This window comes from Hypanus sabinus, unplaced genomic scaffold (genome assembly GCF_030144855.1).
Source record: "Hypanus sabinus isolate sHypSab1 unplaced genomic scaffold, sHypSab1.hap1 scaffold_921, whole genome shotgun sequence".
In the NCBI taxonomy this organism is placed as follows: Eukaryota; Metazoa; Chordata; class Chondrichthyes; order Myliobatiformes; family Dasyatidae; genus Hypanus; species Hypanus sabinus.
Window position 1 is genome coordinate 95,308 of NW_026781774.1, and position 72,089 is coordinate 167,396.

The following is a 72,089-nucleotide window of genomic DNA, read 5'->3' on the forward strand; positions in this document are numbered from 1 at the left end:
CTGTCTCCCACGAACTCTGGGATCCTCCTCTCTCCCACGAACTCTGGGATCCTCCTGTCTCCCACGAACTCTGGGATCCTCCTGGCTCCAACGAACTCTGGGATCCTCCTGTCTCCCACGAACTCTGCGATCCTCCTGTCTCCCACGAACTCTGGGATCCTCCTGTCTCCCACGAACTCTGGGCTCCTCATGTCTGCCTCGTCTGAACACAGGGATCCTTCTGTCTGCCTCGTCTGAACACTGGGATCCTCCTCTCTGCCACGTCTGAACACTGGAATCCTCCTGTCTCCCACGTCTGAACACTGGGATCCTCCTGTCTGCCTCGTCTGAACACTGGGATACTCCTGCCTGCCTCGTCTGTACTCTGGGTTCCTCCTGTCTCCCACGTCTGAACACTGGGATCCTCCTGTCTGCCTCGTCTGAACACTGGGATCCTCCTGTCTCCCACGTCGGAACACTGGGATCCTCCTGTCTGCCTCGTCTGAACACTGGGGTCCTCCGGTCTGCCTCGTCTGAACACTGGGATCCTCCTGCCTGCCTCGTCTGAACACTGGGATCCTCCTGTCTGCCTCGTCTGAACACTGGGATCCTCCTGTCTCCCACGTCTGAACACTGGGATTCTCCTGTCTGCCTCGTCTGAACACTGGGATCCTCCTGTCTGCCTAGTCTGAACACTGGGATCCTCCTGTCTGCCTCGTCTGAACACTGGGATCCTCCTGTCTGCCTAGTCTGAACACTGGGATCCTCCTGTCTGCCTCGTCTGAACACTGGGATCCTCCTGTCTGCCTCGTCTGAACACTGGGATCCTCCTGTCTCCCACGTCTGAACACTGGGATCCTCCTGTCTGCCTCGTCTGAACACTGGGATCCTCCTGTCTGCCTCGTCTGAACACTGGGATCCTCCTGTCTGCCTCGTCTGATCACTGGGATCCTCCGGTCTGCCTCGTCTGAACACTGGGATCCTACTGCCTACCACGTCTGAACACTGGGATCCTCCTGTCTGCCTCGTCTGAACACTGGGATCCTCCGGTCTGCCTCGTCTGAACAATGGAATCCTCCTGTCTCCCACGTCTGAACACTGGGATCCTCCTGTCTGCCTCGTCTGAACACTGGGATACTCCTGCCTCCCACGACTGAACACTGGGATCCCCCTGTCTGCCTCGTCTGAACACAGGGATCCTCCGGTCTGCCTCGTCTGAACACTGGGATCCTCCTGCCTGCCTCGTCTGAACTCTGGGATCCTCCTGCCTCCCTCGTCTGAACACTGGGATCCTCCTGTCTCCCACGTCTGAACACTGGGATCCTCCTGTCTGCCTCGTCTGAACACTGGGATCCTCCTGTCTGCCTCGTCTGATCACTGGGATCCTCCGGTCTCCCACTTCTGAACACTGGGATCCTCCTGTCTGCCTCGTCTGATCACTGGGATCCTCCGGTCTGCCTCGTCTGAACACTGGTATCCTACTGCCTGCCTCGTCTGAACACTGGGATCCTCCTGTCTGCCTCGTCTGAACACTGGGATCCTCTGGTCTGCCTCGTCTGAACACTGGGATCCTCCTGTCTGCCTCGTCTGATCACTGGGATCCTCCGGTCTGCCTCGTCTGAACACTGGGATCCTCCTGTCTGCCTCGTCTGAACACTGGGATACTCCTGCCTCCTACGTCTGAACACTGGGATCCTCCTGCCTCCCACGTCTGAACACTGGGATCCTCCTGTCTGCCTCGTCTGAACACTGGGATCCTCCGGACTGCCTCGTCTGAACAATGGAATCCTCCTGTCTCCCACGTTTGAACACTGGGATCCTCCTGACTGCCTCGTCTGAACACTGGGATCCTCCTGTCTGCCTCGTCTGAACACTGGGATCCTCCGGTCTGCCTCGTCTGAACAATGGAATCCTCCTGTCTCCCACGTCTGAACACTGGGATCCTCCTGTCTCCCACGTCTGAACACTGGGATCCTCCTGTCTCCCACGTCTGAACACTGGGATCCTCCTGTCTGCCTCGTCTGAACTCTGGGATCCTCCTGTCTGGCCTGAACTCTGGGATCCTCCTGTCTGGCCTGATCTCTGGGATCCTCCTGTCTGGCCAGCACTCTGGGATCCTCCTGTCCGGCCTGAACTCTGAATTCCTCCTGTCTGGCCTGAACTCTGGGATCCTCCTGTCTGGCCTGAACTCTGGGATCCTCCTGTCTCCCAAGAACTCTGGGATCCTCCTGTCTCCCACGAACTCTGGGACCTTCCTGACTCCCACGAACTCGGGGATCCTCCTGTCTCCCACGAAATCTGGGATCCTCCTGTCTCCCACGAACTCTGGGATCCTCCTCTCTCCCACGAACTCTGGGATCCTCCTGTCTCCCACGAACTCTGGGATCCTCCTGGCTCCAACGAACTCTGGGATCCTCCTGTCTCCCACGAACTCTGCGATCCTCCTGTCTCCCACGAACTCTGGGATCCTCCTGTCTCCCACGAACTCTGGGCTCCTCATGTCTGCCTCGTCTGAACACAGGGATCCTCCTGTCTGCCTCGTCTGAACACTGGGATCCTCCTCTCTGCCACGTCTGAACACTGGAATCCTCCTGTCTCCCACGTCTGAACACTGGGATCCTCCTGTCTGCCTCGTCTGAACACTGGGATACTCCTGCCTGCCTCGTCTGTACTCTGGGTTCCTCCTGTCTCCCACGTCTGAACACTGGGATCCTCCTGTCTGCCTCGTCTGAACACTGGGATCCTCCTGTCTCCCACGTCGGAACACTGGGATCCTCCTGTCTGCCTCGTCTGAACACTGGGGTCCTCCGGTCTGCCTCGTCTGAACACTGGGATCCTCCTGCCTGCCTCGTCTGAACTCTGGGATCCTCCTGTCTCCCACGTCGGAACACTGGGATCCTCCTGCCTCCCACGACTGAACACTGGGATCCTCCTGTCTGTCTCGTCTGAACACTGGGATCCTCCGGTCTGCCTCGTCTGAACACTGGGATCCTCCTCTCTGCCACGTCTGAACACTGGGATCCTGCTGCCTGCCTCGTCTCAACACTGGGATCCTCCGGTCTGCCTAGTCTGAACATTGGGATCCTCCTGTCTGCCTCGTCTGAACACTGGGATCCTCCTGTCTGCCTCGTCTGAACACTGGGATCCTCCTGTCTGCCTCGTCTGAACACTGGGATCCTCCTGTCTGCCTCGTCTGAACACTGGGATCCTCCTGTCTGCCTCGTCTGATCACTGGGATCCTCCGGTCTGCCTCGTCTGAACACTGGGACCCTCCTGCCTACCTCGTCTGAACACTGGGATCCTCCGTTCTGCCTCGTCTGAACACTGGGTCCTCCTGCCTCCCTCGTCTGAACACTGGGATCCTCCTGTCTGCCTCGTCTGAACACTGGGATCCTCCTGCCTCCCTCGTCTGAACACTGGGATCCTCCTGTCTGCCTCGTCTGAACACTGGGATCCTCCTGTCTGCCTCGTCTGAACACTGGGATCCTCCTGCCTCCCTCGTCTGAACACTGGGATCCTCCTGCCTCCCACGTCTGAACACTGGGATCCTCCGGCCTCCCACGTCTGAACACTGGGATCCTCCTGCCTCCCTCGTCTGAACACTGGGATCCTCCTGTCTGCCTCGTCTGAACACTGGGATCCTCCTGCCTCCCACGTCTGAACACTGGGATCCTCCTGTCTCCCTCGGCTGAACACTGGGATCCTTCGGTCTGCCTCGTCTGAACACTGGGATCCTCTGGTCTGCCTCGTCTGAACACTGGGATCCTCCTGACTGCCTCGTCTGATCACTGGGATCCTCCGGTCTGTCTCGTCTGAACACTGGGATCCTACTGCCTGCCTCGTCTGAACACTGGGATCCTCCTGCCTCCCACGTCTGAACACTGGGATCCTCCTGCCTCCCACGTCTGAACACTGGGATCCTCCTGTCTGCCTCGTCTGAACACTGGGATCCTCCTGTCTGCCTCGTCTGAACATGGGATCCTCCTGTATCCCACGTCTGAACACTGGGATCCTCCTGTCTGCCTCGTCTGAACACTGGGATCCTCCTGTCTGCCTCGTCTGAACACTGGGTTCCTCCTGTCTCCCATGTCTGAACACTGGGATCCTCCTGTCTCCCACGTCTGAACACTGGGATCCTCCTGTCTGCCTCGTCTGATCACTGGGATCCTCCGGTCTGCCTCGTCTGAACACTGGGATCCTCCTGTCTGCCTCGTCTGAACACTGGGATACTCCTGCCTCCTACGTCTGAACACTGGGATCCTCCTGCCTCCCACGTCTGAACACTGGGATCCTCCTGTCTGCCTCGTCTGAACACTGGGATCCTCCGGACTGCCTCGTCTGAACAATGGAATCCTCCTGTCTCCCACGTTTGAACACTGGGATCCTCCTGTCTGCCTCGTCTGAACACTGGGATCCTCCTGTCTGCCTCGTCTGAACACTGGGATCCTCCGGTCTGCCTCGTCTGAACAATGGAATCCTCCTGCCTCCCACGTCTGAACACTGGGATCCTCCTGTCTCCCACGTCTGAACACTGGGATCCTCCTGTCTCCCACGTCTGAACACTGGGATCCTCCTGTCTGCCTCGTCTGAACTCTGGGATCCTCCTGTCTGGCCTGAACTCTGGGATCCTCCTGTCTGGCCTGATCTCTGGGATCCTCCTGTCTGGCCTGCACTCTGGGATCCTCCTGTCCGGCCTGAACTCTGAATTACTCCTGTCTGGCCTGAACTCTGGGATCCTCCTGTCTGGCCTGAACTCTGGGATCCTCCTGTCTCCCAAGAACTCTGGGATCCTCCTGTCTCCCACGAACTCTGGGACCTTCCTGACTCCCACGAACTCGGGGATCCTCCTGTCTCCCACGAAATCTGGGATCCTCCTGTCTCCCACGAACTCTGGGATCCTCCTCTCTCCCACGAACTCTGGGATCCTCCTGTCTCCCACGAACTCTGGGATCCTCCTGGCTCCAACGAACTCTGGGATCCTCCTGTCTCCCACGAACTCTGCGATCCTCCTGTCTCCCACGAACTCTGGGATCCTCCTGTCTCCCACGAACTCTGGGCTCCTCATGTCTGCCTCGTCTGAACACAGGGATCCTCCTGTCTTCCTCGTCTGAACACTGGGATCCTCCTCTCTGCCACGTCTGAACACTGGGATCCTCCTGTCTCCCACGTCTGAACACTGGGATCCTCCTGTCTGCCTCGTCTGAACACTGGGATACTCCTGCCTGCCTCGTCTGTACTCTGGGTTCCTCCTGTCTCCCACGTCTGAACACTGGGATCCTCCTGTCTGCCTCGTCTGAACACTGGGATCCTCCTGTCTCCCACGTCGGAACACTGGGATCCTCCTGTCTGCCTCGTCTGAACACTGGGGTCCTCCGGTCTGCCTCGTCTGAACACTGGGATCCTCCTGCCTGCCTCGTCTGAACTCTGGGATACTCCTGTCTCCCACGTCGGAACACTGGGATCCTCCTGCCTCCCACGACTGAACACTGGGATCCTCCTGTCTGTCTCGTCTGAACACTGGGATCCTCCGGTCTGCCTCGTCTGAACACTGGGATCCTCCTCTCTGCCACGTCTGAACACTGGGATCCTCCTGCCTGCCTCGTCTCAACACTGGGATCCTCCGGTCTGCCTAGTCTGAACATTGGGATCCTCCTGTCTGCCTCGTCTGAACACTGGGATCCTCCTGTCTGCCTCGTCTGAACACTGGGATCCTCCTGTCTGCCTCGTCTGAACACTGGGATCCTCCTGTCTGCCTCGTCTGAACGCTGGGATCCTCCTGTCTGCCTCGTCTGATCACTGGGATCCTCCGGTCTGCCTCGTCTGAACACTGGGACCCTCCTGCCTACCTCGTCTGAACACTGGGATCCTCCGTTCTGCCTCGTCTGAACACTGGGTCCTCCTGCCTCCCACGTCTGAACACTGGGATCCTCCGGCCTCCCACGTCTGAACACTGGGATCCTCCTGCCTCCCTCGTCTGAACACTGGGATCCTCCTGTCTGCCTCGTTTGAACACTGGGATCCTCCTGCCTCCCACGTCTGAACACTGGGATCCTCCTGTCTCCCTCGGCTGAACACTGGGATCCTTCGGTCTGCCTCGTCTGAACACTGGGATCCTCTGGTCTGCCTCGTCTGAACACTGGGATCCTCCTGTCTGCCTCGTCTGATCACTGGGATCCTCCGGTCTGTCTCGTCTGAACACTGGGATCCTACTGCCTGCCTCGTCTGAACACTGGGATCCTCCTGCCTCCCACGTCTGAACACTGGGATCCTCCTGCCTCCCACGTCTGAACACTGGGATCCTCCTGTCTGACTCGTCTGAACACTGGGATCCTCCTGTCTGCCTCGTCTGAACACTGGGATCCTCCTGTATCCCACGTCTGAACACTGGGATCCTCCTGTCTGCCTCGTCTGAACACTGGGATCCTCCTGTCTGCCTCGTCTGAACACTGGGTTCCTCCTGTCTCCCATGTCTGAACACTGGGATCCTCCTGTCTCCCACGTCTGAACACTGGGATCCTCCTGTCTGCCTCGTCTGAACTCTGGGATCCTCCTGTCTGGCCTGAACTCTGGGATCCTCCTGTCTGGCCTGAACTCTGGGATCCTCCTGTCTGGCCTAAACTCTGGGATCCTCCTGTCTGTCCTGAACTCTGGGATCCTCCTGTCTGGCCTGCACTCTGGGATCCTCCTGTCCGGCCTGAACTCTGAATTCCTCCTGTCTGGCCTGAACTCTGGGATCCTCCTGTCTGGCCTGAACTCTGGGATCCTCCTGTCTCCCAAGAACTCTGGGATCCTCCTGTCTCCCACGAACTCTGGGATCTTCCTGACTCCCACGAACTCGGGGATCCTCCTGTCTCACACGAACTCTGGGATCCTCCTGTCTCCCACGAACTCTGGGATCCTCCTGTCTCCCACGAACTCTGGGATCCTCCTGTCTCCCACGAACTCTGGGATCCTTCTGTCTCCCACGAACTCTGCGATCCTCCTGTCTCCCACGAACTCTGGGATCCTCCTGTCTCCCACGAACTCTGGGATCCTCATGTCTGCCTCGTCTGAACACAGGGATCCTCCTGTCTGCCTCGTCTGAACACTGGGATCCTCCTCTCTGCCACGTCTGAACACTGGGATCCTCCTGTCTCCCACGTCTGAACACTGGGATCCTCCTGTCTGCCTCGTCTGAACACTGGGATACTCCTGCCTGCCTCGTCTGAACTCTGGGTTCCTCCTGTCTCCCACGTCTGAACACTGGGATCCTCCTGTCTGCCTCGTCTGAACACTGGGATCCTCCGGTCTGCCTCGTCTGAACACTGGGATCCTCCTGCCTGCCTCGTCTGAACACTGGGATCCTCCTGTCTGTCTCGTCTGAACACTGGGATCCTCCGGTCTGCATAGTCTGAACACTGGGATCCTCCTGCCTCCCACGACTGAACACTGGGATCCTCCGGTCTGCCTCGTCTGAACAATGGAATCCTCCTGTCTCCCACGTCTGAACACTGGGATCCTCCTGTCTGCCTCGTCTGAACACTGGGATCCTCCTGCCTCCCACGACTGAACACTGGGATCCTCCTGCCTGCCTCGTCTGAACACTGGGATCCTCCGGTCTGCCTCGTCTGAACACTGGGATCCTCCTGCCTGCCTCGTCTGAACTCTGGGATCCTCCTGCCTCCCTCGTCTGAACACTGGGATCCTCCTGTCTCCCACGTCTGAACACTGGGATCCTCCTGTCTGCCTCGTCTGAACACTGGGATCCTCCTGTCTGCCTCGTCTGAACACTGGGATTCTCCTGTCTGCCTCGTCTGATCACTGGGATCCTCCGGTCTCCCACGTCTGAACACTGGGATCCTCCTGTCTGCCTCGTCTGATCACTGGGATCCTCCGGTCTGCCTCGTCTGAACACTGGGATCCTACTGCCTGCCTCGTCTGAACACTGGGATCCTCCTTTCTGTCTCGTCTGAACACTGGGATCCTCCGGTCTGCCTCGTCTGAACACTGGGATCCTCCTGCCTGCCTCGTCTCAACACTGGGATCCTCCGGTCTGCCTAGTCTGAACACTGGGATCCTCCTGTCTGCCTCGTCTGAACACTGGGATCCTCCTGTCTGCCTCGTCTGAACACTGGGATCCTCCTGTCTCCCACGTCTGAACACTGGGATCCTCCTGTCTGCCTCGTCTGAACACTGGGATCCTCCTGTCTGCCTCGTCTGAACACTGGGATCCTCCTGTCTGCCTCGTCTGATCACTGGGATCCTCCGGTCTGCCTCGTCTGAACACTGGGATCCTACTGCCTACCAGGTCTGAACACTGGGATCCTCCTGTCTGCCTCGTCTGAACACTGGGATCCTCCGGTCTGCCTCGTCTGAACAATGGAATCCTCCTGTCTCCCACGTCTGAACACTGGGATCCTCCTGTCTGCCTCGTCTGAACACTGGGATCCTCCTGCCTCCCACGACTGAACACTGGGATCCTCCTGTCTGCCTCGTCTGAACACTGGGATCCTCCGGTCTGCCTCGTCTGAACACTGGGATCCTCCTGCCTGCCTCGTCTGAACTCTGGGATCCTCCTGCCTCCCTCGTCTGAACACTGGGATCCTCCTGTCTCCCACGTCTGAACACTGGGATCCTCCTGTCTGCCTCGTCTGAACACTGGGATCCTCCTGTCTGCCTCGTCTGAACACTGGGATCCTCCTGTCTGCCTCGTCTGATCACTGGGATCCTCCTGTCTCCCACGTCTGAACACTGGGATCCTCCGGTCTGCCTCGTCTGATCACTGGGATCCTCCGGTCTGCCTCGTCTGAACACTGGGATCCTACTGCCTGCCTCGTCTGAACACTGGGATCCTCCTGTCTGCCTCGTCTGAACACTGGGATCCTCTGGTCTGCATCGTCTGAACACTGGGATCCTCCGGTCTGCCTCGTCTGATCACTGGGATCCTCCGGTCTGCCTCGTCTGAACACTGGGATCCTCCTGTCTGCCTCGTCTGAACACTGGGATACTCCTGCCTCCCACGTCTGAACACTGGGATCCTCCTGCCTCCCACGTCTGAACACTGGGATCCTCCTATCTGCCTCGTCTGAATACTGGGATCCTCCGGACTGCCTCGTCTGAACAATGGAATCCACCTGTCTCCCACGTTTGAACACTGGGATCCTCCTGTCTGCCTCGTCTGAACACTGGGATCCTCCTGTCTACCTCGTCTGAACACTGGGATCCTCCGGTCTGCCTCGTCTGAACAATGGAATCCTCCTGTCTCCCACGTCTGAACACTGGGATCCTCCTGTCTCCCACGTCTGAACACTGGGATCCTCCTGTCTCCCACGTCTGAACACTGGGATCCTCCTGTCTGCCTCGTCTGAACTCTGGGATCCACCTGTCTGGCCTGAACTCTGGGATCCTCCTGTCTGGCCTGAACTCTGGGATCCTCCTGTCTGGCCTGACCTCTGGGATCCTCCTGTCTGGCCTGCACTCTGGGATTCTCCTGTCCGGCCTGAACTCTGAATTCCTCCTGTCTGGCCTGAACTCTGGGATCCTCCTGTCTGGCCTGAACTCTAGGATACTCCTGTCTCCCAAGAACTCTGGGATCCTCCTGTCTCCCACGAACTCTGGGATCTTCCTGACTCCCACGAACTCGGGGATTCTCCTGTCTCCCACGAAATCGGGGATTCTCCTGTCTCCCACGAAATCTGGGATCCTCCTGTCTCCCACGATCTCTGGGATCCTCCTGTCTCCCACGAACTCTGGGATCCTCCTGGCTCCAACGAACTCTGGGATCCTCCTGTCTCCCACGAACTCTGCGATCCTCCTGTCTCCCACGAACTCTGGGATCCTCCTGTCTCCCACGAACTCTGGGATCCTCATGTCTGCCTCGTCTGAACACAGGGATCCTCCTGTCTGCCTCGTCTGAACACTGGGATCCTCCTCTCTGCCACGTCTGAACACTGGGATCCTCCTGTCTCCCACGTCTGAACACTGGGATCCTCCTGTCTGCCTCGTCTGAACACTGGGATACTCCTGCCTGCCTCGTCTGTACTCTGGGTTCCTCCTGTCTCCGACGTCTGAACACTGGGATCCTCCTGTCTGCCTCGTCTGAACACTGGGATCCTCCTGTCTCCCACGTCGGAACACTGGGATCCTCCTGTCTGCCTCGTCTGAACACTGGGGTCCTCCGGTCTGCCTCGTCTGAACACTGGGATCCTCCTGCCTGCCTCGTCTGAACTCTGGGATCCTCCTGTCTCCCACGTCGGAACACTGGGATCCTCCTGCCTCCCACGACTGAACACTGGGATCCTCCTGTCTGTCTCGTCTGAACACTGGGATCCTCCTGTCTGCCTCGTCTGATCACTGGGATCCTCCGATCTCCCACGTCTGAACACTGGGATCCTCCTGTCTGCCTCGTCTGATCACTTTGATCCTCCTGTCTCCCACGTCTGAACACTGGGATCCTCCGGTCTGCCACGTCTGATCACTGGGATCCTCCGGTCTGCCTCGTCTGAACACTGGGATCCTACTGCCTGCCTCGTCTGAACACTGGGATCCTCCTGTCTGCCTCGTCTGAACACTGGGATCCTCTGGTCTGCATCGTCTGAACACTGGGATCCTCCGGTCTGCCTCGTCTGATCACTGGGATCCTCCGGTCTGCCTCGTCTGAACACTGGGATCCTCCTGTCTACCTCGTCTGAACACTGGGATACTCCTGCCTCCCACGTCTGAACACTGGGATCCTCCTGCCTCCCACGTCTGAACACTGGGATCCTCCTGTCTGCCTCGTCTGAACACTGGGATCCTCCGGACTGCCTCGTCTGAACAATGGAATCCACCTGTCTCCCACGTTTGAACACTGGGATACTCCTGCCTCCCACGTCTGAACACTGGGATCCTCCTGCCTCCCACGTCTGAACACTGGGATCCTCCTGTCTGCCTCGTCTGAACACTGGGATCCTCCGGACTGCCTCGTCTGAACAATGGAATTCACCTGTCTCCCACGTTTGAACACTGGGATCCTCCTGTCTCCCACGTCTGAACACTGGGATCCTCCTGTCTCCCACGTCTGAACACTGGGATCCTCCTGTCTGCCTCGTCTGAACTCTGGGATCCTCCTGTCTGGCCAGAACTCTGGGATCCTCCTGTCTGGCCTGAACTCTGGGATCCTCCTGTCTGGCCTGAACTCTGGGATCCTCCTGTCTGGCCTGCAGTCTGGGATCCTCCTGTCCGGCCTGAACTCTGAATTCCTCCTGTCTGGCCTGAACTCTGGGATCCTCCTGTCTGGCCTGAACTCTAGGATACTCCTGTCTCCCAAGAACTCTGGGATCCTCCTGTCTCCCACGAACTCTGGGATCTTCCTGACTCCCACGAACTCGGGGATCCTCCTGTCTCCCACGAAATCTGGGATCCTCCTGTCTCCCACGATCTCTGGGATCCTCCTGTCTCCCACGAACTCTGGGATCCTCCTGGCTCCAACGAACTCTGGGATCCTCCTGTCTCCCACGAACTCTGCGATCCTCCTGTCTCCCACGAACTCTGGGATCCTCCTGTCTCCCACGAACTCTGGGATCCTCATGTCTGCCTCGTCTGAACACAGGGATCCTCCTGTCTGCCTCGTCTGAACACTGGGATCCTCCTCTCTGCCACGTCTGAACACTGGGATCCTCCTGTCTCCCACGTCTGAACACTGGGATCCTCCTGTCTGCCTCGTCTGAACACTGGGATACTCCTGCCTGCCTCGTCTGTACTCTGGGTTCCTCCTGTCTCCGACGTCTGAACACTGGGATCCTCCTGTCTGCCTCGTCTGAATACTGGGATCCTCCTGTCTCCCACGTCGGAACACTGGGATCCTCCTGTCTGCCTCGTCTGAACACTGGGGTCCTCCGGTCTGCCTCGTCTGAACACTGGGATCCTCCTGCCTGCCTCGTCTGAACTCTGGGATCCTCCTGTCTCCCACGTCGGAACACTGGGATCCTCCTGCCTCCCACGACTGAACACTGGGATCCTCCTGTCTGTCTCGTCTGAACACTGGGATCCTCCGGTCTGCCTCGTCCGAAAACTGGGATCCTCCTGCCTGCCTCGTCTCAACACTGGGATCCTCCGGTCTGCCTAGTCTGAACACTGGGATCCTCCTGTCTGCCTCGTCTGAACACTGGGATCCTCCTGTCTGCCTCGTCTGAACACTGGGATCCTCCTGTCTCCAACGTCTGAACAGTGGGATCCTCCTGTCTGCCTCGTCTGAACACTGGGATCCTCCTGTCTGCCTCGTCTGAACACTGGGATCCTCCTGTCTGCCTCGTCTGATCACTGGGATCCTCCTGTCTGCCTCGTCTGAACACTGGGACCCTCCTGCCTCCCTCGTCTGAACACTGGGATCCTCCGTTCTGCCTCGTCTGAACACTGGGTCCTCCTGTCTCCCAGGAACTCTGGGATCCTCCTGTCTCCCACGTCTGAAAACTGGGATCCTCCGGTCTGCCTCGTCTGAACACTGGGATCCTCCTGCCTCCCTCGTCTGAACACTGGGATCCTCCTGTCTGCCTCGTCTGAACACTGGGATCCTCCTGTCTGCCTCGTCTGAACACTGGGATCCTCCTGCCTCCCTCGTCTAAACACTGGGATCCTCCTGCCTCCCACGTCTGAACACTGGGATCCTCCTGCCTCCCACGTCTGAACACTGGGATCCTCCAGCCTCCCTCGTCTGAACACTGGGATCCTCCTGTCTGCCTCGTCTGAACTCTGGGTTCCTCCGGTCTGCCTCGTCTGAACACTGGGATCCTCCTGTCTCCCTCGGCTGAACACTGGGATCCTCCGGTCTGCCTCGTCTGAACACTGGGATCCTCCTGTCTGCCTCGTCTGATCACTGGGATCCTCCGGTCTCCCACGTCTGAACACTGGGATCCTCCTGTCTGCCTCGTCTGATCACTGGGATCCTCCGGTCTGCCTCGTCTGAACACTGGGATCCTACTGCCTGCCTCGTCTGAACACTGGGATCCTCCTGTCTGCCTCGTCTGAACACTGGGATCCTCTTGCCTGCCTCGTCTGAACACTGGGATCCTCTGGTCTGCCTCGTCTGAACACTGGGATCCTCCTGTCTGCCTCGTCTGATCACTGGGATCCTCCGGTCTGCCTCGTCTGAACACTGGGATCCTACTGCCTCCCACGTCTGAACACTGGGATCCTCCTGTCTGCCTCGTCTGAACACTGGGATCCTCCGGTCTGCCTCGTCTGAACAATGGAATCCTCCTGTCTGCCTCGTCTGAACTCTGGGATGCTCCTGTCTGCCTCGTCTGAACAATGGAATCCTCCTGTCTCCCACGTCTGAACACTGGGATCCTCCTGTCTCCCACGTCTGAACACTGGGATCCTCCTGTCTGCCTCGTCTGAACAATGGAATCCTCCTGTCTCCCACGTCTGAACACTGGGATCCTCCTGTCTCCCACGTCTGAACACTGGGATTCTCCTGTCTGCCTCGTCTGAACACTGGGATCCTCCTGTCTGCCTCGTCTGAACACTGGGATCCTCCTGTCTCCCACGTCTGAACACTGGGATCCTCCTGTCTGCCTCGTCTGAACACTGGGATCCTCCGGTCTGCCTCGTCTGAACACTGGGATCCTCCTGTCTGCCTCGTCTGAACACTTGGATCCTCCTGCCTGCCTCGTCTGAACACTGGGATCCTCCTGTCTGCCTCGTCTGAACACTGGGATCCTCCTGCCTCCCACGATCTCCGGGATCCTCCTGTCTGCCTCGTCTGAACACTGGGATCCTCCTGCCTCCCACGTCTGAACTCTGGGATCCTCCTGTCACCCACGTCTGAACTCTGGGATCCTCCTGCCTCCCACGTCTGAACACTGGGATCCTCCTGCCTCCCACGTCTGAACACTGGGATCCTCCTGTCTTCCTCGTCTGAACACTGGGATCCTCCTGTCTGCCTCGTCTGAACACTGGGATCCTCCTGTCTGCCTCGTCGGAACACTGGGATCCTCCTGCCTGCCTCGTCTGAACACTGGGATCCTCCTGTCTGCCTCGTCTGAACTCTGGGATCCTCCTGGCCTGCCACGTCTGAACACTGGGATCCTCCTGCCTGCCTCGTCTGAACACTGGGATCCTCCTGTCTGCCTCGTCTGAACACTGGGATCCTCCTGTCTGCCTCGTCTGAACACTGGGATCCTCCTGTCTGCCTCGTCTGAACTCTGGGATCCTCCTGTCTGCCTCGTCTGAACACTGGGATCCTCCTGCCTCCCACGTCTGGACACTGGGATCCTTCGGTCTGCCTCGTCCGAACACTGGGATCCTCCTGTCTGCCTCGTCTGAACACTGGGATCCTACTGTCTGCCTCGTCTGAACACTGGGATCCTCCTGTCTGCCTCGTCTGAACACTGGGATCCTCCTGTCTCCCACGTCTGAACACTGGGATTCTCCTGTCTGCCTCGTCTGAACACTGGGATCCTCCTGTCTGCCTCGTCCGAACACTGGGATCCTCCTGTCTGCCTCGTCTGAACACTGGGATCCTCCTGCCTGCCTCGTCTGAACACTGGGATCCTACTGCCTGCCTCGTCTGAACACTGGGATCCTCCTGTCTGCCTCGTCTGAACACTGGGATCCTCTGGTCTGCATCGTCTGAACACTGGGATCCTCCGGTCTGCCTCGTCTGATCACTGGGATCCTCCGGTCTGCCTCGTCTGAACACTGGGATCCTCCTGTCTGCCTCGTCTGAACACTGGGATACTCCTGCCTCCCACGTCTGAACACTGGGATCCTCCTGCCTCCCACGTCTGAACACTGGGATCCTCCTATCTGCCTCGTCTGAACACTGGGATCCTCCGGACTGCCTCGTCTGAACAATGGAATCCACCTGTCTCCCACGTTTGAACACTGGGATCCTCCTGTCTGCCTCGTCTGAACACTGGGATCCTCCTGTCTACCTCGTCTGAACACTGGGATCCTCCGGTCTGCCTCGTCTGAACAATGGAATCCTCCTGTCTCCCACGTCTGAACACTGGGATCCTCCTGTCTCCCACGTCTGAACACTGGGATCCTCCTGTCTCCCACGTCTGAACACTGGGATCCTCCTGTCTGCCTCGTCTGAACTCTGGGATCCACCTGTCTGGCCTGAACTCTGGGATCCTCCTGTCTGGCCTGAACTCTGGGATCCTCCTGTCTGGCCTGACCTCTGGGATCCTCCTGTCTGGCCTGCACTCTGGGATTCTCCTGTCCGGCCTGAACTCTGAATTCCTCCTGTCTGGCCTGAACTCTGGGATCCTCCTGTCTGGCCTGAACTCTAGGATACTCCTGTCTCCCAAGAACTCTGGGATCCTCCTGTCTCCCACGAACTCTGGGATCTTCCTGACTCCCACGAACTCGGGGATTCTCCTGTCTCCCACGAAATCGGGGATTCTCCTGTCTCCCACGAAATCTGGGATCCTCCTGTCTCCCACGATCTCTGGGATCCTCCTGTCTCCCACGAACTCTGGGATCCTCCTGGCTCCAACGAACTCTGGGATCCTCCTGTCTCCCACGAACTCTGCGATCCTCCTGTCTCCCACGAACTCTGGGATCCTCCTGTCTCCCACGAACTCTGGGATCCTCATGTCTGCCTCGTCTGAACACAGGGATCCTCCTGTCTGCCTCGTCTGAACACTGGGATCCTCCTCTCTGCCACGTCTGAACACTGGGATCCTCCTGTCTCCCACGTCTGAACACTGGGATCCTCCTGTCTGCCTCGTCTGAACACTGGGATACTCCTGCCTGCCTCGTCTGTACTCTGGGTTCCTCCTGTCTCCGACGTCTGAACACTGGGATCCTCCGGTCTGCCTCGTCTGAACACTGGGATCCTCCTGTCTCCCACGTCGGAACACTGGGATCCTCCTGTCTGCCTCGTCTGAACACTGGGGTCCTCCGGTCTGCCTCGTCTGAACACTGGGATCCTCCTGCCTGCCTCGTCTGAACTCTGGGATCCTCCTGTCTCCCACGTCGGAACACTGGGATCCTCCTGCCTCCCACGACTGAACACTGGGATCCTCCTGTCTGTCTCGTCTGAACACTGGGATCCTCCTGTCTGCCTCGTCTGATCACTGGGATCCTCCGGTCTCCCACGTCTGAACACTGGGATCCTCCTGTCTGCCTCGTCTGATCACTTTGATCCTCCTGTCTCCCACGTCTGAACACTGGGATCCTCCGGTCTGCCACGTCTGATCACTGGGATCCTCCGGTCTGCCTCGTCTGAACACTGGGATCCTACTGCCTGCCTCGTCTGAACACTGGGATCCTCCTGTCTGCCTCGTCTGAACACTGGGATCCTCTGGTCTGCATCGTCTGAACACTGGGATCCTCCGGTCTGCCTCGTCTGATCACTGGGATCCTCCGGTCTGCCTCGTCTGAACACTGGGATCCTCCTGTCTGCCTCGTCTGAACACTGGGATACTCCTGCCTCCCACGTCTGAACACTGGGATCCTCCTGCCTCCCACGTCTGAACACTGGGATCCTCCTGTCTGCCTCGTCTGAACACTGGGATCCTCCGGACTGCCTCGTCTGAACAATGGAATCCACCTGTCTCCCACGTTTGAACACTGGGATACTCCTGCCTCCCACGTCTGAACACTGGGATCCTCCTGCCTCCCACGTCTGAACACTGGGATCCTCCTGTCTGCCTCGTCTGAACACTGGGATCCTCCGGACTGCCTCGTCTGAACAATGGAATCCACCTGTCTCCCACGTTTGAACACTGGGATCCTCCTGTCTCCCACGTCTGAACACTGGGATCCTCCTGTCTCCCACGTCTGAACACTGGGATCCTCCTGTCTGCCTCGTCTGAACTCTGGGATCCTCCTGTCTGGCCTGAACTCTGGGATCCTCCTGTCTGGCCTGAACTCTGGGATCCTCCTGTCTGGCCTGAACTCTGGGATCCTCCTGTCTGGCCTGCAGTCTGGGATCCTCCTGTCCGGCCTGAACTCTGAATTCCTCCTGTCTGGCCTGAACTCTGGGATCCTCCTGTCTGGCCTGAACTCTAGGATACTCCTGTCTCCCAAGAACTCTGGGATCCTCCTGTCTCCCACGAACTCTGGGATCTTCCTGACTCCCACGAACTCGGGGATCCTCCTGTCTCCCACGAAATCTGGGATCCTCCTGTCTCCCACGATCTCTGGGATCCTCCTGTCTCCCACGAACTCTGGGATCCTCCTGGCTCCAACAAACTCTGGGATCCTCCTGTCTCCCACGAACTCTGCGATCCTCCTGTCTCCCACGAACTCTGGGATCCTCCTGTCTCCCACGAACTCTGGGATCCTCATGTCTGCCTCGTCTGAACACAGGGATCCTCCTGTCTGCCTCGTCTGAACACTGGGATCCTCCTCTCTGCCACGTCTGAACACTGGGATCCTCCTGTCTCCCACGTCTGAACACTGGGATCCTCCTGTCTGCCTCGTCTGAACACTGGGATACTCCTGCCTGCCTCGTCTGTACTCTGGGTTCCTCCTGTCTCCGACGTCTGAACACTGGGATCCTCCTGTCTGCCTCGTCTGAATACTGGGATCCTCCTGTCTCCCACGTCGGAACACTGGGATCCTCCTGTCTGCCTCGTCTGAACACTGGGGTCCTCCGGTCTGCCTCGTCTGAACACTGGGATCCTCCTGCCTGCCTCGTCTGAACTCTGGGATCCTCCTGTCTCCCACGTCGGAACACTGGGATCCTCCTGCCTCCCACGACTGAACACTGGGATCCTCCTGTCTGTCTCGTCTGAACACTGGGATCCTCCGGTTGCCTCGTCCGAACACTGGGATCCTCCTGCCTGCCTCGTCTCAACACTGGGATCCTCCGGTCTGCCTAGTCTGAACACTGGGATCCTCCTGTCTGCCTCGTCTGAACACTGGGATCCTCCTGTCTGCCTCGTCTGAACACTGGGATCCTCCTGTCTCCAACGTCTGAACAGTGGGATCCTCCTGTCTGCCTCGTCTGAACACTGGGATCCTCCTGTCTGCCTCGTCTGAACACTGGGATCCTCCTGTCTGCCTCGTCTGATCACTGGGATCCTCCTGTCTGCCTCGTCTGAACACTGGGACCCTCCTGCCTCCCTCGTCTGAACACTGGGATCCTCCGTTCTGCCTCGTCTGAACACTGGGTCCTCCTGTCTCCCAGGAACTCTGGGATCCTCCTGTCTCCCACGTCTGAAAACTGGGATCCTCCGGTCTGCCTCGTCTGAACACTGGGATCCTCCTGCCTCCCTCGTCTGAACACTGGGATCCTCCTGTCTGCCTCGTCTGAACACTGGGATCCTCCTGTCTGCCTCGTCTGAACACTGGGATCCTCCTGCCTCCCTCGTCTAAACACTGGGATCCTCCTGCCTCCCACGTCTGAACACTGGGATCCTCCTGCCTCCCACGTCTGAACACTGGGATCCTCCAGCCTCCCTCGTCTGAACACTGGGATCCTCCTGTCTGCCTCGTCTGAACTCTGGGATCCTCCGGTCTGCCTCGTCTGAACACTGGGATCCTCCTGTCTCCCTCGGCTGAACACTGGGATCCTCCGGTCTGCCTCGTCTGAACACTGGGATCCTCCTGTCTGCCTCGTCTGATCACTGGGATCCTCCGGTCTCCCACGTCTGAACACTGGGATCCTCCTGTCTGCCTCGTCTGATCACTGGGATCCTCCGGTCTGCCTCGTCTGAACACTGGGATCCTACTGCCTGCCTCGTCTGAACACTGGGATCCTCCTGTCTGCCTCGTCTGAACACTGGGATCCTCTTGCCTGCCTCGTCTGAACACTGGGATCCTCTGGTCTGCCTCGTCTGAACACTGGGATCCTCCTGTCTGCCTCGTCTGATCACTGGGATCCTCCGGTCTGCCTCGTCTGAACACTGGGATCCTACTGCCTCCCACGACTGAACACTGGGATCCTCCTGTCTGCCTCGTCTGAACACTGGGATCCTCCGGTCTGCCTCGTCTGAACAATGGAATCCTCCTGTCTGCCTCGTCTGAACTCTGGGATGCTCCTGTCTGCCTCGTCTGAACAATGGAATCCTCCTGTCTCCCACGTCTGAACACTGGGATCCTCCTGTCTCCCACGTCTGAACACTGGGATCCTCCTGTCTGCCTCGTCTGAACAATGGAATCCTCCTGTCTCCCACGTCTGAACACTGGGATCCTCCTGTCTCCCACGTCTGAACACTGGGATTCTCCTGTCTGCCTCGTCTGAACACTGGGATCCTCCTGTCTGCCTCGTCTGAACACTGGGATCCTCCTGTCTCCCACGTCTGAACACTGGGATCCTCCTGTCTGCCTCGTCTGAACACTGGGATCCTCCGGTCTGCCTCGTCTGAACACTGGGATCCTCCTGTCTGCCTCGTCTGAACACTTGGATCCTCCTGCCTGCCTCGTCTGAACACTGGGATCCTCCTGTCTGCCTCGTCTGAACACTGGGATCCTCCTGCCTCCCACGATCTCCGGGATCCTCCTGTCTGCCTCGTCTGAACACTGGGATCCTCCTGCCTCCCACGTCTGTACTCTGGGATCCTCCTGTCACCCACGTCTGAACTCTGGGATCCTCCTGCCTCCCACGTCTGAACACTGGGATCCTCCTGCCTCCCACGTCTGAACACTGGGATCCTCCTGTCTTCCTCGTCTGAACACTGGGATCCTCCTGTCTGCCTCGTCTGAACACTGGGATCCTCCTGTCTGCCTCGTCGGAACACTGGGATCCTCCTGCCTGCCTCGTCTGAACACTGGGATCCTCCTGTCTGCCTCGTCTGAACTCTGGGATCCTCCTGGCCTGCCACGTCTGAACACTGGGATCCTCCTGCCTGCCTCGTCTGAACACTGGGATCCTCCTATCTGCCTCGTCTGAACTCTGGGATCCTCCTGTCTGCCTCGTCTGAACACTGGGATACTCCTTCCTGCCTCGTCTAAACTCTGGGATCCTCCTGTCTGCCTCGTCTGAACACTGGGATCCTCCTGTCTGCCTCGTCTGAACACTGGGATCCTCCTGTCTGCCTCGTCTGAACACTGGGATCCTCCTGTCTGCCTCGTCTGAACTCTGGGATCCTCCTGTCTGCCTCGTCTGAACACTGGGATCCTCCTGCCTCCCACGTCTGGACACTGGGATCCTTCGGTCTGCCTCGTCCGAACACTGGGATCCTCCTGTCTGCCTCGTCTGAACACTGGGATCCTACTGTCTGCCTCGTCTGAACACTGGGATCCTCCTGTCTGCCTCGTCTGAACACTGGGATCCTCCTGTCTCCCACGTCTGAACACTGGGATTCTCCTGTCTGCCTCGTCTGAACACTGGGATCCTCCTGTCTGCCTCGTCCGAACATTGGGATCCTCCTGTCTGCCTCGTCTGAACACTGGGATCCTCCTGCCTGCCTCGTCTGAACACTGGGATCCTCTGGTCTGCCTCGTCTGAACACTGGGATCCTCCTGTCTGCCTCGTCTGATCACTGGGATCCTCCGGTCTGCCTCGTCTGAACACTGGGATCTTCCTGTCTCCCACGTCTGAACACTGGGATCCTCCTGTCTGCCTCGTCTGATCACTGGGATCCTCCGGTCTGCCTCGTCTGAACACTGGGATCCTCCTGTCTCCCACGTCTGAACACTGGGATCCTACTGCCTCCCACGTCTGAACACTGGGATCCTCCTGCCTGCCTCGTCCGAACACTGGGATCCTCCTGCCTGCCTCGTCTGAACACTGGGATCCTCCTGCCTGCCTCGTCTGAACACTGGGATCCTCCTGCCTGCCTCGTCCGAACACTGGGATCCTCCTGCCTGCCTCGTCTGAACACTGGGATCCTCCTGTCTGCCTCGTCTGATCACTGGGATCCTCCGGTCTGCCTCGTCTGAACACTGGGATCCTACTGCCTCCCACGTCTGAACACTGGGATCCTCCTGCCTCCCACGTCTGAACACTGGGATCCTCCTGTCTGCCTCGTCCGAACACTGGGATCCTCCTGCCTGCCTCGTCCGAACACTGGGATCCTCCTATCTGCCTCGTCTGAACACTGGGATCCTCCTGTCTCCCTCGTCTGAACACTGGGATCCTCCTGTCTGCCTCGTCCGAACACTGGGATCCTCCTGCCTGCCTCGTCCGAACACTGGGATCCTCCTGCCTGCCTCGTCTGAACACTGGGATCCTCCTGCCTGCTTCGTCTGAACACTGGAATTATCCCGCCTCATCTGAACACTGGGATCCTCCTGTCTGCCTCGTCTGAACACTGGGATCCTCCTGTCTGCCTCGTCTGAACACTGGGATCCTTCTGGCCGGCCACGTCTGAACTCTGAGATCCTCCCGCCTTGCCTGACCTCCGGGATCCAGCCCCACCTGCCTTACCCCTTGCATGCCATGGCATCCCCATCCTGTCCTTTCTCTAGTACTTCAGTGTCTGCGTCCTGCATTTGGGTCCAATCCTGCCCCCGGACCTGACAGGTATCCTCTGACGGATTCCTACCGAAACCTGAGGGTCGCCCGAGTACCACCGGTCAGTAGATTCGGGGTAACGAGGTATTGTGGGTTTTAAAGTTTATGAGGTATCGCGGTAACAGAGGATCCGAAGAGATGTTGTAAGTTTGTAAGGTATTGTGAGAATTCAAGTCTCAATACTGGAGACCCACAGGGCTGCTTACTGATTCACCTCCTCTACTCCCTGTACACCAATGACTATATCGCCAACCACAGTTACATTATGTTATTGAAATCTGCCGGCGACACTACATTCATTGGCCTAATTTCAAACAGTAACAAGATGGCCTATCAGGAAAAAGTCATTTATCCTACACAGGGGTGTCAAGAAAAGTACCTTTCCCTCAATGTCGCAAAAACTAAGCAGCTACTGGCGGGTTACAGGCGGAATGGAGACTGGTTAAACCCTGTTGACATCAGTGTGTCTGGATTTGAGAGGGTAACCAGCTACCAATTCCTCGACATCCACATCACTGAGGACCTCACATGGACTGTGCACACCAGCTCTGCGCTGTGCAGGTACAACAGCACCACTTTCAACTCAGACGGTTTGGGAAGTTTGGTATGGGCCTCCAAATACTATTAACTTTCTAGAGTGGCACAGTTGGGAGCATCCTGACTGGCTGCATGACTCCCTGATGTGGAAACTATAGCCCCCTTAATTGCAGGACTCTGCAGCGAGTGGTGAAGACAGTCCAGCGCATCTGTAATTGTCAACCCCCGATGAAAATGGACATTTTCAAGGACGGGTGTATGTCAAGGGCCCGAAGTATCAAAGGGATCCTAGCCTTTCCAACCACAATCTATCCCAGCGGCTACCATCCGGGAAGCGATACCGCAGCATAATAGTTTCGTCCAAAATCTCCGGGATAACTTCTTCACCAGGGCATTAGACTAATAAGCTCACGCTGATTTGAGTGCACACGATAATACATTGACTGTTCTATTTATTATAAATTACCATGGTTGCACTTTGCGCATTGGGATGGAGACGTAACGTCAAGATTTTTACGCCTCATGTATGTAAAGGATACAATAAATAAAAACAATTCAGTTCAGTTCAATTCAAATTCAGTTCCCAGCACTGATCCTCCTGGAACGCCTCTGTCCACAGATCTCCAGTTCGAGTAACACCCTTCAACCATTGCTTTCTGTTTGCAATCTCCACCGAGCGTAAATGCTCTGGATGAGATCACCATGACAGGCCTTGTTGAAAGCTTTTCAAATTCGACTAATACAATATCCACCCCGGGCTTCATCAATCAACCATTTTTCATAAACAATGTGATCAGGTTTGTAAACTATAATCTCACCCACACAAAGCCATTTTGCAAACCTCAAAAAAATATGCCTTTACCGATGTGAGTTGAGTTTATGAGTAAGAATTAATGTAAAGACTAATGCACGAGTCAACCATTTACTGGACGTACAAAAAAGCTGGATGAGCTCAGCAGGGCCGGCAGCATCCGTTGAAAAAAGCAGTCAATGTTTTTGGTCGAGAACCTTCGTCAGGACTAAAGAAGGAAGGGGCAGGGGCCCTATGAAGAAGATGGTGGAAAACGAATCAGAGGAAAGATCAAGGGTGGTGAGGGGAAGCAGGGCGGGGTTAGGCAGGAGAGGAGAAGGAGGAATCTAAGGGGAAAGCACAATGGGTTGCTGACCCCACCAGACCACCACACCAGCCTCCGGAACCAGCAAATTATCCTATGCAACTTCCGCCACCTTCAACAGGACCCCACCACTAAGGACATCGTTCCTTCTCTACCCCTTTCTGCTTTTCGCAGGGATCGTTCGCACGCATCTATCCGAACTTCTCTTAAATATTGAAATCAAACTTGCATGCAACACTCATTCTGGCAGCTCGTTCCAACACTCTCACAACCATCTGAGTGAAGAATTTTCCTTTCCTGTTCTCCTTAAACTTTCACCCATCATCCTTAACTAATGCCCTCTGGTTGTAGTACCTCCCAACCCCCGTGGAAAAAGCCGACTTGCATTCACCCAGTCACTGGGACTTCATCTGTGCAGGGGTGATCGATGCCAAAGGGATGGTTTGCATCTTCACTGGAAGGGGGTGGTGGTCAGTATCCTGAGGTTCTGCGCTGTTTTTTCACCACACGTTTTCTGACAAACGATCATCGCAATTGGCAAACAAGAGGAAATCTACAGCTGCTGGAAATTCGAGCAACAATCTCAAAATGCTGGAGGAGCTTCGCAGGTCAGGCCGCATTTTTGGAAAAAAAGTACTTCTGTAAATGCTGTCTGGCCTGCTGAGTTCTTCAAGCAATTTGTGTGTGTAGACCATCGTACGTTATAGTCTGTAACTTCCTTTTGGAATTGAAGACAATTCGATGTGGCTGAACCGAGGCGAGATAGCCGATCCTTTGCTGAGAGCAAGGAAGACACAAGCTTTGATCGATGTCAGCGCCGTGCGAAAGCCGGTTGCAGGTGCTGAGGTTTGGGCAAGATTCAGTCTGTGTTTTACTTTAGTAGCAATGTTAGATCTGTGAAGGGAGCACTGGTCTGAACTGCCCTGAGAAATTACTCTTGCCAATGGAACTGTTTTGAACGCTGACATTAAATTTCTTATAATGGACTGCACGAATCCTAATCTCTGAAACTACTTCACGAGAATGAGCGTGAAGTCTGTTATTGCAACTACGGGGTAATGGGATCAGATTTAGCTAACTGTACGGACAATACCTATGTCACCAGTAATATCACAACTTCTGCTGATGGCAGTTACAGAGTCGGCTGGCAGGCTGAACAAACGCTGTCAAGGGGTTATTACAATTCGGCATATGTAGTACCAAATAGATACCATCTGCCAGCGTTGAAGGATAAGGGAGACTGAGCAACGTTACTGGATTGCAGTGTTCCTGTTCTGGGACCGTGGATAGACAGAAAAAGCCAGAGAGAGCAGCACCGCCTAGTGGCCACATATTTTAATTCCACGTCCCATTCCCATTCTGATATGTCTATCCACGACTCCTCTACTATCACGATGAAGCCACACTCAGGTTAGAGGAACAACACCGCATATTCCGTCTGGGTAGCCTCCAACCTGATGGAATGAACATTGATTTTTCTAACCCGTTAATAACCTTCCTCCCTTTCTTAGCCCATCCCTGATTGATTTATTCCCCACCCTCCCTTTTTACGGAGACACTAATCTTACCTCCACTAATGCCCACTTTTAAGTACTCACCCTGGCATTTTAAAGCTGCACCTTGTCATATTTGATACTTGCATCCTGGGTAAGTGATTCTGCTTGTCTACTCCTCTCTGAGTTTTATAAACTTCTACCATTTCACCTGTCAGCCTCCTTCACTTCGTGGAAAACATTCCAAGTCAGTATGATCTTTCCTTGTAACTGAATCCCGCGGTCCAGGTAACATTCCTGTGAATCGTTTTTGCATCGTTTCAGCTTAACCACATCCTTCCTCTCGTGGTGACCAGAACTGCACAGGGTACTCCTGGTGTGGTTTCATTATTGATTTGTACAACTGTATTATGATGTCCCAGCTCCTCCCAAAGCCTTTTGCCGATGAAGGCAAGCATGACGTGCACCTTCTTCACAACCTTGTCTACCTGTGTTGGCACCTTCATGAAATTATGTACCTGTACCCCAAGTCTTTCTTTTCGTCAACAATCCTCAGGAACCTATTATTCTCTGTCTGTGTCATAACCTGCTTTAACTTTCCAAAATCCATCATTGTGCATTTGTCTGACACTGTAACAAAACCTCTCTATTTCTCTACAGCAATAAATATCAATGAACCATTCACCTCTGAACCTTGGTCATATATGTTTTTATGAACCACTCACTACACCCATCTCTACTTTGTTGTGCAGGAGAACACATTGCCGCCTCTCTATTTCTCTCATTGACAATTTATCTCTACATAAATAATTGTCTGACTTTTGTTTCCTCCTGCTTCTCTGCATGCCATCACACTTTACCACATTAAGCTTCATTTACCAAGTATTCTTCTCACCAACTTCCTCCTGTCTTGTTGGAGAGACCAAATGTTCAATCACAACACGTCACCTCATCACGTTCCCCATTATTGACACCGTGGATTCGGCACATTCTGCCCTTCCATCGGGTCATTAATATCAATAAGTCATTGATGATCCAGAACTGGTCCCTGGAAAACTCCACCAATTATATCCTCCTTACACGTCTCAGTATGATAACCTGACTTCAATCAATATTAACACACTTCCTTCCCAGCACAGAGCTCTTGTCTTGTGCACTTGCCTTACATGTGGTAAATGCCCCTGAAAGTACAAAGATTCACTTCTCCAACTTCCCCTATAAAGTCTCAAAACTCTGGTATCACACAGAATGCTGGTGGAACGCAACAGGCGAGGCAGCATCTATAGGGAGAAGGGCTGTCGAAGTTTCGTTCCGAGACCCTTCGTCAGGACTAACTGAACGGAAAGATAGTAAGAGATTTGAAAGTGGGGGGGGAATGCAAAATGTCAGGAGAAGACCGGAGGGGGTGGGGTGAAGCTGAGAGCCAGAGAGATGATTGGTAAAAGGGTTACAGAGCTCGAGAAGGGAAAGTATCATGGGACGGGATGCCGAGTGAGAAAGAAAAGGGGAGGGGAGCACCAGAGGGAGATGGAGAACAGGCAGAGTGATGCGCAGAGAGAGAAAGAAAAAATAAAGGGAGAAAGGGGAAAAAAACTAAATATGTCAGGGATGGGGTAAGAAGGTGCATTAACGGAAGTTAGAGAAGTCAATGTTCATGCCATCAGGTTGGAGGCTAACCAGCTGGTATATAAGGTGGTATTCCTCCAACCTGAGTGTGGGGTGAAGAGTCTCGGCCCGAAACGTCGACAGTGCTTCTCCTAATAGATGCTGCCTGGCCTGCTGTGTTCCACCGGCATTTTCTGTGTGTTGTTTTAATATTCAGTAACCCAGGTTACAGGGTCCAAGACCAGGTTCCAGATGGACAGGGTGGTGAAGAGGGGTTTGGAACACTGTCCTTCAGTCAGGGCACCGAATATAGAAGCTGGGAAGAAATGGTGCAGATGTACACCACGTTGGTTTCGCCGTATTTTGCAAATAGTGTTTAGTTCAGGTCGCCCTGCTGTATGACAGACACCAATCAGCTGGAAAGAGTGCAGAGGAGATTTACTGGGATGTGACTGGATCTCAAAGGACTGAATTGTGAAAGGTGTTTTGGACAATTTTCCCCGGAATGTCAGAGAATGAGTGCTGGTATTGCAGAGGTGTATTGCAGTGTGGGTCGAATAAAACAGTCTTTCTGCCAGTGTTGGGGAATCAGGAACCGGAAGGCATTGGTGTAAGAGGAGATCTAATAGGAACCTGAAGGGCAACATTTCCAAGCACAGGCTGGTCAGCAAATGGAATGAGCTACTGGGGGAGAGATTGAATCAGGTACATTGAAGCAGTACTCGGACAGGCTAATGAGAAGGAAAGGTTTTGAAGGATATGGGTCAAAAGGTGGTAAATGGGAAAAGGACGGAGGATAACATTGTTCATAATATCGTTGTGAAGCGGTTACAGACCAGAAGCTCAGATGGGAATTTTGGTCAGTGAGGACCATTTGAGCTGAAGACTTGTTTCTGTGCTGTCTGAATCTGACTGTAAACCCTCTTGGTTTAGTTCAATGACATTAAACTTTTCTAAATGACTTGTCATTTCTTCACAGATTATAGACTCCAGTACAGTTACCTACTTTGTTTTCCTTTCTCTTCCACCCTTCAGCAATGGTTTTCAGCTCCACTAGGACCTTTCTGTAACAGTGATTTTTGACAGATTCCAATGTCTCTACTTTCTCTCCAGCCTTCCTGTGAAACCGTCTGGTGCAGGTCGTTGGGAACTGGATATTTTTGCTTTTAGTCCCATTAGTTTATCACCCCTGATGGTGATTGCTACACATTATGGCACAACATTGAAATGTCACCGTTAGATGTCTGTAGGATGTTTGCTGTGTCCCCACTGAAAACACTAATGGAAATTATTGAGTTAACTAATCTGTTTTTCCTTGATATTTTTATCTTTTGTCGCATCATGAGTTACTGGAAAAATCCCGACTGTTTTGTCCACCCTGTCGTTGCCTCTTTGTTTGTTCTCTGAGTTAATATTTACCTTGAACTCTTTTAACCACAGACTGTTGTTTGCTCTCTGTGATTCCTCTGTCTGATCGGGATAAATTTCGGCTTTAACGAACCTTCTCCTTAAACATCTGCCACTGCTCATATTCAGGATCCTTCACCGCAAGAACTCTCTGTAATACAACCTCTTTACACAGATTACAACTGAAATGACATGTTCCTGGGTAAATAAACTACTGTATGAAACTGTCTCTGACCATTCCACAAATTCCTTCCACTGTACCAGTTTGATTATTTTAATCAATAAACAAACAGAAGCAAACACACAGAGAATGTTGGAGGAACTCAGCAACCAGTCGACAGCTCGGGCTGGGAACCTTCATTCTGATTAAAGAGAAAGAGACAAAAGCCAGAATTAGGTGATGGGGGAGGAGTAGAAGGACAAGTGAGTGCGGGAGGGGTCTGGTTTCTGGAGGAACGATTATGTGAAGAGCTGAGTGACAGGCAGAAAAGGCAAAGAGATGAAGAGAAAGGAATCTAACAGGAGAGACGCAGGACCACGGGATTACACAAAAGAGATGGAGAGCCAGACAGAATTGATGAGGAGGACATGGCGGTGCGTGAGGGGAAGTGAAGGAGTAAAAAGCCACCAGAATGGGGCGGGGGGATCCGAAGGAACGCTGAGGTGGAGTGGGCGGAAGAAGCACAGGATATTCATTTCTTGAATTTGAAGAAATCAATGTTCATGCCGTCGAGATTGGAGGCTACACAATCGGAATATGAGTCGTTGCTCATTCAACCTATACTTGGCCTCATCGCAGCAGGAGAGGAGGCCATAGTCAGACATGCTGTTGATGGCCCTCCGCTGGTCAGGTTCGACCATGGATATTGTACCTTCGCGGATGAAAGTCAATATGCAAGTCAGGGTAGTACGATACATAAAGCAAGCTGTTGCCCATGCAGGGGTGAATGCTCTCCACGCAGCTGATGATTCCAGACCAATGGTCAAGACCGATGCAGTCAGGCACCAGAGGTGTCTCAGAATTAGCGGTGTGCATCGAAGTAGGGATGACCGTCTCTAATGACATTTGAAATATTTCTGTCACAGCCCAAGCTGTATCTACACTAACTTCCCTCAAGGTCCTAGGGGAAATCCTGACAGGACCCGAAGGCTTTTGCCATTTTATAATCGTTAAAAGCGCCAGTACTTCCTCTTTTTTAGTCAGCATAGTTTCCACAACTACTATACTTGTTTCCCTTATCTTACACGATACAATATCCTTCTCCTTATTGAATACCGAAGAAAATAAATTGTTCAAAATCGACCCCATCTCTTTTGGCTCCACATATAGCTGTCCATTCTGATTCTCTAAGGGACCAATTTTCTCCCTTACTATCCTTTTGCTATTGAAATAACTGTAGAAACCTTTAGGATTTATTTTCACCATACTTGCCAAAGCAACCTCGTATCTTCTTTTAGCATTTCTATTTTCGTCCTTAAGATTTATTTATATTCTTTATATTCCTCAAACACGTCATTTACACCATGCTGCCTATATTTATTATAGACCTTTCTCTTTTTCAAAATAATCTTCCAATGTCCCTTGAAAACCATGGCTCTCTCAAACATCTCACACTCTCTCATACCCGGACTCCAGCACCATCAATGCTGGTTCCAAAGACCATGGAATGGCCCCGCCGTCGATCTCGGCTGCCACAGCAACCCAGGGCATATTCAAAATCCGGACTCCAGCATCATCAATGCCAGTTCCAACAACCATGGACACCTTCAACGCGATTGCGCAGACCCCAACTGCGACTCCAGCCTTGAACACCAGGCCGGGTCTTCACGTGCAGCGGTTGTGACTCCTGTCTGACCTTCCCCAAGCACCACTCTGCATTCTCCTCTCCCTCAATCCCATCGTCAGCTCCTGGACCCTCAGAGGCTCCACCTTCCTCTCACCCTAATCCTCCCCTCTCCACCGACTTCACCAGCCTCTCCCCGTGATCCCATCTCTCACCCGTGCCGGGTATTTGCCATCCCCTCCGACATTCAACTCTCCGAGGCAGAGTGCTCTGTCCTCAGTAAAGACCTCATCTTTGTGCTCCTTCGCCCACACCTCAGCGAGTTCGGCGTACGCCATGATGCTGAACTTTTCTTCCGCCGGCTCCGTCTACGAGCCTAATACTTCGGCAAGGACTCCCACCCCCACCCATGACCCGTCTTCAACCAAACTATCCGCTTCATGGACACCCCGATCTGGTCTTCTGCCTGCTCTGGATCTCTTTATTGCTAGCTGCTGACGGAACATCAACCATCTGGACTTCACCGCACCTTGTTCCACTTCCAACCTCACTTCTTCCGAACGCTCTGCTCTCCGCTCCAACCCCAAACTCAGTATCAAGCTTCTCATGTTCTGAATTTTTTCAGTGATTTTTAGTTCTATTGCCCCCCACTGCTTTATTTTCGCCATAGATGTGCAGTCCCTATATACCTCCATCCCCCACCAAGAAGGTCTTAAAGCTCTCCAATTATTTTTGGATTCCAGACCAAACCAATTCCCGTCTATCACCACTCCCCTCCGTCTAGAGGAATTCGTTCTCACTCTCAATAATTTGTCATTTGGCTCCTCCCACTTCCTCCATACCAAAGGTGCAGGTAGGGGCACCCGCATGGGTCCCATCTACGTCAGCCTTTCTGTTGGCTTTGTGGAGCAGTCCATGTTCCAAGCCTATACGAGTATCTGCCCCCCTCTTTTCCTTCGCTACATCGACGACTGCATTGGTGCTGCTTTCTGCATGCATGCTGAACACGTTGATTTCATTAACTTTCCCTCCAACTTCCATCCTGTTCTCAAATTTACCTGGTCCATTTCCGACACCTCCCTCCCCTTTCTTGATCTTCCTGTCTCCATCTCTGGAGACGGCTTATCTACAAATATCTTCTATAAGCCGACTGAATCTCACAGCTACCTGGACTATTTGTATTCCCACCATGTCTCTTGCAAAAATGTCATCCCCTCTTCGCAATTCCTGCGTCTCCGCCGCATCTGCTCTTGGGATGAGGCTTTGCGTTCCAGGACGAAGGAGATGTCTTCCTTTTTCTATATACCGTTTGGGCAGCATCCAACTTGATGGCATGAACATTGACTTCTCTAACTTTCGTTAATGCCCCTCGCCTTCTTACCCTAGCCCTGATTTAGTTATTCCCCCCCCGCCACTTTCTGTTCTCTCTCTGTCCATCATGCTGCCTGTTCTCCATCTCACTCTGGTGTTCCTCTCCACCTTTCTTTCTCCCTAGGCCTCCCGTCCCATGTTCCTTTCCCTTCTCCAGCCCTGTATCCCTTTTGCCAATCAACTCTCTAGCTTTTTGCTTCAACCCACGCGCTCAGGTCTTTTCTTATATTTTTGCATTTCCCCCTCCACCTCCTATTTTCAAATCTCTATCTTTTCTTTCAGTTAGTCCTGACGAATGGTCTCGGCCCGAAACATCGACAATGCTTCTTTCTATACATGCTGCCTGGCCTGCTGCGTTCCACCTTCATCTTGTGTGTGTTTCTCGAATTAGCAGCATCTGCAGATTTCCTTGTGTTTACATTGATTTCTTACAATTTTAAAAGTAAGGTTGCTATTAATTGATACCAAATTATTCAAAGGAAAATGTTCATTCTTATGAAAATTTATTTTATGTCCTGAAAACTGGCAAAAACAGGAGAATGAAGGAAGTACGAAAGGTAATGAGGTCTTAACATTAAAAATATAAAGCAAAAGGTCATCGGCATAATGCAAAAGTTCTAAAGAAAGGGCATATTTGACACAGCTTTGTGGACCAAGGAGCCTGTATTGTGCTGTTGCAATTCTATGTTCTGTATGTTCCTATTCTACCTGTTTCCTCAACACTACATGCCCTTCCACGAATCTTTCTAACATCTGAAACTTGGCAACACAACCATCTATTCTATCATATAAGTCATTATATACAGCAAAAAAAAGAAGTGATCCCAACACCGACCACTGTGGAACACCACTGGCCACTGGCAGGTAACCGGAAAAGGAGCATTTTATTCCCAATTGCTGCCTCTTACCAATCAGCCAATGACCTAACAATGTTAATAACATTCTAGTAATATCGTGGGCTCTTACTTTGGTAATCAGCCATCTGTGTGGTAACTTGTCAAAGGCCTTCCTAACGTCCAGATAAACAAAATCCGCTGCATCCCATTTATCTATCCTACTTGTATTCTCCTCAAAGAATTCCAACAGGAAGACGTGAATTATTCAAAGAGTAAATAAATAGACTAAGCTCAGAGATAGTGCTTAGCCGATGACGAATTATTTTGACACAACTAAAGCATCCATTTATCACTGACTGAAGAGTCGTGGAAGATTGAAGATTGTCACCATCCAGACTTTAGGTGATCCTAACCCTCTGTGCAATTCCCAATCTACAATACAAGGTCAGCAATATTCATTTGTTACTGAAAGCTTGGAGCCATAAAAATGTTATAAAATAAACATTTAACATTGAATCGGATAGAAAACCTGATTCATAAAGTTTTGGATACAGGAGGAAGTGGTTTATGATGAATGTTAAATTGTGCCAATGCTTAAAATAAGGGATAGCAAAAAATAAAGGCCTGAAAGAGGACCACAAGCTTTAGGTTTGGAGGCCATTGTGCCTCAATAACCCCGAGTTCTATGTTGTCTGGAGACAGGGGCTTCCGCTTTGGCTCTCGGCAGTATCAGCCGTACCAAATAGGTCAATAAGTAGAGGCCAGGCTAAGAGAGGTCCACGGGTCTGGGCGTTCAGCCAAGGAATAACAACTCTGACTGGTAAGAGCAAACTGCTCCAGAAACAGCAATGAAGAATTATTCTAGATCTGAGTGTAAGGCTTCTCCTCATTCTCCACGTGGGATGTGTACTGGACTGCACTGAAACCCAAGAGGAAGCTACTGACATGGTGAAGAAAGCCCTGACCACGGCCAGAGAAGGAAGACATTTATTTCTGCCCTAACTGTCAGTAGTGTAATTGGCAGAAAATATAAATAAAATAGTTGCACTTGGACTTTTAGCATTTTTCATTCTCAAATTATAACAGCTCAGAAGTGGTAGTCGGATGCAGCAAATTGAAGTACTTTATTACACAGAAGGAAACAACTCCAATGTCATGATGAACATCCTCTTATCATTAGTCGTGTGCTCTGAATCATTCACCAGGAAATGCTGATGGATATTTGCCATACACACACATACTCATTGCAGAAATCAAAATCATATTTCTGGAGGTGTATTTCCTCAGCATCAGCTTGGCTTATAATTGAGACTGGATACAATTGGAAAGGAAGCTGAAATGTTTTCTCTGGAACACCAGAGACTGAGGCGGGATCAGATAAAAGTTTATAAGATTAAAAGAGGCACAGATAGATTAGACAGGGAGTATCTGTTTCCCGGGGTTGAAATGTCAAATACCGAAGGGCAGGCATCTAGAGTGAGAAGGCATGGGTTCAAAGGGCACATGAGAGGTAGGCTTTTGACTCAGAGAGTTGTGGATGACTGAAATGCATTGTTCTTACGAGCTCTTAACAGATCTTTACTTACCAAACGGTTACCTGCTGTGTTCTGGACAGCTATGTGGGAATATGCATCTCAGACTTTCGCACATATTTTCCTGTGAATTGACAAGAAACAAAGAACAGTGAATTCAGCTTGCAGCTCCGTTATCTCAGACTATTGACTTTGTTGCCCATGGAAGAATTCCACAGCATGCTTTCTGGAGTGCTGTTGCACTGAAAAGGGTTCAGGTATGAGGACAGGTGACAGAAAATAGTTGAGAGAATAACACACGCCAATCCTCATGGAGGGATCAGAAATTAAATGAGGGAGCTAAGTTCCTGGGTGTGAATATATCAGAGGACCTAACCTGGACCCAACATATTTATGCTGTTGTAAAGAAGGTATTTCAGCGGCTATATTTCAATAGAAATTTGAGTAGATTTTGAATGTCACCAAAAACGCTCTACTTTCTTCGAAGCTTGACAAAATTTGACATGTTAGCTGAAACATTTACAAATTTCCACAGATGTATGTTAGAGAGTATATTGACTGGTTTTCTCGTGGCCTGATATGGAAGCATCAATGCCATTGTACGGAAAAGCCTGTCAGTAGTAGTAAATATGGCCCAGTCGTCATTGGTAAACCAAACCCACTAATCCCTCCTACCTACACCATGTCCAAATCCCTCCATCTTCCTGCATCAGATCACCTCTCAGTCTCTGGAGTTGCAGTGAAAACAACTATTTTATTACCCCTCTTGTGATAGTACACACCCTTTAACTGAGGCAGCATCCTGGTAAACATACTCTGCACCCTCTACAGAGACTCCACATCCTTCCAAGTGTGGGGCCACCAGAACTTTATGCAGTGATCCTGACGTGGCCCAACGAGAGTTTTACCAAGTTGGAACATGAATTTTGAACTCAATTCCTCGACAAGTAAATGAAAGCATTCTGTAAGCTTCTCTGAAGCAACATATCAACCTGTGTAGCTACTTTCAACTAGCAATGAATGGGGATGCCATGATCTCTGCTCAGCAACACTCTAAAAGACCTTGTCCATAACAGTGTTCTGTCTCTTTGCATTTGCCCTGCAGAGTTGCAGTTCCTCACATTTCTCTGGGTCAAATTCCATCTGCCATTTCTCAGCCTATATCTGCAACTGATCTATATTTTGTTGTATTTATTGCCACTCCCTTGTACGATCCACAGCTCCGTCAATCCTGGTATCATCTGCTAATTTACTAACGAATCCATCTACATTTTCATCCAGGACATCTAGAGACATTACAAGCAGCAGAGGTCCCATAATAGATCGCTGTGAAACTCCACTAATCGAAGACCTCCAGCTCCAATGTTTTCCTTCAACCACTCCTCCTGTCTTTTATGCGAAAGCCAGTACTGACTCCAAACAGCCAATTCCCTGCCAACCACATGCATCTGAATCTTCCGGATTACCATCCAAAAAGACTTTGCCCAGCGCCTGAGTAAAATCAATGTAGATACACGCACTGCCTACCCTTATCAAGCTCTATGTAAATAGCTTCTATTTGGATAAACAAGTTTGCCAATAATAATCAATTGAAGGTGACCATGAACAAACAGGTCCTGACTCAGTGTCGTCAGTTGGGGGTCGTATGTCCTCACTGTCCCTGGGATCAAATCCACATATTTACACATCAAAGTTAACACTATTGCTGCCAGAAGAAGTGAGAAACAAGATACACTTAAACATCATCCATAACACTTCCAATCTGTTGAACCCATTTCCCTGCAATTTAGTGAAAGTCTGTCTATAGCCGTAGTTATGTGATTTGTCAGGACCTCAGTCCGAGCATGATTCAGCTGTACCCTGTCCAATCAAATCATCTCCATTCCTCCCAAAAGTGGGACCAAAGTATCATGAATATCAGCAATCTTCCTCCAGTCTTTGAGGCACACTTTTAACTCCCTAATCTAATTGATCCTGTAACAAGCGCATGCACGTTACATAACTATGCAGAGTATATTAACCTTTTGATTCTGATTCCTATATTTATTTCTTAGCTGCTTAGCAGTCACTTTTCAGTGGTTATCCTATTTGCTGGACCCACCTGGACCAGGACCACTGATCATTTTTTTTCTCCCACCCCAAATTCCTCCGCAGTTCAGATGTGATGCCCCAAATCTATTATTTACTTATTTATTGAGATGCAAGATGGAACAAGGACTTCCATCCCCTCAAGCTGCGCCACCTAGTAAACCAAGGTACAAGCTGTGTAATCACAGGACAATTTGTAATGATCAATTCCCAAGCCTATCGGTCTTTGAACCGTGAAAAGAAACTCGATCAGTCGGGAATATCCCAAGCTTTCCACTCAGTGGATGTAAAGAGACTCCGAGCATGATGGGACTGGAATTGTTCTCCAAACTCCGGAACGTCCCAGTCGCCCCACTCTTTAAGAAATGTGAAAGGCAGAAGATAGGAAACAAGGGGCCAGATAATCAGACTTTAGTGGTAGGGACGATGTTGGAGTTGATTGTAAAGGATGTGGTTTAGAGATTCTGGGAGGCACGAATAGCTTGACGGAGGCATGGTTTCCTTGAGAAAACCTTGCCTGACTAATCTGTTGGAATTCTTTGAAGAAAGAAAAGAAAATAAGATACGCAAATATGTTGATGTTGTGTCGATGCAGATACGTTGATGTTGTGGACATAGATTTTCAGAAGGCTTTTCACAAGCTGCCACACTATAACACTATAACAAACTATAAACCCATGGTATTATAGAAAAGATACCAGCACAGATTCAAGAAGTGCTGATTGGCAGGAGGAAAAGAGCGGGGAGAAAGGGATCCTTTTCTGATTCATTACCCTGACTATTGGTGTTCCTCATGGGTTTGTGTTGTGACCAATTTTTTTTTATTATTATATGAGAATTATTTGAGTGATGGGATTGATGGACTTGAAGGAATTGATGGCCTTGTTGCAAAGTTTGCAGACGATACCAAGATATGTGAATCGGCAGGTAGATTTGAAAGAATAGGGAAGATACAGAAGAATTCGACACATTAAGGGAATGGTCAAATAAGTGGCAGATGAATCCAACGTTGAGAGGTTTATGGTTGTAAACTTTGTTAGAAGAAATGAAAGTTTTACTGCTTTCTAAATGGAAATAAAACATAAAAATCTGAAGTGCAAATGCATTTGGGATTACTGTGCAGCATTTGAAAACTTAATTTGTTGGTTGATTCTGTGGTCAGGAAGGGAAATGCCGTGTAAAATTTTATTTCAAGAGAATCAGAATATAAAACCGAGGATTGAATGTCTTGTAATATGAAGAGCATTTAGAACATAGAACATGGAAAACTTCCTGCACAATGCAGGTCCTTTGGCCCACAATGGTTTACCGAATTTTTTTTTGAATTTAGAATTTACCCAGGATTACTCATAGCCCTCTATTTTTTCTAAACTCCATGACTCCATGAGTCTCTTCAAATAACCTATTGTATCCTCCTGTACCATTCCACAAACTCATCACTCACTGCTTAAAATACTTACCCCTGACATCTCCTCTGTATCTACTTCCAAACACCTTCAAAATGTGCCCTCACACATTAGCCTTTTCAGCCCTGGGATAAGACCTCTGACTATCTGCACAAACAAAGCCCCTGATCATCTTATACACCTCTATTATGTCACCACTCATCCTTCGTTGCTCTGAGAAGAAAAGGACAAGATCATTCAATCTATTCTCAATGGGCATGCTCCTCACTACCGGGACCATCCTCGTAAATCTCCTCTGCACCCTCTCTGTAGTCTCCACATTCTTCCTTTTGTGCAGCGACCAGAACTGGACACAGTATTCCAAGTGGGGTCTGACAGGGGTATATATAGCTGCAATATTAACCTCTCGGCTCTTGATCTCAATCCCACAGTTGGTGAAGGCCAATGCACCGTATGTCTCATCAACCACAGTCAACCTGAACAGCAGCTTTGAGTGTCTTATGGACTTGGACCCCAAGATCCCTCTGTTCCTCCACACTGCCAAGAATTTTACCATTAATACTATATTCTGACATCATAATTCACCTATCAAAATGAACCACCTCACATTATCTTTGTTGAACTCCATCTGCCAACTCTCAGCCCAGTTTTGCACCATATCAATGTTCTGCTGTGAAATCTGACAGCTTTCCATACTATCCACAACACGCCCAACCTCTGTGACATCAGCAAATTTACTAAATCCTCTTCCACTTCCTCATCTAGACCATTTATAAAAATCAGAATGAGAAGGGCGTCCAGAACAGGTCCCTGAGGCACACCACTGGTCGCCGAACTCCATGCGGAATATGACCCGTTTAAAATCACACTTTTCCATCTGTGGGCAAGCTAGTTCTGGATGCTCAAAGCAATGTCCCTTGGATCCCATGCCTGCTTAGTTTCTCCACAAGCTTTCCATGGGATATCATATGAATTGCATTACTAAAGTCCATATACACTACGTTTTCCGCTCTACCTTCATCAATATATTTAGTTACATCCTCAAAAAATTCAATCAGACGTAAGGCACAACCTTCTTTGACAAAGCCATGCTTTTAATTTCTAATCATATTATACCTCTCCATATGTTTATAAATTCGACCTCACGGGATCTCTCCACCAAAGTACTAACCATCAACTGAAGTAAGACTCACTGGTCTTCAATTTCCCGGGCTAACTCTGCTTCCTTTGTTGAATAATGGAACAAGACCTGCAACACTCCAATCCTCCGGAACTACTTCTGTCCCCATTCATGAAGCAAATATCATTGCCATGGGCTCCACCCCTCGCCTTCCACAGTCGCCTGTGTTCCATTCACACGTATCCCCCGGCACTCTTTATTGGTCCTATTCTCTCACGTCTTATCCCTTTGCTATTCCTGTCATTGTATAATGTCTTGGGGTTTTCCTTTATCCTGCTCATCAATCCTTCACCTGGCCGCTTCTGGCTTCAATCTTCTAGATCTCAATCATTATCTAGTCTTTCGCACTTTTTATGAGCTTTTGCTCTCCTCTTGATTAGATTTACAACAGCATTTGTACCCCATGGTTCCTGTCCCGTACCATCCTCTCCCTGTCTCATTAGAACACATCTCTTCAGGAATCCACACAAACATCCACTGAAAATTTACCACATTTCTGCCATACATTTCCTGATAACATCTGCTGCCAATTCAAGCTTCCACGTTCCTACCGGATAGCATGATATTTCCCCCTACTCTTATTAAACGTTTTCCAGCTTATCTGTTCCTATCCCTATCCAATGTTATGGTAAAGGAGATAGAATTGTGATTTCTATCTCCAAAATGCTCTACCACTGAGAGACCTGACACCTGACTAGGTTCATTTCCCAACACTCGATCAAGTACAGCCTCTCCTCATGTAGGCTTATCATCATATTTTGGCAAGAAACTTTCCTGAACCCACCTAACAATGCCACTCCATCTAAACCCCTTGCTCGATGGAGATGCTAATTAATATTTGGGAAATTAAAATCGCCCACTAAGTCAACCCTGTTATTATTGCATCTTTGATGTACCTGTCATCTGAGTCACAGGGGCAGACTCTGTGTCAGAAGTGCCACCATAGTTGCTTCCCCCATAGACTGTCTCCCCCAACAGTACTCTGCATTGTTTACAAAGCATTTTCATAGCACCAGACATGTTAGACTGCCACCAACATAATAGTACCCTAACCCCATAACCAACATTTCTACTTCATATCCAAGATCCACAAACCCGCCTGTTTCAATGAATTTCTCCCAGAGCCATGAACAGTGAGATCTCTTCCTAAAGGTAAATGCCTTTTCAAAATACACTTGGCCTCTGTTTGTTAACCCTGAGTTTTCCAGAGCCCAACTTATACTCAAAAGTATCAGAAGCAAAGTGGATCTACCTCAGTCTGCATAGGTGAATTTGACTTTCCTCCACTTCTGTAATTTGTGCATTGTTAACCTACACCGACAAATACACTAGCTCAACAGGTTCAGTAACTCAAGTTCAAGTACAGACAACCAAATAAAGAAATGTTCCTCCAAACCATGGTGCACTCAGAAAACATATACCCACAAAGCACAGCACATTTTAACACACCATTATCACAAATAAATGGCTAAAATAAAATTCACAATACATGCAGTGGGCAGCACGGGTGAATTGTAAAGAGTAAACAGTAAACAATAAACAGCTCACATTGCTCGTGATGAGACCTTGGTGGTGCGAGGATATTTATTAGGTTCTCAGCCTGAGGGAAGAAGCTGTTACCCAATCTGGCAGTCGTAGACCTGAAGCTCCAGCATTTAATTCCTAAAGATTGTGGGTGTCAAACAGATTGGCGGATGTGTGGTACGAGACCTGAACAAATTTAACTTTGTTATTTCACTAATGCTGCCCTCAAACGTTGTTAACATTCAGTCTGTCTTTGTTCCTTGAGCGTGTCCTGTCAACCAGCCAGTCCAGAATTCTTGTTGTCATGGAGAATGGCTGAGAACAGAAGCAGTTCTTGCAGTCTCCATTTCTCTAAGTTCATCTTTCTCCCTCTATGATACGTCAGTCTTCCATCAGCTGAATAACAGAACTGAGCAGCAACAAGATAAGCAAGGCCACATGGTCGACAGGCACCAGTAGAACACACAAAGGGTGAAATATACATTGATCAATTTGTATTTTTTACGACTGCACATAAAATATATTGGAATACGATGCACTGTTTCGATGTAAGTGAACAATTGGTGAGGTGTAGAAGAGGATATTTTAGGTCCGAATGTAAATGTCTGGGTCAATACGAGTGGCATTCAGATCTGTCACTGAAAGGGTAGCGATGAGCGTACTGGAAATATAGGTGCAGCAGATAAACACCAGTAACATTTTTAAACCTGATGTGGATGTAAGGCAAAGAACACCATGAATCTATCAAGTTCAGACAGTGACCAGCCTCTGATCTCTGCTGGACAGTGGAACAGGTTTAGTAGTCCCACAGGAAACACTGAGATTCTAAAGTGTTTGAGATTATCACTCATCATTCACTCAAAATCTACATTATGCAAGCTGTCCTCTTACTACAATTTTTCTCTGGAGAACCTGCTCAGAATGGCCTAGGACAATTCATCTGGGTATGTTTCCATCTTGGCCCACAGACACTTCATAATGCCAGTCCATGGGGTTAATTCAGTATTAAGCCCGAAAGCTGAGTGCTGCTTACTATATATAAAGTCACACTCGATAACGGAGTCAGCTCACAGGGGAGCTGGAAGCACTAGTGACAGTAGATCAGTTTGACAATTGATCCTCTGCACTGGTTTGCCAGCTGACTGCACATCAGCTGGACTCGAAGAGCACAGGGCCAGTTCTAGAGCGAGCTGCTGCTCTGCTGACATCGGCAATCAGTGAGGAGCTTTTTCCACAAACTCAGTGTTAAAGATTCATCGGCTGAAAACACATGTCCACTATAATTTGAACTACTTAATAAAATAGATTTGGAGAAATATACTGCACAGAAAACAGGCACTACGGCCAAACACATCCACGCTGAGCAAGTTACCTGAATGAGCTTCTTATTTGCCCTCAATGACCCTCTAAATCTTTCTAATCAATGCACATGTCCAAATGTCTTCTAAATGGTAAAAACATGTCTATTAACTTAGTTTGTACTTAGTAAATCTGAGATGAATTTAGCCAGGGGATTTCCCAGCTTGTGAACTGGGAAGATCTGTGGAATGTCACTCTCTCTTTTTGGACTCTATGGAAAGTCTATGGTGGAGCTGAGTCCGATGCAGGATTTACAGTTGTCCAGTTATGGGGATTTCCCTCCACGGATACGTATTAGTCGCAATTAGAGATCAGACTTGACATCTGTTGCACAAAGACCAGCTCGTTCAATTCATACAAAGTCTGCAGGGTAACATAGTATTCCTCAGCTGACGAGAAATAAATCTCAATAATTTATTCACGATGCCTGATGACCTACCTTTTTCCCTTCAGGAGCTGGGGTTTGGATTCAAAGATATTAAGTGGTGTAAAGTGCTGACCACTGATTTGCTACGTGGAAGTGGGTGAGATGCTTCTGCATTGACAGAAAAGCTGATGTCATCCTGTTACATATTCCGGCAACAATGAATATATGAGTTCGGCAAGGGGTTCTGTATAACAAATAACACGTTTATTAAACACAGAAAACAAACCCCCCAAAAGTAACCAAACACTAACGTAACCGGAAACAGCTGCTGTGCGGCAGCTCAAACAGTCCTTAAAGCGATATTGCAAAAACAGTTCTTGAAAGTAGTATTGCCAAAAGTTCGATATGCTCACAGTTCAGCTAAAAGGAGAGACTTTATAAGACTATTTAAATTTTCTTTCACGTCGCTTCACTTCCATACCCGATGTCGAACTTCTCCCACGACGAATTTACAAAATGGAACGGCTTAAAGGCACTGACCTTTCCTTTATCACACTGTCCTCAATCTCCGGCTTTCCCGCAGAGATTAACACGTGAACAGTCCACGAAATCCTTTCGATTAAGGATTAAATAAGGTCGAACCCGTTTCACCGTCGAAATAGATCCTCCTCGATCTTCGATCTTCACTCTCCACTGATTTCGGAACTAGCAGTATTTCAAGAACCTGCTGGCAATGATCTTTTAAACTTTTGGCATTTGATAAAACTTCAACCTTCAGCTAAACTGCGTCATCCCATTAAATCACGCAGTGGCATGAAATCAACTTGACAAATCCAGCCACGAGCTGCCCCTCCTCACAGGGTGGGGTCTTCCTTTTATAACCAGTAAAAAAAAACTGTCACATGATCTCTACTGGCGGGAAAATGACGTCATTTCACCATCACAAGACCATTACCTCAAGTCCAGTACAGCTTCAACCCCTGTCAAGTGACAAGGGTACCACTGTCATGTCACGAGTACGTAACCATCCATTCGTGGAATATACTGTTTTTAACTTTCCATTTGTTTTACAGTACCCAGTGAAAAACATCCACTTCATGTGACAGAAGCCATAACAGATCATAAGTCTGTTGGTTATTCAAACTTTATCTGGAGACCTAATAGAGAAATCCCATCCTTACCCATTCTGGTTTTTCATCACTCTCATCCCTACATCTAGACTCCTGACTCTTATCTGCCTCCTGACAAGCCTTTTGATAGTATCAAGTCTCCAGGAGCTTGTCAGGACGGGGACAGGATTGGACCCGAATGCAGAACGCAGGCACTGAAGTACTAGGGGTAGGACAGGATGGGGATGCCGTGGCATGCAGGGGCTTATGCAGGCGGGGCTGGATCCCCGATTTCGTGATAGGGCAGGAGGATCCCAGAGCTCGTGGCGGGCCGCATGGATCCCGGGCAGGGCCACCTCCCAGGCTAAAAACACGGAGGCATCTGCAAGGAGCGGACACCTGGGCAGGTGCGGGGCACAACCCTTAGTGAGCAATGGGTGGAAAGGGCAGAATCCCCACCGGGCAGCGGCAGTCCAGCCGGGCCTGCCTGAGGGAGGCAAGGAATCAGAAGAAAGCTGCGTCCAGCGTGAGCAGTAGGGCTACCGTGATACACCGGTTTATTGGGAAGGGCAACCAACAGCGTGACAGCGCAGGCAAGGCGACTAAGGCGGAACAGCGGGACCAGCGCACACGAGAGAAGCAGTGGAACAAGTCCAACCGGACAGAACATATGCAGAAGAGGCCGGCAACAGGGCAAAACAGGATTCCGAGCAGGCCGGCAACCAGGGAAAGAGCAGAATTCAGAGCCGGCAGCCCAGGTACAGATCGGGTTAAACCGGCTTCGGAGTAGGACAACCCACACCCAGGCTCAGTCCCCGAGTCCCTTATAAACACCTGCCCCCTATTAGGCTACAGCTGTCCCTCCTTAAGTCAAGACGATCCAATGGCTGCGGGTGACAGGAGGGCTGGCTGGAGGAAGAGAAGAATGCTTAGATTCATGGTACTTTGCTTCCACTATTGCGGAAGGATGGAGATGATTTGATTGGACAGGTTCCAGCTGAAACATGCTAGGTCTGAAGTCCTGACAAATCACATAACTAGGGATGTGGACAGTATTTCAATAAATAGCAGGGAAGTGGGTTCAACAGATTGGAATTGGAATGTTTTTATTATTGCCATAGGTACCGCAATAGTGAATGTTTTTGCATGTATACCCTTGAGACAAATCAAATCATATCGTTACACAGTGTAATGAGGTAGGATAAGGTAAAACATTAATAATGCAGAAGGTGTAGAATAATGTGCAGAATAATTACAATAGAATTAAGGAAAAGTATGGATGAAATAATAGCATCCATGACATCACTGACGAGCGCTGCCTCAAAAAGGCAGCATCCATCATGAAGGACCACCACCACCCAGGACATGCCTTCTTCCCATTTCTACCATCATGGAGGAGGTACAGGAGCCTGAAGGCACACACTCAATAGTTCAGCGACAGCCTCTTCCCATCTGACATCGGATTTCTTACTTATTTAACTTTTTTATACTATTTTTATAGAAATCTAACTGTGATTTACTGGTTTTATTATAATGTATTATGATGTACTTCTCGAGCATAACACATTTCAAGACATATAGCAGTGATATTAAACCTAATTCTTTTTGTGAATATTAAAGAGGATACAAAGAGTACTTTTACAGATGTATAAACAGTAAAAGAGAGTGTAGAATGGATATTGGACCTCTGGGAAATGACACTGGAGAAGTTGTCAGACACACTGAAACGGCAGAGAACTGTACACGTACTTTGTGTCAGTCTCCAATGTTTTCCGACATGAAGAGATGCCAGAAATTGAAGCCTGGGCGGCATTGAGTATCATCACTTTTAATAAGGAGATATTGCTTGGAGAGTTGTAAATCCTGACGGTGGATGGACAAGACATCACGGATTCGCAAAAAGAGGCTGAAGCGATTGTGAAGGCATTCACAGTGCAAGAATAATTAGTCAGGAATTGCTCCCCGTGACCGGGAAATCACAAATGTCACTCTACTCCTGAGGAACACAGGAAGGAAAAAGATAGGAAATTATTGGTTGCTGACCAAGATTGCAGTGGACGGTGCAATTTGAGAGTCCATGCTACGGATGAGGTATAAGTGCATCTTGGTTCTTACTTCTCCTAACAGTAAGAGTGTTCACTTTGATTGTGTAAATATGTGGATTTCATCTCCAGGCACAGTGAGTATATAAGATCCCCATTTGAATACACTAAGATATGAACTGTTTGTTCATAGTCACAGTGCATTGATTACTCTTCACAAACATGTTTATCCAAATATTTGCGCCATTGCAAAATACTCCATTTGAGGTTGTTCCCCTCCCTGAATCACAATATATAGGGGACAACCACCGAAATCTGATACAGCAGCTCAAAGAAAGCAACTTCGATTTCTTCGTTACAGGTAAATCTGATTTGTCTGAGTCTTTCTGAAATAATTATTGACAAGCATTAAATGGAGATGGCTTCATTGGTAAATTGGCAGATGATGAAACAATTGATGGAGCTGTGGATAGTGTGGAGAACTGGCAATAAATACAGCAAAATGTAGATCAATTGCAGATATAGGCTGGGAAATGGCAAATGGAATTTGACCCAGATAAATGTGACGAATTGCACCTCAGTAAGGCAAACGCAAGACAGAACACTGTTATGGGCAAGGTCCTTTGGTGTTGCTGAGCAGAGAGATCATGGCATCCTAGTTCATTGCTAGTTGTAAGTAGCTACACAAGTTGGTATGTTGTTTAGAAATAGGCGTACAACATGCTTGCATTTATTATTCAAATAATTTAGCTCAATTCTCATGTTCCTACTTTGTAAGACTCTCGTTGGGCCACATCTGGATGACTGCATACAGTACTGGTCGCCCCACACTTGGAAGGATGTGGAGGCGTTGGAGAGGGTGAAGAATATGTTTACCAGGATGCTGCTTCATTTAGAGGGTGTGTGCTATCACAGGAGGCGTAATAAAATGTTGTTTCCACTGGAGCTCCAAAGGCTGAGGGGTAATCTGATAGAGGATTGCAGGAAGATGGAGGGTATGGACATGGTATAGGCAGGAAGGATTAGTGTTTGGGTGTTTTTGATTTGCTTTATAGCTAGTTCATCACAACATTGTGGCCCTAATGGCCTGCTGTTGTGCTGTACTCTTCATTGTTCTATGTTCTCCTTAGTTCTCAAAGCATTTTCATAGCAAACTGACCCATTTGACAGTTACCTTGTAGCTGTTGGTTAAATCCTTTGCGATTTACAATTTGCTATTTCTAAACTCAAGGTAAAGATTCCAATTAGAATTTTAAATCTCTCACAATATCATTAGACATGTTGGCTCCTAAACTACACAAGCAGCAATGACGTTAAATTAGTTTCGACATTCCATGTTCATGAGATGTTCTTCTGCACACCATTGATTTAACATGTGGTAATTTGAGTTAATAGCACCTTTCTGTCACCTTAAACAGTCTGACATATCACAGAAACAAATATTTTCACCCATAGAACTGCCAAAGATCAGATGACTTATCTTTAAACGCTGGAATCTCTTGTACATGAAAGTCGCTGAAGGTTCTGAGATTCTCAAACCACCCTGCCTGGCACATGTGATCAATCCATGGTCAAGGTCACTAAGATCTCATTTCTCTTCTATGCTGATGTTTGGTCTCAACAGCAAATGAATCTCTTGACCATTCCTGCATGCTTTTATGCATTAAGTTACATCGAAAATTTTGGATGATGAGATATCGGCACTAACAAGTGTAGTGGGATGTACGGGTGTCCATAATAAAGTGGCCACTGAATGTATTATGCTCTGATTGGGCTGTCCTGAACCATTTCTCTGTCACTGAGGTATTTTAGAAGTAGAGTTTCTGATAAATTGAAAAAACAGCATCCAATCTCACTCATGCAGCAACGTTACGACAATGTGATTGATAATGACACTGATAGAAAGGACAAGGACTGAACACCAGGGAGAACTTGCCCATCTTTTCCAAGGTACATGGAAATCACTCAAGAGGCTTTAACATCTCTGTCTGGATTGCTTCAGAGCTGCATTGAAATAGCATCCTAGAATTTGAACTGTTCACAAGATTGGACCTTGAACCCATTCTATAGACTCAAGGGAAGAATCACACCACCTGGTCACACTTGACACTGATACGAACTCAGCATAAAAACAACTTTAGGGAAATGGAAAACAATCAGCTCAGCAAAGGCAGCAGTACAGGAACTTGCAGCTCATACGGAATGGAATCTAAATTCAAACTCTCTGTGATTAAAGAAGAGAATAGTAATTTTAATGTTATTCTATCTACAATTGAAGGGTGTTCTAAAGTAGTCTTCAAGGCTACTAGAGTCTGTACTTCTGCAGATAATCTATTACCTTGTGACAGGTATCTGATTGTACAAGACAATATGTGGGAACTGAATTCAGCACAGATATACTATAGCCTATTGTTGAACACACACAACTTAAAACTACAAAAATACAGTATTGCCTTTAAAACTGAACTGATTTACTGTCCCAGCTATCCAACGATAAGTCATTCTTGTCCTATAGAAGGATGTCTGTATTCACTTTACCTGTATTCTCAGTTTTCTGAAATATTCTACCTCTCAATTTGTAGTTTCCAAAAGTCATAGGAGCAGAATTAGGCCATTTAAACCCAAAGGGTTTGCCCCACCATTCCATTTTGGCTGATTTATTATCCCTCTCAACCTCATTTGCTTCCCCTGGTCAGGAACCTTTCACAAACATACTAATGAATAATCTATCAATCTCCACTTTACACATCCCCAATCACTTAGCTTCACAGCTGTCTGTGGCAAGCAATTCCAAAGATTCACCACCTTCTGGCTCGAGAAATCCCTCCTCATCCCTGTTGTAAAGGGACATACTTCTACTCCAAGGCTGTACCGTCTGGTCCCAAACTCCACCACCACAAAATACATCCTCTCTACTTCAACTCTATCTAGGTCTTTCAATATCCATAAGCTTTCAATGTCCTTCTTTTCTCTTTACCAGAGCTATCAAAAGTGAGATACCTTCCTCCAGATAATGGCCTTCCAAAAAACACTTGTCGTCCTGGTGTTTCTCCTGCTGCTTGTTAACACTGAGTTTTCCAAAGCCCAAATGTCCAGTCGTCATGAAACCAGATTAAACAGTAATGCAGAGGGAATTTCTTCACAGGTAGGATTGTCTTACCTCCACTTCTTTAACAGTGTTCATTGTTGAATTTTCTTTACAGATATACAACCAAACGAAACAACATTCCTCTACAACGTGCTCCAACCACAGAACATTGATCGCACAAAGCACATAAAACTAAATATTGTCAAAAATAAGTGAATAAAATATAATTCACAATGCATGCAGTGTGCAGCACATTAAAAAAAACAACTAACAGTAAAGAGCTCACTGTCTTGTGATGAGAGGTCGGGAGTGGCAGGGCATTCATTGGTTTTGTAACCTAATGAAAGAAGCTATTACCCAGTCTAGCAGTCATAGTTCTCAAGCTCCAGTGCCTCCTTCCCGATGATTATAGGTCAAAGAGATTGGGAGATATGTGCCAGGGATCCTCAATGATGCTTTGGGATTTGACTAAATCAAATGTGTCAGATCATTAATATTCCAAACAACATTTTATTTAAAGTCAAACATCTATTTTTTGATATAATGAACATACTGAAATGCAATAAAAAAACATTAATTTTTCCAAGTCAAATTGAGTTTATTCTTATTATCATAAGTTCAGTGAGGTACGGATTCAGTACCAAGGAAAATTTGCATGCAGCAACATCACAAAGATGAAGGGACAGACAGCACACAGAATATAGATTATGCATTAGCTCTTCCTTAAGTCATGCCATATGCAATAAAGTCGATTTGCCATCATGAGTATATATTTTCAGAAGTTAATTGGCTGGAATAGTAATGAATGGGAGATTGGTTTGACTAGACAAAATAGATGAATGTCACTTGAGGCAGGCATCCCCAACAGGGCTGAAAACATTGTCAATTACAATTTCCCACGAGACGTTACTCACGGACAGTTATAGAAAATCGGGTTGGTCTTGCAATGGAAATGTTCCCATGATAGTTCAGGGTTTATTCATCGAGAAGATACTTTGATTGATGCACCAGTTGGGTGGGAGGTGGACGGGGTAATATTTTGGTAATATTTTCTGAGGAGCTGACTGGTCAAACTAAACAGTGAGAACTGGTGCCGAATACTTTCCTGTGTTCAATGGTGGGTGAGGTTCACCAATGACGGACTGGGCCATATTTAGTACTTATTACAGGCTTTTCCGTACAATGGCATTGATGCTTCCATATCAGGCCAAGATGAAACCAGTCAATAAACTCTCTAACAGACATCTGTAGAAATTTGTTAATGTTTCAGATAATAATTCAAATTTTGTCAAGCTTCCAAGAAAGCATAGCATTTTTGGTGACATTCCAAATCTCCTCAAATTCCTATTGAAATATAGCCGCCGTCTCACCTTCTTTACAGCTGTATCAATATGTTGGGTCCAGGTTAGCTCCTCGGACATACTGGCCCCCAGGAACTTTAAATGGCTCCCTCACTGCATTTCTGATCCCTCCATGAGGATTGGTGTGTGTCATTCACACAACTATAATGTGTCATCTGTCCTCATACCCGAACTCTATATTCTCAAACCCGACCTCCGGAAAACACGGTGAGGAATTCTTCCATGGGCAAGAAAGTCAATGGTCTGAGATAACTGAGCTGCAAGTTGAATTCACAATTCTTTGTTTCTTGTCAATTCACAGGAAAATATGAGCGAAAGTCTGAGAAGCAGATTCCGAACATACAACAGGTGACTTTGTGGTTTGTTAGAAGTAAAGGTCTGTTAAGATCTATTAAGAACTGTGCATTCCAGTGATCCACCACTCTCTGAATAAAAAAAACCCTACGCCTCACATGCCCTTTGAACACACGCCTTCTCACTTTAAATGCCTGCCCTTTGATATTTGACATTTCAACCCCGGGAATCAGATACTCCCTGTCTACTCTATCTATGCCTCTTTTAAACTTATAAACCTTCATCGCAATTCCCCTCAGGCTATGGTGCTCCAGAGGAAACAACTCACCGTCCTTTCCAATTGTATCCAGTCTCAATTGTAAGCTAAGCTTTCGCTGAGGAAATACAGCTCCAGAAATATGATTTTTATTTCTGCATGTGTGTGTGTGGCAAATATCCATCGACATTTCCTGGTACATGCTTCAGAGCATCGACTGATGATAAGAGGGTGTTCACCATGACACTGGAGTAAACTCTAGATGTCACATTCTCCTGTGTAGTAAAGGACTTCAATTTGCTGCATCCTACTACAAGTTCTGAGTTATCATAATTCAAAAATGAGCAATGCTAAAAGTTCACGTGCAACGGTTGTATTTATATTTTCTGCCCATTACACTACTGGTGTTTTTGGCAGCAATAAAGGTCTTCCTTCTCTGGCTGTGTTCAGTGCTTCCTTCATCATGTCAGTGTTACGCCTGTGACAATAGACAATAGGTGCAGTAGACCATTCGGCCCTACAAGCCTGCACCGCCATTTTGAAATCATGGCTGATCAATTACTATCAATACCCTGTTCCTGCTTTGTCCCCATATCTCTTGATTCCCTTATTCATGATACCTATCTAGCTCCTTCTTGAAAGCATCCAGAGAATTGGTCTCCACTATCTTCCAAGGCAGTGCATTCCAGACCCCCACAACTCTCTGGGAGAAGAAGCTTTTCCTTAACTCTGTCCTAAATGACCTACCCCTTATTCTCAAACCATGCCCTCTGGTACTGGTCTCTCCCATCATCTGGAACATATTTCCTGCCTCTATCTAGTCCAATCTCTTAATAATCTTACATGCTTCAATCAGTTCCCCTCTCAATCTCCTTAATTCCAGCGTGTACAAGCCCAGTCTCTCTAACCTCTCTGCGTAAGACAGTCCAGACACCCCAGGAATTAACCTCGTGAATCTACGCTGCACTTTCTCTACAGCCAGGATGTCCTTCCTTAACCCTGAAGACCAAAACTGTACACAATACTCCAGGTGAGGTCTCACCAGGGCTCTGTACAAATGCAAGAGGATTTCCTTGCTCTTGTACTCAATTCCCTTTGCAATAAAGGCCAACATTCCATTAGCCTTCTTCACTGCCTGCTGCACTTGCTCATTCACTTTCAGTGACTGATGAACAAGGACTCCGAGATCTCTTTGTATTTCTCCCTTACCCAACTCTAAACCGTTCAGATAATAATCTACCTTCCTGTTCTTACTCCCAAAGTGGATAACCTCACACTTATTCACATTAAACGCCATCTGCCTAGTATCTGCCCACTCACCCAGCCTATCTAAGTCACCCTGAATTCTCCTAACATCCTCATCACATGTCGTACTGCCATCCAGCTTAGTATCATCAGCAAATTTGCTGATGTTATTTTTTATGTCTTCATCCAAATCATTAACGTAAGTGGTGAACAGCTGTGGTCCCAATACCGTGCCCTGTGGCACCCCACTAGTCACCCCCTGCCATTCCGAGAAACACCCATTCACACCTACACTTTGCTTTCTATCTGCCAACCAGTGTTCTATCCATGTCAATGTCTTCCCCCTGATGCCATGAGCTTTGATTTTACCCACCAATCTTCTACGTGGGACCTTATCAAATGCCTTCTGAAAATCAAGGTACACTACATCCACTGCATCTCCCCCGTCTAACTTCCTGGTTACATCCTCGAAAAACTCCAACAGATTAGTCAAGCATGATTTACCCTTGGTAAATCCATGCTGGCTTGGCCCAATCCTATCACTGCTATCTAGATATGCCACAATTTTATCCTTAATAATGGACTCCAGCATCTTTCCCACCACCGATGTCAGGCCGACAGGTCGATAGTTCTCTGTTTTCTCCCTCTTCCTTTTTGAGAAATGCAAGATCGCTATTAAGGCAGGGTAGGAGACCCAGGAAATGAGTGAGATAAGTTTGGAATGTCCTGGCCCCCAGCGATACAACGCCACGGAAAAGGTCATTGTTTCTTGGAGGCGGAATTGTGTATTGAGTACTCTGCTTCATGGAAGCCCTCAGGCAATGTGGGCAGGTTAGGGGATGGCATCATTCCACCCTGAGTGACATCTGAGACCCTATGAGTGGGGATAAAAGAGGGTCTGGGGAACAGCTCCTTGAGACGCACCAGAAGAAAGGCTAGAACTCCTGTAACAGCGTAATAGTGAAAGCCGGCGGAAAATCCCACGTAGAAATATAGAAATATAAAACCATAAATAATTAAATAATAATAAATTATGCCAAGTGGAAGTAATCAGTGATTCAAAGTCATTTTATTCGTGACAACATTAATTCGTTATCAGCTAAGCACTGTTTCTGAGTTTAGTCTATTCATTTACTATATTAATAATTCACATGTCAAGACAAGACAAGGTAAAGGAGCAGAAGTAGGCCATTCGGCCCCTTGAGTCCGCTCCGCCACTTCACCATGAGCTTAAGTATTCTCCCATCTCCAATTTCCGACTTTTTCCCCATATTCCTTGATACCCTGACTAATTAGATTCTCATCAATCTCCTCCTTAAACACCCTCAATTATTGGGCCTCCACACTGCATGTGGCAAAGAATTCCATAATTTCACGACCATGATGCCTCAAACAGAATTACAGGACAATGAGTTCCAATCAATTTGTAATCAATGCCCACATTACACAATAATCCGTTTTGCTTTGGTATCATACTACAAACTTTCTCAATGTTTCTGTTGACATGTCACTCATTAAGTGAATACCAAATCGTCAGTCCTGTTGAAGTGCTTTGAAGTGCTTTGTAATTTAATTAAAATTGTCATTTGATAACGTATATTGATAACTTTCAACAAAAGTAATCAGTCTATAATATTAGCTAAGCAGAGTCTGCTGTGTCACATATCGGGGAATATTTCTGTTCTCTTGATAAAACTAGATCTATGTAAAGGCAACAAAGGAACACATTATGAACTTTAATTAATATTGTATAATACAATAGTTGTATCTAGTCTCAATTGTAAGCCAAGCTGACACTGAGGAAATACAGCTCCAGAAATAATATTTTTATTTCTGCAAGGAGTATGGGTGTGTGGCAAATATCAAGCAGCATTTCCTGGTGCATGATTCAGAGCACACGACTGATGATAAGAGGATGTTCACCACGACATTGGAGTAAACTCCAGATGTCTCTTTCTTCTGTGCAGTAAAGGAATTAAATTTTCTGCATCCTACTACAAGTTCTGAGTTATCATAATTCGAAAACGAACAATGCTGAAAGTCAAATGCAACTGTTCTATTTATATTTTCTGCCCATTACACTACCGGTGTTTTTGGCAGCAATAAAGGTCTTCCTCTCTGGTTGTGTCCAGGGCTTCCTTCATCATGTCAGTACTTCCACTTAGCTTTCTCTACTGTCTAGTATGCATTTCATGTGGAGACTCAGGAAAACAGTTACACTCAGATGTAGAATTATTCTTTATTGCGTTTCCAGACCAGTTTTGATTTACCAGTCTGAATTTTTATTGCTAAACTGAAACCCTGAACGGGCAGGACCCATGGACATCTCTTCGCCTGGCCTCTACTTATTTACCTGTTCGGTATGGCTGATACTACCAAGAGCTAAAGCAGAAGGCCCTGACTCCAGACAACATAGAACTCAGGGTCATTGAGGCACATGGTCCTTCAAACCTGATGACATGTCTGTGGTCTTCTTGCAGCCCTTTATTTATTGCCATCCCTTATTTCAAGCATTGGCACAATTTAACATTCATCATAATCCACTTCCTCTTGTTCCAAACCTTTATGTGTCAGGTTTTTTTTTATCCTATTCAATATTAATCATTTGTTGTATTCCAGGTTTTAAGGTACTATGCTTTCAGTAACAAATGAATATTTCTGAACTTGTGTTGTAGATGGCGAGCTGGCCAAAAGGAACGAGCACTCCCAGCAATGATCCATCGGAAGGAATTCAGTCTGCCAGAAACTTCAGTCAGACAGACAGACTGAACGACATACTTTATTGATCCCGAAGGAAATTGGCTCTCGTTACATTCACACTAAGCAGGAATTGTGTAGAAATATAGCAATATTTAACTAGAAATAATTAAATAATTATAAATTATGCCAAGCAGAAATAATCAGTGATTCATAGTCACTTTATTTGTGACAACATTAATTCGTCATGAGCTAAGTACTGTCTCTGTTATAGTCTATTCGTTTACTCTATTAATAATTCATATTACATTTCAAGCAAGGTAAAGGTGCAGAAGGAGGCCATTCGACCCATTGAGTCTGCTCTGCCACTCCACCATGAGCTGAACTATTCTCCCATCTAGATCCAATTTCCGACTTTTTCCCCATATCCCTTGATACACTGACTAATTAGATACCTATCAATCTCCTCCTTAAGCACCTTCAATGATTGGGCCTCCACACTGTATGTGGCAACGAATTCCATAATTCCACCACCATCTGGCTAAAAATATGTACCTTTTGCGATAATTTGATGAGAATGCCAGTAGGATAGATAAAGGGGATGCAGTGTATTTTGTATATCTGGGCGTTAAGAAGTCCTTTGACACAAGTGCCACACAGAAGGCTGCGTATTTAATTAAGAGCCCATGATATTACAAGAATGTTACTAACATGGGTAGTACATTGGCTGATTGGTAGGAGGCAGCGAGTGGGAATAAATGGATCCTGTTCTGGTTGGCTGCCAGTGGCTAGTGGTGATCCGCAGGGTTCCTATGGGGCCACTTATTTTTATGCTGTATATAATGACTTAGATGAAGGAATAGATGGTTTTCCTGCCAGGTTTGCAGATATTAGGAATATTGGTGGAGGGACATGAAATGTTGAGGAAACAGATATGATAGAAACATAGAAACACGGAACTACTGCACAATACAGGCCCTCCAGCCTACAAAGCTGTGCCGAACATGTCCTTACCTTAGAAATTTTGCATTATGCCGATGACCTTTTGCTTTATATTCCTAATGTTGAGACTTTATTAGCTATCGTACATTCTTTTGTCTCCTGTTTTAGTCAGTATTCAGGATAAGAGTGAACTTTTTCTATTGAATCATTTAGTATCAATTAATACTAACCTTCCTTTTAAAATTGTAAGAAATAAACTTACTTATTTGGATGGAACAATTACTAAGAACCATAAATAGTTATTTAAAGAAAATTTGGGCCTGGGACCCCAAGATCCCTCTGATCCTCCTCACTGCCAAGAGTCTAGGCATTAACTCTACATTCTGCCATCATATTTGACCTACCAAAATGAACCAGGCCACACTTATCTGGGTTGAACTTCATCTACCATTTCTCAGCCCAGTTTTGCATCTTATTAATGCCTCATCTCATTAAATTACCTCGTCTCAGTCATTTATAAAAATCACGAAGAGTTGGAGTCCCAGAATAGATCCCTGAGGCACAACACTGGACTCTGGCCTCCATGCAGAATATGACCCGTCTCCAAGCACATTTTGCCTTCTTGGGCTAAGTCAGTTCAGGATCCACAAAGCAATGTCTCCTTGGATCCCATGTATCCTTACTTTCTCATGGGGTTGAGGAGGAGATAAAACAAAGGATCATCAGTGATTGAATGGCAGAGCTGATTCAATGGGCCCGATTATCTCATTCTGCTCTTATGTCATATGGTCTTAAATAAGTATGTCTAAAATTAATTATTTATAATAATTTTGTGTTTAATGGGGACAATCTCAAGAGCACAGATATTAGGTATGGTGAATAAATGTTGCCAATATCAGTAGTAACCACTTCCAGTCTTACAATAAATGCTAATGAAGAACACATTGTATGTATGTTTCATTGATTGTTAATTATTATTACAAGTGTTGCACTATTTCACATTTCTTTAACACACATTATACAGTGTTGAACTTCTATTGGCTGGAACTTTTGGTAGTGACACTATGTTTCTGACCTTGTGCTGTTGATCAGTTTTAACCCAGATGCTCACTGTAACTTGCGGAGAAGATATTCCTGATGTCACTTTCAGGGTCTATGGTGCAGCTGTCTGAAAAAAAATGAACAGCACAAATGTCATTATTGTAATCGACATACGGCAACATACATCATCTCCAATAACTATATGATTTTCACTCCAATGGAAGAACTGCAGGAACGAGACTGCAGGATTTTCTGGGATTTGAAATCAGATGCTGTCATTCTCGTAAATGCTTATGTAGTGTTCTCACACAGCTGTAAAATAACTCTGAACTAAACACCAAGCATAAACCAATCAATGAGGCGGTCCCAGTAAGATTAACCATTTACTGTTCACTCTTCCACATTAAGGTATGGTGAAAACTGTTGATAAAACAATACAAAAAATATACTGTATTTGTTTCCTTCTTGACATCACATTTACATCATAAACACTTGCAAAAGTAAAACTACAACAACAATCTTACATTAAAGTGCAACATACAGTCAGAATCTACCCACGCCATCGACTGGCTTTAAATACACTTCAACACAAACTATCCGCAACTCTTTAAATAACAAAAAACATAAACTTTATCAATCATCATTACTTTTAACAGAATCAGCGTTAACATTTTTAATTCAACATATCGATTATCTCATGAACTTAGGGCGTTGATTCACTAATGTTTCTAGTGCGTAGAAAGAAAACTTTTCTCGCGCTGATACTGTACACATAAGCCCCCTCCCTCCTGTTTCTCCAAACCGGTATTCTCCCACAACACACGGCGTAACTGGGAGTGACGTCATCGCATGCCGCTATATATCACAGAAAACGAATTTACTTTAAACAACCTTAACTTTAACTAGAAATTGATAACAAACAAATTACTAAAGCAAAAGTATAATAAACTAAACAAATGCCTTAAAGGCAACACAGCTTAAGATCTCAAATGACTGCTCCGAAGATAAAATAATTGGTTATTTGGGGAAAGAAATAAGTATATATAATAAAGTTATTACGAACTCCGTGGAGCATGTGGGGATCTTCAGATATACAGGCACTCTCGCTTTCTTTCTTTTTTTTTCATTTTCTTTTTTTTCTGTAGGGTTGTTAGAGGGGAGGGGCTAAGGGTATATTTGTTTTTCTTTCTGTAATTATTTGAAAACGCAATAAAAAACGTTTTAAAAAGAGGATCATTAAAAAAGGTCATTTAGTACAGAGTTAAGGAAAAACTTCTTCTGCAAGAGAGTTGTGGGGGTCTGGAATGCACTGCCTCGGAAGGTAGTGGAGGCCAATTCTCTGGATGCTTTCAAGGAGCTAAAGAGGTATCTTATGGATAGGGGAATCAAGGGATTAGGGGACAAGGCAGGAACAGGGTATTGATAGTAATTGATCAGGCATGATCTCATAATGGCGGTGCAGGCTCGAAGGGCTGAATGGTCTTCTTCTGCACCTATTGTCTATTGTCACAGGCGTAACACTGACATGATGAAGGAAGCCCTGAACACAGCCAAAGAAGGAAGACCTTTATTGCTGCCAAAACACCAGTAGTGTAATGGGCAGAAAATATAAATAGAACAGTTGCACCTGAACTTTTAGCATTGCTCATTTTCGAATTATGATAACTCAGAACCTGTAGTAGGATGCAGCAAATTGAAGTCCTTTACTACACAGGAGAAGGAGACATCTGGAGTTTACTCCAGTGTCATGGTGAGCATCCTCTTATCATCAGTCGATGCTCTGAAGCATGTACCAGGAAATGTCGACGGATATTTGACACACACACACATGCTCCTTGCAGAAATAAAAATCATATTTCTGGAGCTGTATTTCCACAGCGTCAGTCTGGCTTACAATTGAGACTGGATACAATTGGAAAGGACGGTGAGTTGTTTCCTCTGGAGCACCATAGCCTGAGGGGAATTCCGATGAAGGTTTATAAGTTTAAAAGAGGCATAGATAGAGTAGACAGGGAGTATCTGATTCCCGGGGTTGAAATGTCAAATACCAAAGGGCAGGCATTTAAAGTGAGAAGGCGTGTGTTCAAAGGGCATGTGATGGGTAGGGTTTTATTTATTCAGAGAGTAGTGGATCACTGGAATGCACAGTTCTTAATTGATCTTAACAGACCTTTACTTCTAACAAACCACAAAGTCACCTATTGTGTCGAGGGAATCTGATTCTCAGACTTTCGCTCATATTTGAATTAACAATTAACAAAGAATTGTGAAGTCAACTTGCTGCTCAGTTATCTCAGACCATTGACTTTGTTGCCCATGGAAGAATTCCTCAACGTGTTTTCCGGAGTTCGGGTATGAGGAGAGATGACACGTTATAGTTGAGTGAATGACACACACTAATCCTCATGGAGGGATCAGAAATGCAGTGAGGGAGCTATTTTAAGATCCTGGGTGCCAGTATGTCCGAGGAGCTAACCTGGACCCAAAATATTGATACAGCTGTAAAGAAGGTGTGACGGCGGCTATATTTCAATAGGAATTTGAGGAGATTTGGAATGTCACCAAAAACGCTATGCTTTCTTGGAAGCTTGACAAAATTTGAATTATTATCTGAAACGTTGATTAATTTCCACAGATGTCTGTTAGAGAGTTTATTGACTGGTTTCATCTTGGCCTGGTATGGAAGCATCAATGCCATTGTACGGAATAGCCTGTAATAAGTACCAAATATGGCCCAGTCCGTCATTGGTGAACCTCACCCACCATTGAACACAGGAAAGTATTCGGCACCAGTTCTCACTATTTAGTTTGACCAGTCAGCTCCTCAGAAAGTATTTCCAAAATATTACCCCGTCCACCTCCCACCCCACTGGTGCATCAATCAAAGTATCTTCTCGATGAATAAACCCTGAACTATCATGGGAACATTTCCATTACAAGACCTACACGATTTTGTATAACTGTCCGTGAGTAACGTCTCGTGGGAAATTGTAATTGACAATGTTTTCAGCACTCTTGGGGATGCCTGCCTCAAGTGACATTCATCTATTTTGTCTAGTCAAACCAATCTCCCATTCATTACTATTCCAGCCAATTAACTTCTGAAAATATATACTCATGATGGCAAATCGACTTTATTGCATATGGCATGACTTAAGGTAGACCTAATGCATAATCTATATTCTGTGTGCTGTCTGTCCCTTCATCTTTGTGATGTTGCTGCATGCAAATTTTCCTTGGTACTGAACCCGTACCTCACTGAACTTATGATAATAAGAATAAACTCAATTTGACTTGGAAAAATTAATGTTTTATATTGCATTTCAGTATGTTCATTATATCAAAAAATAGATGTTTGACTTTAAATAAAATGTTGTTTGGAATATTAATGATCTGACACATTTGATTTAGTGAAAGCCCAAAGCATCATTGAGGATCCCTGGCACATATCTCCCAATCTCTTTGACCTATAATCATCGGGAAGGAGGCATTGCAGCTCGAGGACTACGACTGCTAGACTGGGTAATAGCTTCTTCCATTAGGTTACAAAACAAATTAATGCCCTGCAACTCCCGACCTCTCATCACAGGACAGTGAGCTCTGTACTGTTAGTTGTTTTTTTAATGTGCTGCACACTGCATGCATTGTGAATTATATTTTATGCACTTATTTTTGACAATATTTAGTTTTATGCGCTTTGTGCGATCAAAGATCTGTGGTTGGAGCAAGGTGCAGAGGAATGTTGTTTCGTTTGGTTTTATATCTGTAAAGAAAATTGAATTTGAACGCGAGTTCCTGAACCTGTTCATTTTTTGGGATTGCAGGCAATTTCAACAATGAACAATGTTAAAGAAGTGGAGGTAAGACAATCCTACCTGTGAAGAAATTCCCTCTGCATTACTGTTTAATCTGATATCAAGTCGTCTGACCCCTCGGGCTTTGGAAAACTCAGTGTTAACAATCAGCAGGAGAAACACCAGGACGACAAGAGTTTTTTGGAAGGCAATTATCTGGAGGAAGGTATCTCAATTTTGATAGCTCTGGTAAAGAGAAAAGAAGGACATTGAAAGCTTATGGATATTGGAAGACCTAGATAGAGTTGAAGTAGATAGGATGTATTTTGTGGTGGAGGAGTTTGCGACCAGACGGTACAGCCTTGGAGTAGAAGTATTTCCCTTTACAACAGGGATGAGGAGGAATTTCTCGAGCCAGAAGGTGGTGAATCTGTGGAATTGCTTGCCACAGACAGCTGTGAAGCTATGTAATTGGGGATGGGTAAAGCGGAGGTTGATAGATTATTCATTAATATGTTTGTGATAGGTTCCGGAGCAGGGGAAGCAAATGGGGTTGAGAGGGATAATAAATCATCCAAAATGGAATGATGGGCAGACCCGTTGGTTCTAAATGGCCTAATTCTGCTCCTATGACTTTTGGAAACTACAAATTGAGAGGGAGGATATTTCAGAAAACAGAGAATACAGGTAAAATTAATACAGACATACTACTATATGACAAGAATGACTTATCTTTGGATAGCTGGGACAGTAAATCAGATCAGTTTTAAAGGCAATACTGTATTTTTCTAGTTTAAGTTGAGTGTGTTCAACAATGGGCTATAGTATATCTGTGCTGAATTCGGTTCCCACATATTGTCTTGTACAATCAGACACTGTCACTGAAGGTAATAGATTATCTGCAGAAGTACAGACTTTGGTAGCCTTGAAGACAACTTTAGGACACCATTCAATTGTAGATAGAATAATATTAAAATTACTATTCTCTTCTTTAATCACAGAGAGTATGAATTTAGATTCCATTCAGTATGAGCTGCAAGTTCCTGTACTACTGCCTTTGCTGAGCTGATTGTTTTCCATTTCCCTAAAGTTGTTTCTATGCTGAGTTCTTAACAGTGTCAAGTGTGACAAGGTGGTGTGATTATTTCCTTGAGGCTATAGCGTGGGTTTGAGGTCCAATCGAGTGAACAGTTCAAATTCTAGGATGCTATTTCAATGCCATCCTGAAGGAATCCAGGCAGATATGTTAAAGCCTCTTGAGTGATTTCCATATACCATGGAAAAGATGGGCAAGTTCTCCCTGGTTTTGAGTCATTTTCCTTTCTATCAGGGCATAACATTGCTGCATGTGTGAGGTTGGTTGCTGTGTTTCCAATTTATCAGAAACTCTACTAAAATATCTCAATGACAGTGAAATGGTTCAGGACAGCCCAAGCAGAGCATAGTACATTCAGTGGCCACTTTATTAGGAACACCCGTACATCCCATTACACTTGTTAGTGCCGATATCTCATCATCCAATATTGTCGATGAAACTTAATGCATAAAAGCATGCAGGAATGGTCAAGAGATTCATTTGTTGTTGAGACCAAACATCATCATAGGAAAGAAATGAGATCTTAGTGACTTTGACCATGGATTGATCATTTGTGCCAGGCAAGGTGGATTGAGAATATCAGAGCCTTCAGCGACTTTCATGTACAAGAGTTTAAAGCGTTTACAGATAAGTCATTTGATCATTGGCAGTTCTATCAGTGAAAACGTTTGTTTCTGTGATATGTCAGACTGTTTAAGCTGACAGAAAGGTGCTATTAAATTACCACATGTTAAATCAATGGTGTGCAGAAGAACATCTCATGAACAGGGAATGACGAAACTAATTTAACGTCATTGCTGCTTGTGTGGTTTAAGAGCCAAAATGTCTAATGATATTGTGAGAGATTTAAAATACTAAATGGAATCTTTACCTTGAGTTTAGAAATAGCAAATTGTAAATCGCAAAGGATTTAACCAACAGCTACAAGGTAACTGTCAAATGGGTCAGTTTGCTATGAAAATGCTTTGAGAACTAAGGAGAACATAGAACAATGAAGAGTACAGCACAACAGCAGGCCATTAGGGCCACAATGTTGTGATGAACTAGCTATAAAGCAAATCAAAAACACCCAAACACTAATCCTTCCTGCCTATACCATGTCCATACTCTCCATCTTCCTGCAATCCTCTATCAGATCACCCCTCAGCCTTTGGAGCTCCAGTGGAAACAACATTTTATTACGCCTCCTGTGATAGCACACACCCTCTAAATGAAGCAGCATCCTGGTAAACATATTCTTCACCCTCTCCAAAGCCTCCACATCCTTCCAAGTGTGGGGCGACCAGTACTGTATGCAGTCATCCAGATGTGGCCCAACGAGAGTCTTACAAATTAGGAACATGACTATTGAGCTAAATGCTTCGAATAATAAATGCAAGCATGTTGTAAGCCGATTTCTAAACAACATACCAACTTGTGTAGCTACTTACAACTAGCAATGAACTAGGATGCCATGATCTCTCTGCTCAGCAACACTAAAGGACCTTGCCCATAACAGTGTTCTGTCTTGCGTTTGACTTACTGAGGTGCAATTCGTCACATTTATCTGGGTCAAATTCCATTTGCCATTTCCCAGCCTATATCTGCAATTGATCTACATTTTGCTGTATTTATTGCCAGTCCTCCACACTATCCACAGCTCCATCAATTGTTTCTTCATCTTCCAATTTACCAATGAAGCCATCTACATTTAATGCTTGACAATAATTATTTCAGAAAGACTCAGAAAAATCAGATGTACCTGTAACAAAGAAATGGAAGTTGCTTTCTTTGAGCTGCTGTATCAGATTTAGGTGGTTGTCCCCTATATATTGTGATTCAGGGAGGGGAGGAACCTCAAGTGGAGTATTTTGCAATGGCGCAAATAGTTTCTATTTGGATAGACATGTTTGTGAAGAGTAATCAATGCACTGTGACTATGAACAATCAGTTCATATCTGAGTGTATTCAAATGGGTATTTTATATCCTCACTGTGCCTGGAGATGAAATCCACATATTTGCAAATCAAAGTGAACACTCTTACTGTCAGGAGAAGTAAGAAGTAAGAAGTAATGTTTTCTTTTCTTCTTGACCAGCCTTTGTACACCAGAGTTTCTGCACACTACCATCACTTCCGTGTCTCATGGGAACGTAACTATTGCAGAACTTCACTCAAGTATTCCCTGAACATTTGCCACACTACCGTACTTTTCCTTGAGAGCATTTGTTTCCAAATTCCTGTCTGATAGCCTCATAATTCCCCTTATTCAAATTAAATTCTTTTCTAACTTGGCTGCTCCGAATATCTCTCCAATGATATTGTAAAGGAGAAAGGATTATATTCACTATCTCCAAAATGCTCTCCTACTGAGAGATCTGACACCTGACCAAGTTCAGTTCCCAATACCAAATCAAGTGCAGCCTCTCCTCTTGTAGGCTTAACTACGTATTGTGTCAAGAAGCCTTCCTGAACACACCTAACAAACTCCACCTCATAAAAACCCTTGCTCTAGAGAGATGCTAATCTATATTTGGCAAATTAAAATTTCCCATCATGACAACTCTGTTATTCTTACACCTTTCCAGAATCTGTTTCCCTATCTGCTCCTCGATATTGCTGGTAATATAGGCTCTGCCCTTCTCTGTTCACTGTTTTGGGTGATTTTCACTGATTTTGAAGGGCCGTGCCTCACACAGCCAGACTGTTGCAATACAATGCTCTCCTCTAAGGTATGAGCAGAATGGTGGGTAAATATTCGATGGAGCAGAAACAAGTGGGATCAGCAAAAAGGAGGCTCTAGATGTGATGGAGGCTCGAGTTGATGGGGAGTAGAAAGAGGGAACCAGAGCAGGAGGATGAGGCTACAAATGAAAGTTCAGCAACATCTGGAAACTGATTGACTGAAAAAAAAGAGGTTTATGTTTGCAAAATGCTGGCGGGTCTCAGTAGCCCCAGCAGCATCTATGCAGAGGAATAAACCGTGAATATTATGGGCCCAAACACTTCATCCTACCTAGACTGTTTATTTCTCTGCTGAGATGCTGCCCGACTTGCTGAGCTCCTGCAGGACTTTGTGTGTTACTTTGCAGTTTATTCTCAGCATCTGCCGAACCTCGAGTTTCATATCTGCAGTGGGACTTTGACAGTTGTCATACAGAATGCCTGTTGACATTGAGTAATAAAGAGGAGAAAATCTGCAGTTATTGAAATCCAAGGAGAACACACAAAATGCTAGAGAAACTCTGCAGGCCAGGCAGCGTCTGTGGATAAAGAACAGTTTACATTTTGGGCCAAGATTCTTCAGTAGGACTGGGGAACAAACAATGAGGAGTACATTTAAAGGTGGGGGAGGGGAGAGAGAAACACAACGTGATAACTGGAACTGGGAGAGGGAGAGATGAAGTAAGGAGCTGGGAAGTTGATTGGTGAAAGAGCTACAGGGCTGGAGAAGGGCGAGTCTGATAGGAGAGAACAGAAGGCCGTGGAAGAAAGAAAAGTGGGGGGAGAAACACCCGAGGGAGGTGATGGGCAGGCAACAAGAGGGAAAAGTGTATGGGGAATGATGAAGGAGGGGAGGCATGACCGGAAGATCAAGAAATCGATGTTCATGCCATCAGATTGGAGGCTGACCAGCAAGAATACAAGGTGTTGTTCCTCCTACCTGAGTGTGGCCTCATCGCGACAGTATAGGAGGCGATGGATTGACATTTCCACTGACTATATTGTTTCTGGAAGCTTGCTGTGTTGAAGTAGATGCTGAGATTTCTGCATAAAAACATTGACTGCTTTTGGGACATGTGCTGTTGAACCAGCACTTGTCCCCTCAAACTAATCCAGTATATTAACAACAACATGTCCCCTCCCTTTTCCAAAATATAATTCACCCACTCTAATACCATATATCCCATATGTTTACACAAATGGGACATCAGGAATATTGATCTATAACTTGGAGGATCCAACAGTGGTTTACCAGGATCCTGAATAGACACTACAATTGCAATTTTCCATGAGGAGGGAAGATGGCCTGAATGCCAATTAGGATTCAAAAATGTAATATTATCTCAAGAGAGCTGTGGCCATACGTTTAAACATGCAATAACATATATCATCCTTTCCTGGAGCCGTCAGCCCTGAATTAATAATAGTTTTCCTAAATTCACACAAAGAAAACTCTACATCACTGTCATTGCTACAGCAGGTTTCCAACACTTCTGGGTATTCACTTAACAGCTTATCCCTACATTGTTTAGTCTCTTCATTATTTTGATTATGAGTTACAGCAAATGACCAAGCCAGTAACTAAACCCTCTCTGTTTCAGTCACAATTGTATCACCTTCTTTAATCAATACTGGGAACCCTATGAATCCCTCACCCCCATTTTCTTAATCATTCCCCTAACACCTCCAAGTTTAATAGTCCTTCCAATTCTAGCACAATATGACCTCTAGTAAATATTTTTCACAACCTTCATTACTTTCCTCACCACGGCCTGTGACCTGTTACACTTAATAAGATCACGCGGACAGTGATACTTCTTAACTTTCCAAAATGCCACATTTTTCTCAATAATTGCCTCTGCACACTCCTCCGTCCACCATGGTACAGCTTTTCTCCTATTAATGCACTTTTTAATATGAGTCTCTTCCAGCAAATTTGAGGAATAACGTGACAACCTTTCTTTGCAGAAATCGACATCATGCTCTCCATTCCATCCACACAGATGTTCCATTCATCACATAAAACATTAAAACTTCTCCAATTTGCTTTACCGAAATTCCACCTCCTCAAAGTTGCATCCTGGTCTAAACCCAGGCTTATAAATAGAGGAAAATGATCACTCCCCAATGTTTCATCTCCCATGACATACCACTCACTCACTGCAGCATGAATGTTTGAAACCAAAGTTAAATTTACAGCAATTTCAGAACTACTATGAACATTAAATCTCATTACTCTCCCACCAGTTAGACACAGTGACATATCTAAAACTCTTCTGCAATCAAACCAGCACTATCATTCTCAGAACAAGCCCACAGTGAAGTCTATGCATTAAAATCCCCAACCATACAACCCTTAGTGAGCTGAAGCTACATATACTCCCCAACACATCAATTGAAAGCTTTCCACCATGGTTATAATAATATACCTATTTAATGTCGCTCCCTGTTGAATCAAATACTTCTACAAGTGTCTCATACATTTCATTCACATCCACAACTGTATGCCTTCTCCCTTTCTGTATAAAATTTGCAATAGCACCTTCTCTACCAAATAATCTATCACGCCTAATTACAATATAATCCTGGAAGGAAGAATTTAAATGTGGGAAACCAGGTTTCCGGAATACATACAACGTCAGATAGATTTGATAAATCAGAAATAAACATGGAGTCCTGACCGTGAAAGATTCTGGCTTCCGGAAATATGCGTATTCTCCCTTCATATACAGTCTGGAGAAATGTAGCGGGACGTTTATGATTGGTGAAACAGATTTAAACTAAGTGTAGTTAATATTGCCACGGTGTCTGGAGATTTAGTTCACCGATTTCTTTCAATTGATAAATGTTAGCGGACGGTCATTGTGTAAACTCAAGTCAGTTTACCAACGGATGGCCCTTCAGAAAGTGGAGCTTTAACAAATACAGTGTGAACAAACCGTGAGTGTTCAGCTCTCGTGTTGGAATGGGGTTAAGAGAAGTAACCAAAATGGGACAAAACTCAAAGAACCGCATTCTCCACGGTAATTAAAACAGAAGCAACAATTAGTGTCTTCTTCAGAGAAACCTGATGACCGAGAGGAAATGACCGAGGGGTGCGTCACGATTCCGTGCCTGTGCAGTACGCAGGAATGCAACCGAGAAATCGGGATTCTGCTGAATAGTGGACAGCAATTTCTGAGTAACGGAGATAAGATTCTGAATGAGCGCATCATGAAGCAATTTTCAAACTTACCTCAAGTCCATGTCGCAATATTCTTTTTATGAAACCGTGAGTGGCTCTTAAAAGATCCTTTGATTTTCCCGTTTGTTTTGTCAGTAAACTTGTCTTCAGTTGGAGCTGGTGTACTTGGTCATCGCCATTTTCCCTTCGGAAACGGCGTGCTTGGCCAGCTCCCCGGGCAGCAGCAGGCGCACGGCGGTCTGGATCTCCCGGGAGCTGATGGTGGACCGCTTGTTGTAATGGGCCAGGCGGTAAGCCTCACCCGCGATGCGCTCGAAGATATCGTTCACGAATGAATTCATGATGCTCATGGCCTTGGAGGAGATGCCGGTGTCGGGGTGAACCTGCTTCAGCACTTTGTAACTCTCCTTCCTCGACCTCTTGCGCTTCTTGCCAGACTTGCTCGCCGGTTTGGACAGAGCTTTCTTGGCGCCCTTCTTGGGAGCGGGTTTCGGTGGATCAGGCACTTCCCCGTCGGTTTCAAACACAATAATAATCAGAAACTGTTCGGAGCTCGGACTAAATGGGCAGCGCACAAAATGGTATGTTAATTAGAATGGCGACGCTGAGCATTCCGATTGGCTGCTTGGAGAAAGGAATCACCAAGCGGAACGCTGGGGGATGGGAAGCGGCACCAATGTGTGACGGTTCGCGCTGCGTTTAATACAGGAGGAAGGACAGAGGGCAGAGACAGGCGGGGGTGCGGGCTGCAATTGAAAAGGGAAACGCAAATTTAAAAGCAGTACGAAAATAAAATTAGATGAAATATTGTAAAATTAAACACGAAGACGTTCAGTTCATGACACAGGGCAGCAGGAGAGCGAAGGAGAGATTTGGACATTTCAAAGTAAAGTTCAAATCGAGTTTATTTATGCACACAGGTGAAAGGAACGACGGATTTGTAGCAGCATCACAGACACATTTCATCAGACACAACATTGACAAGAAACACTGGAATTAAACATGAATTATACCAACATATTCAAATAGACAGAGGACTATCAGAACAAAATCAAAATAACAAAGAGATTATGCGGGCAGTCGGAGAATCACCCCTCTTGTGCTTCTTCATCTCGTCACTCTCGATTCAGTGTCACGCAACGCTGCCACATTGATCCGGCCCATGCTTTCATCCACCAGGTCCAACACTTGTCTTTGTTGGATCTTACTCCTCCTTACACTCGGCTTCGGGTTTGTGGGTGTGTGGCCAGGGTTAGAAGGGGTGGGTGCCCCTTCTTAGGATTGGGTTTGAGGGTAGGGCTGGTGGATGTATATGTGAGGCTGGAAGAGATAAAGCTGTGAAGTTTAGTATGGTGAGATATGTGGGAGTATGGTGGATAGGGTAGTGTAGTGGAGCCACTTTAATCTAGCCGATGCCTTTCATTAACGTGGCCTGACTCCCACTTGGCTTAAAGAACCGGGTGTGCAAAGGGACACATCATCAGTACTGCAACCTGGGGTCATTGGGGGTCATTAATCATGAGACTCTCTTGCCCAGGTGACCGAGCCAGGGTTGATCAGACCCAGCTTGTGTTTATCCCATGGACCAAGATAATGAGAGGCACTGTAATTCTGCATTTTGTGTGTATTTTAGACCTTGTTACTTGGCTGTATTTTGACCATTTGGAGAGTACAATGTTCTGAGGCCTTGTAATCAGGCTTTACCTCCTCGTAAGGTTCAACTTTCCTGCTTTAAATTTACATCAGTTTTTATTTTGCATCTGTGTGCGTGGGATTGCATGGGTTAATGATTGAGGTTTGCAGATTTGTCCATAATTCCAAAATACAAAAATCTCTGAAATCCAGAACTTTTTCTGCTGACATGACGTCACAAATGGTGAATTTTACCAGGATTAAATGGCTTGTCATATGAAAAGCGTTTCATAGCTCTGGGCGTCTCTTCCCCGTGACATTGAAGAAAGAAGGGTTACCGAATTGAAACCTATCAAATAGTGGAAGGGCTTGATTGAGTGGATGTGTCTAAAGCCAGACCACACAGCTTCAAAATAAAATATCCTTTCAGAATGGAGAGGAGGAGGACTTCCTTCAGCCAGAGAGTGGTGAATCTGTGGAATTTTTTGCCACAGGCAGCAGGAGAGGCCAAGTCACTGGGTATAGGCAGAGATTCATAGTTTCTTTAGTGGTCAGGGCATAAAGGGATAGAAGGGAAGATAAGAGGTAAGAGGATAAATTGATCAGTGATGATGAAATGGCAGAGCAGGCTCGATGGGCAAAATGGCTGAATTCTGCTCCTATATCTTGTGGTCGTATGGACTGAGTGACGAAAACTCTCCCAGAGACTGGTGATCTCAGCTTTGACACAACCCAGCACCTGAGGCTCCAGATTACTTATTCAGCAAATACAGAAGTTCTTCATTTTCCGATTAAAGAGATATAATTCAATTTCCATCCTGAATGCATGTCACCGCATTCTGATGTAAAAGAGTAATGATGCTTTGGGCTGAGAACCTTCACACTGAGATCTGATGGAAGGGTCTTGGCCCGAAGTGTTAACTGTTTACTCTTTGTCATACAGGCTGCCTGTACTGATGAGTTCCACCAGCATCTTGTGTTGCTTTGGATTTCCAGCATCAGCAGATTCTCTCGTGTTTGCGATTTACACCTCATTCTGAGGGTATTTTCCTCAGTTTTGGAACTCTCATTCAGGGGAAAGATCCTCCTTGCCTACTGTCTGTCACATCCTGAAAGAATCTAACAGATTTCCTCGTTTTCTCATTGACTGCAAGAACTACAGACCCGGTCCACTCACTGTCCTCTCACATAACCAACTCTCCATCCCTGGAACCAGCCCAGTCAGTGTGGGGAACAGTCACTCCACTCCCTCTATTGCAGGGATATCCTTCCTGAGGAAGTGTGACCAAACACGGACACTACATTCAAGGTGTGCTCTCACCAGGACCCTATAGAATCCAGTGAGATATCTGTACCCCTCTTCTCCACTCCTCCTGGATCACAGGACTAAATACTGTTTGCCCCTCTCATTACTTGTTGTATCTGCATGTTAACTCAAGTGATTTGTTTACAATGACACCCAGGTCCCTTTGAACATCCCCATGTGGAAATGACTCTTACAGTTTGATCCTGGGAATAGGTGATCTCACTTTTCCACACATTCTATTCCATCCGCCTCATCCTCAACCATTCACTCTCCTCTCTACATCCCCCAAACCTTCTCAGTACTGACACTGTCCGTCCCGCTCTGCCAGAGCAACAGACGTTGTCAATGACTTGTGCAGCACAGAAACAGGCCCTTCAGCCCAACACATCCATGCTGACAAAGTGGACAAACAAAACCATTCTCAGTTATCTACATTTGGCCCATGTCCCTGTGAAACATCCCTCTCCACAGTGCAAGAGATATTGCAATGGTGCCCACCTATACCATCACTGGAGGTAGTTTGTTACATGTAAATAGCGCATTCTGTGTACAAAACCTGCTCCTCATGGTCCCATTTAAATCTTCCCTCAATCACTTTATACCTGGAATCTCTAGCTTCCAACTCCATGACCCTGGAGATAACAGATTCACTACTGACCATATCAATGTCTGCCATTATTTTATCAACCTCTCTAATGGCACATACACTCTGTTGAGGAATTTCCAGCCTTTCCAGCCTAATGTTAAATCCCTTTTGCACCCTCTCCAGTTTAATGTCACCCTCTGCTCACAGGGCAACTATAAATGTACGTCATGCTCCAGGAGTCGTTTCCCCAAGGCTGGTAGAGCTGTAATGTGACGTCACTGCTCAGTGTCCAATACTCTCCCGATGAATGCTGGTGTGGCAAACACCTTCTTCACCGTCCTGCCTACCTGTGTTTACACTTTGAAGGAATACGATATCTGCACCCCGATATCTCTGTTTTACAGCACTCCCAGGGACCGACCGTTCCCCACGGCAGTTCTGCCCTGGTTCGTGAATGACAATGGAACATCTCTTGTTCTTGTTGGCAGGCTCGAAGGGCAGAATGGACTACTCCTGCACCTATTTTCCATGTTTCTATCTCACATTCCGCAAATCACTGAGCTCATTGATCACAGTCCTGTTGTATTGCTAGTTACATTTTTTCACACTTTAGTGGGATCTGCATATTTGCTGAGCCGGACATTGACATTGTCAGCCGAGTCTTTAATGATTGAACTGCAGCAGCAGACCTGACTCAGCTCCCAGGCTTTTCATTGCAGCGATACACGCAAAGTGCTGGGGGAACTCAGCAGGCCAGGCAGCATCTGTGAGAAACAGTAAACAGCCGACGTTTCAGGCCGAGACCCTCCAGAATCTGAACAATGTTTGGTTTTCCTTCGATCCTTTCCCAAGTTACTGGATAACATAACCCATCCTCCAATCCTCTGCCACTACTCCTGCCCAAGAAACACACAGAGAGACAGAGCGGGGAGGTGAGGGGACAGAGTCAGAGTGTCGGACAGAGCCGAGAGCGGCCTCTCATCGTCCAGCTCCGCCTTCACTTTACTAGGCCCGGCAATTTCCAGTGGTTTATCCGAAACACAGAGCTCCAGAGAGGGGAAAGAAAACTCCCTCCCTCACATACTGAAACATTCCTAGGAATTTACTGGCTGTCGGACTTCATGCAATCAGAATACAGTGTGATTGGCGCAGGATTAATTTCAAATCGCCCGGCAATTTCAGAGCACCCAACAACGGTGCTTGATTACTTTTTCATGTTATGTACCATTAATTGTATCATGGATTAATCTGCTTCAAAAGTAACTCAGCCAAATATATCGATAAAATTAATTAAAAGGTTGTGGACACGGCTCCCTCTGTGAGGTGTTGGGTGGCTCTTAGAAGAGTCTTTGTGTTGTTCTCCGCCTTCACTTTACTTGGCCCGGCAATTTCCTATCCGCAGCACAGCGCTCGAGCGGAAAAAAAAAACCTCCCTCACACAACACGTACACACTGAAGGTTTTCTGGAAATTTGCTGATTCTCATGCTTTAAATTATAGGAAGTGCTTTTCAATTCCGGAAATACCCGAGAAACTCGGTCTGTCGCTCCCCGGCCCCATGACCAGTGCGAGCGCCCTGACACACAGCAGTTGGTGGGCGAGGGTGCAGTCACTTCCAGTGATAAGAGGGTTAATTCATCAGAACAATTGTTCCTCTGGGTCGCGAGGGAATTGAAAGTCCGGTCACATTAAGGAACAGGATAAGACTGATATTAGGATATATAGACCACGCATCTGGCGCCTTCTAAACCCCAGGTAAAGTGGTGGCTGAGGAGCTGGTGTGAGGTGGTTGATGCGCCATCAATAACTCACTCTGATTCCTAAGGCGAGATATCGGCTTTAATTGACTGAAGAAGGAACCAGCAGCGAGTAACCATCATACTACATCCTGGAGAATGAGGCAGAGGATCAGACCTCGATCGCCTTTATACAGGGGCCTGTGGGAGGAACGTGTCCAGACAGGATCATAGTTCACCACATTCACCCTCCCGCCCCCCCCCCCCCACTTTGTTTAAACGTGTACCCATGTGGCGAAGTTTCTTACAGGTCAAGTCTATCAGGTGGTCGAATCTGTCGCTGCGATCTCCGTAGCACCGGCTGTGATTGCACCGACGCCGGCGATATTGGTGATTGCAAAGGAGACGGAGGTTGTGCTGGTTCCAGCTCATGCATGTGCGAGGCACCTGGTATATAGGTGTCATGAGGAGTCTATGTAGGGCCTGGTGAGCGCGGTGTCACCTCGGGTACAGGGTTCATAGTTACCGGAGAGTGTTCAGGGTAGTGGTCTGCTGCACCTACGGGCGCCAGGTCGCGGATGGAGACCTTGTCCTCCCGCCCATCAGGTAAGACCACGTAGGCAAACTGGGGGTTCGCATGCAGAAGGTGAACCCTCTCGACCAGCGGGGAGTATTTATTCTTCTTTACATGTTTCCGGAGCAGCACTGGCCCCGGGGACGTCAGCCAAACTGGTCGAGTGGTCCCAGTGACAGACTTCCTGGGAAAAGAGAATAGGAGTTAGTGAGGGGGGATTGGGGCCGCCATCCGACCACCTGGGTCCTCCAAGGGCTTGTGCTTGGCTCAGTGATCCTCTCCCTGACCAGCCGCTGCACCTCTGACTGAATGAAGGCCCTGTCCCGCGCACTGTACCGCCTGCTTTTAGTCGCCACACGTTTACAGTCGGGTTCAGGTTGGCGAACCGCGGCGGGGGAGGGACCTTGAGAGTTGAGAGACTGCAAGTGGTGTCGGTAGGGCAGCTGTTG

At 47.4% G+C, this 72,089-nt stretch overlaps 2 long non-coding RNA genes across 2 annotated transcripts; one reads left to right on the forward strand and one right to left on the reverse strand.

Annotated features, from left to right (window-relative positions):
• Window positions 1-27,777: 27,777 nt before the first annotated feature.
• Window positions 27,778-59,002, reverse strand: LOC132390476 (uncharacterized). The gene is made up of 4 exons (XR_009510918.1): window positions 58,907-59,002; window positions 55,066-55,158; window positions 33,087-33,156; window positions 27,778-27,871 (listed from the first exon to the last, which is right to left on the reverse strand). It is a non-coding gene; the product is annotated as an uncharacterized LOC132390476 (long non-coding RNA).
• Window positions 44,439-55,135, forward strand: LOC132390475 (uncharacterized). Its single transcript, XR_009510917.1, has 4 exons — window positions 44,439-44,468; window positions 47,088-47,252; window positions 48,858-48,904; window positions 53,027-55,135. It is a non-coding gene; the product is annotated as an uncharacterized LOC132390475 (long non-coding RNA).
• Window positions 59,003-72,089: the final 13,087 nt, after the last annotated feature.